Source organism: Bidens hawaiensis, unplaced genomic scaffold, assembly GCF_021521415.1.
Source record: "Bidens hawaiensis isolate Kalapana, Puna unplaced genomic scaffold, B.hawaiensis_p1.1 tig00017459_1, whole genome shotgun sequence".
Classification (NCBI taxonomy): domain Eukaryota; kingdom Viridiplantae; phylum Streptophyta; class Magnoliopsida; order Asterales; family Asteraceae; genus Bidens; species Bidens hawaiensis.
The window spans coordinates 4,684-76,772 of record NW_027492641.1 but is presented as its reverse complement, the minus strand read 5'-3'; the positions used below and the strand labels follow the sequence as shown (position 1 = coordinate 76,772).

At 39.2% G+C, this 72,089-nt stretch overlaps 1 protein-coding gene and 1 pseudogene across 1 annotated transcript; one reads left to right on the top strand and one right to left on the bottom strand.

Annotated features, from left to right (window-relative positions):
* Positions 1 to 34,002: 34,002 nt before the first annotated feature.
* Positions 34,003 to 34,909, bottom strand: LOC143553959 (15-cis-phytoene desaturase, chloroplastic/chromoplastic-like; annotated as a pseudogene).
* A 21,210-nt stretch (positions 34,910 to 56,119) lies between these two features.
* LOC143553957 (protein FAR1-RELATED SEQUENCE 5-like) lies at positions 56,120 to 57,885 on the top strand. The gene is made up of 5 exons (XM_077043840.1): positions 56,120 to 56,682; positions 56,762 to 57,017; positions 57,197 to 57,413; positions 57,575 to 57,759; positions 57,865 to 57,885. Exons 1-5 carry the CDS (start codon positions 56,120 to 56,122, stop codon positions 57,883 to 57,885), a joined length of 1,242 nt encoding a protein of 413 aa, XP_076899955.1.
* Positions 57,886 to 72,089: the final 14,204 nt, after the last annotated feature.

Below are 72,089 nucleotides of genomic sequence, written 5' to 3'. Positions count from 1 at the left end.
TTTTCTATATACCATATCATTTAACAAAATATATTGGGATACCTTGAGTTTGAAGGACTTGGGATTCTCTGTGGCTGGAATTTCTCCAGTCTGAATGTAGTTCTTGATTGGATGGATCCATGATCCTTTATTGTTTAAGGATAAAGGATCCCAGAGTACGACTTCTTTATCATTTGTTATCTCTCTCACTTCCTGTTCTTCTACTGCTGGCGAGAGAATGTGGATTATTGGGATTTTCAAATCCTCAGGAATCTTCAGAGATGAGGCTAAGTTTGCTAAGGCATCTGCCCCAACTTTTTCTTCCCTTGGTACCTGTGTTATACTAAATATTTCAAAGGATTTTGACAATTCCTTCACAATATCTAAATATTTCATTAGTTTTTCACCTTTAACAGCATACGAGCCATTAAAGTGGTTAGTTATTAATAAAGAATCTACATAAACTTGAAGATACCTGATCCTCATGCTTTTGGCTAATTGCAAACCTGCGATTAAAGCCTCGTATTCTGCTTCATTGTTTGTTGTCTGGAACTCACAAGCTATGGATTGGGGTAATATGTCCCCCTGTGGCGATTTCAGTAGGATCCCTAATCCTGTTCCCCTTACGTTGGATGCTCCATATGTGAAGAGGATCCAAGGATCCTTGGCTTCTTCTAGTTGTTGGACTTCTAAATCAGCCTCCTTTTGCATGTCACTGCTGAAATCAGCCACAAAGTCTGCTAGTGCCTGCGATTTGATAGCTGTTCTAGGCTCATACTGAATGTCATATGCACTCAGCTTCACATCCCACTTGGCCAACCTTCATAATATACCGGGTGTTGTTCACCTTCATGATCCTTGACGAGGACGGCACTTATTATTTTACCTGAAACTGCTAGATACAGATATAAGGATTCTCCATCCACAGGCTTCATTAGAGCTGGAGCTGAGGATAAGTGATCCTTCAAGGCTTTAAGCGCAGCCTCATGCTTTTCTGTCCATTCAAACTTCTTATTCTTTCTAATAATGTCATAGAAGTCTTTGCATTTCTCGGAGGATCTTGAGATGGATCTATTGAGAGCGGCTATTCTTCTCGTGAGCCTTTGGACATCCTTGGCATTTGCAGGCGACTTTAGGTTGATGATGGCTTCAATATGCTCAGGGCTTGCTTCAATTCCTCTTTTAGTCACAATATATCCCAGAAACTTTCCATCCTTAACACCAAAGTGGCATTTTGACGGATTCAATTTCATATTGTACTGGTCAAGGATATTGAAAGCTTCTTCGAGATCCCTGAGGTGATCCTCGGCCTTCTTTGATTTCACCACCATGTCATCTATATAGACTTCCATGGTTTTGCCTAACTGATCCTTGAACATCATGTTCACCAGTCTTTGATATGTTGCCCCTGCATTTCTTAGTCCAAATGGTATAGCAGTATAACAATATATGCCGGTTGGAGTCATGAATGCTGTATCTTCTTGATCAGATGGTTCCATCTAAATTTGTTGGAATCCAGAGGAAGCATCTATAAAGGTAAGCATTTCATGTCCAGCCGTTGCATCCACCATGGAATCTATATGTGGTAATGGGAAAGGATCTTTGGGGCATGCCTTGTTTAAATCGGTAAAATCGACACACACCCTCCACTTTCCATTCTTTTTTGAAACAACGACCACATTAGCTAGCCATCGAGGATATTGAACCTCTCTGATCATACCGGCCTTAAGAAGTTTTTCAACTTCTTCTTGTATGATCTTGTTCCTCTTAGGAGCGAACTTCCTTCGCTTCTGATGGACGGGTTTTATAGATAAATCAAGGCCGAGTTTATGAGTGATTACCTCTTTTGAAATACCTGTCATATCCGAGTGCTTGAAAGCAAAAGTGGATCTTCTTCGCGATAAGAAGGATACTATATCCTCCTCGATCTTACTGGGGATATTGGATCCTAGGAACACCTTTATTTCTGAATCTTCGGGGTCCAATGATACTTCTTTAAGGTCTTTCTCCCGAGCCTCCAGCACGTTTCTAGGATGTTGCTGTAATTGCTATGCTATGGTTGGCTTGGCTTTTGGCTTCATTGACGATGAATAGTAGTTTTTGGCCTCCGCTTGATCACATACTATCTTCACGACTCCCCAAGGGGTTGGTAGCTTGATACATTGGTGATATGTTGAGGCTACTGCTTTCATTCCATGGAGCCAGGGCCTACCTAAAATAACATTGCTACAGAAGAGGTTATCTATAACACAAAATTTTTTATATGAATTTAACCCTTCGATACAGATTGGCAAGTTGATGTCCCCAATGTCTTTTTAGTTTCGCCACTGAAGCCGACCAGCACCGACGTTCTAGGAACGATTTCGGAATCCGGGATGTTCATCTTCTTCAGGACATCATGTTGGATAATGTTGACCGAGCTGCCACCGTCCACTAGGATTCTGCGCACATAATGGTTACAGATAAATAAAGTAATAATCAAACCGTCTTGATGAGGATCCTGGATGTTCAGCTTGTCTTCTTCGTCGAAGAAGATTCTTTTGTCTGTTGTTAATGTTGTTGACACTATCGGATGATCCCCGTTATCCATCTTGATCTCCTTGGCAAGTCTTTTTGCTGCGGAGAAAGAAGTTCCACATATGCCTGATCCTCTAGAGATGAAACTGACTGCTTGCGTATCCAGCTTGTCCTGCTGAAGATCCTGGATCTTTGATTTGAAAAATATTCTTTGATCAGTCATTCGAGTAGTGGGGATGAGCGGTCTTCTTTCATCATCCAACTCGAGCTTCTCTACGGAATTCTCTTTGATGGTACACGAATCTTTAAATAGATCATAATCTCTGGACACGAAGTTGATCACATGAGCATCTGGTGGCGGTGGTGTCGCTTTCTGTGGAAGATCTTCAGGATCCTGGATCTTAGATTTCTTTCTTCCCAAGAGTTCTTTAAAGTGACCTTTGCTCAGAAGGTACCCAATTTCTTTCCTTAAGGCGATGCACTCTTCTGTTGCGTGGCCAAAATCTTCATGGAAAGCGCACCACTTAGACTTGTCCTTGAAGCCGACAACCTTTTCATTTTTTCTGGGCCACCTTGCTTTTTCTCCCAAATCCTTCATGGCACAAATCAAGCCATGAGTGTCTACAGAGAAACAATAGTTGGAGATGCAAGGATAGTCTTTGTTGCCTTCTCCTTCTTCAACTGCCCGTACGTTCTGATTGTTGAACTTGGCATACGGCTTCGCATTGTTGTTCCTGTTCCAGGATCCTTTATTCTTCTCAGGAGTTTCTTGTTTCATCTATCCACCGAGACGATACTGGATCTTTTTATCTTCTTCTAAGCGGATGTATCTCAATGCTCTGCTTCTGACTTCATCTAATGTCCTGCATGGAGTCATCACTAAATCATCATAAAAAGGGGAGCTCTTTTGAATTCCCATCTTGAATGCTTCAACAGCAGTAGTCATATCAAGGTTTGGGATTTCTAGATCTTCCTTTCCGAACCTCGTAATGAAATCCCTAAGGGATTCATCACTGGTTTGGATAACACGATACAAATCACTGGTCAACCTCTCAAATTTCCGACTACAGGATAATTGAGTGTTAAACAAATTAACTAAATGAGAGAAAGATGTAACTGAGAAAGGGGGAAGACTTAGCAGCCATTTTAGTGCAGCTCCCGTTAATGTGGCTCCAAATCCTTTACAAAGGCAAGCCCCCTTTGAGTTTCTCAGATACAGGATTAATTTCCATTCTATCCCGATATTGAGCAACATGTTCCTCAGGATCTGTGCTCCCATCATACGTCTTCATGTTGGGAGTTTGAAACCGCTTCGGGATTTCAGCATCACATATGGGCGGAGCGAATCTGGATAATTTGTGACTTCCCTCTGGTATTTTAGGGATTGGACGTATCACTCCCACACTGGATATCATATCCTTTAACTTCTGTAATTCTCTGGCCATGGCCTGGTTGATACCTGAATCTTGCATGGGAACATGGTTAGTATCTAAAGATATAGGATCGTACCAGTTACCTCTCTTCTGGGTGGAGTTTGGTATTCCAAACGAGTATTTAGGATAAGAGGAGTCAGCAATCGGAGTAGGTCCTCTAGAAGCTATGGTCTGCATGGGGATTATATCTTCTTCATGGACTTCGGAGGATCGTTGATGTTGGACGCCTGAGAATCCTTGATTCTGAAATAAGGATCCTTGCTGAGGATATGTTCCAGTAGATCCCGGCGGAAAGAAGGTTGACTCTTGTCGATAATATGAGGATCCTTGGCTTTGCTGACCCATGGATCCTTGATGGAAGTTAGATGACATTGGCTGATCTAACGAGAACCCTTGATCTTGCTGACTCACGGGCCTCCGTTGATGAGTAGATGATCCTGGCTGAAAGAGTGAGGATCCTTGAGCCTGGCGACCCATGAACCCTTATTGAAGGATAGAGGATCCTGGCTGAAACATTGAGGATCCTTGAGCCTGTTGACCCATGGACCCTGGTTGGAGGATGGATGATCCTTGCGAGAACTGTGCCATGGATTCTGGACTGCTGAAATCCAACATCCTGGGCATCAAGGGGGTGAGATCCTCTGCTGGCCTCTTGTTCTTCTTGAGATCCTCTATCTCACGTAGGATCTTCTGATTAGTCTTGTTCTGCTGCTCCATGTATGCTTTAACCTGCGAAAACATAGATGAAACATCACTGTTAGTACAAACCACCGGGGCAGCAGCGTCAGTTTTCGAGCTCTGGAAGACTGGTAGTTGCGTCTTGCTTCCAGCAGCAGCAACCCTTGGTGCTCCCGTGATTGGCGGAGGCAGCGGTGGCAAAGTCCTTGATGAGAGAGGGACCGTAGACGGCATGGTTGATGAAGCAGAGGATGATTGAGAGGCCATTGATGGTGATATGGGTATGAAAAAGTTGAGAATGATAATAATAATAATATGGATTATAGCACCAATTGCCCCATGGTGGGCGCCAAATTGTTTTGGACAAAAATCTGTCAAGGATCACGTATCCAAATCTGTTAAGTGAGGTAAGGTGCTAACTCGGTAAAAGCGAGTGTATGATTGTAATATAGGTGGACACAATGATTTGGTCATGAGGGAAAAAGCCCTTAATCACGATAGTCTTACTTCGGTCAAAACTTATCTAGGCAATCGTTGGTAAAATAATTCCGGTCAAGGATTAACAAGATAATCTTTGGTCGGATTACTTTAGTCAATGATCAACAAGGTAACCTTTGGTCGGTGAGTATATGATTACCGTGGTCTCCGGCACAAAAAACCCCCGGACGGTGAAAACTATCACCGTCGTGTTTATTGATTAACAAAAAAGGTATTACAAGTGTTTGAGGAGATTATGATCGAGATTACAATAAAAGCTAGTGAATAGAGAGAGTGTTCAGTTCTGCTCTAGTGTGTGTGTAGATACATGTGTGTTTCTAGCTCGATCATATCTCGTATATATAAGATAATAACAATAACAATATTCCCTATCTATTCGGAAGTCTTCCACTTAGCCGCTCCACGACCTTTGACCACGTGCCAATAGCCACCCAGTAGCGATATAAGCGGGAGAACTAGTCTTATAGCCGTTATTGATATTAACGCGTTCATCTTCACATTAGTTCATCCATAATCAGCTACATTGAAGTAGGATCCTGGATCCATGCTCCAGCTAAAGGTTGTCTTGTGAGGATAATTGATGCAAGTTCGTCTTACAGTTGATATACATGTCTAACACATCACCATACTAAAGGCAATCATTAGTAAACAAACAATACCAAGAATCGTCGATCTTTTATATCCTGATGTATATTTCAAGGATAAACTATCCATAAGACAGTCAAGGATAAAGGATCCTCAGTATAAAAATCGTGGCCTAACAACTATCAATGGCCTCTCAATCAACCTCCGCTTCATCAACTATGCTGGCTACGGTTCCTCTCTCATCAAGGACTTTTCCACCGATGCCTCCGCCAATTACGGGAGCACAATGACCTACTGCTGCTGGAAGCAAGACGCAACTACCAGTCTTCTAGAGCTCGAAAACCACTGCTGCTACTTCGGTGGTTAACTCTAACAATGATGTTTCTGCTATGTTTTCACAGGTTAAGGCATACATGGAGCAGCAGAACAAGACTAATAAGAAGATCCTTCGTGAGATAGAAGATCTCAAGAAGAACAAGAGGTCACTCGAGGATCAGACTCCTTTGGTACCTAGGATGCTGGATTTCACCCCTCCAGGATCCTTGGCTCAACTTTCTCAAGGATCATCTATCCTTAAACAAGTGTCTATGGGTCAGCATGCTCCAGGATCCTCGATTTTCCAGCAAGGATCTTCTATCCTTCAACAGGGATCCATGGGTCAGCAAACTCAAGGATCCTCGTTCCTTCAACCAGGATCCTCTGGGATGTATCACCAAGGATCCTTCAACTCCCAACTTCAAGGATCCTTCTTCCAGAATCAAAGATCCTCAGAGGTTCATGAAGGAGACATAATCCCCATGCAAACCATTGCCTCTGGTGGACCAGCTACCATGGCAGATGCTTCTTACCTTGGCTACACTCCTGGGATGCCAACGTTCAATCAACCGAAAGGTAACATGTATAATCATATATTCTTAGACACTAACCTGGGCTCTATGCAGGATACAGGTATCAACCAGGCTATGGCTAAGGAACTTCAGAAGCTTAAGGATATGATATCCAGCGTGCCAGGAGTGGTCTGTCCGATCCCTGAAATACCAGAATGAAGCCACAAGTTGTCCAGATTTGCTCCAGCTATTTGTGATGCTGAAGTCCCAAAACGATTTCAGACCCCCAACATGAAGGTGTATGATGGGACAACTGATCCCGAAGAGCATGTGGCTCAATATAGGGAGAGAATGGAAATCAATCCAATTCCCGAAAAACTCAAGGAAGCTTGTCTATGCAAGGGTTTCGGATCCACACTGACAAGATCTACATTAAAATGGCTACTAAGTCTTCCTCCCATTTCCGTTAACTCTTTTTCACATTTAGTTAACTTGTTCAACAGCCAATTTTCTTGTAGTAGGAAATTTGAGAAGTATTCAAGATGGGACTTCAAAGGGGCTCCCCATTTTATGACGATCTTGTGATGACCCCATGCAAGAATTTAGATGAAGTCAGAAACAGGGCACTCAGTTTTATAAGGCTAGAGGATGACAAGAAGATCCAGGAACGGTTAGGAGCTCCAACAAAACAAGAGCCATCTAACCAGAAACAAGGATCCTCATACAAGAACAACGACTCAAAGCCGTACTCAAAATTCAACAATCAAAATGTCCGGGCAGTTGAAGAAGGAGAAGATGATGAGGACTACCTAAGTATTTCCGAGTATTGCTTCTCTGTTGACACTCATGGTTTGATTTGTGCCATGAAGGATCTTGGAGAGAAAGCAAGGTGGCCTCGAAAAAAATGAGAAAACAACATCCTTCAAAGACAAGTCCAAGTGGTGTGCATTCCATGAAGACTTTGGCCATCAGACAGAAGGTTGTATTGGTTTAAGGAGGGAAATTGGATACCTCCTGAGCAAGGGTCATTTCAAAGAACTCTTTGGAAGAAAAAAGTCTAGGATCTAGGATCCTGAAGATGTACCACAGAAAGCAACTCCGCCCCCACCAAAAGCACAAGTAATCAACTTCATCTCCGGTGGCTCAGATATATGCGGTACTTCTTTCTCCTCAGCAAAAAGACACGCCAAAGAAACAAAGTTGGAGAACGGAGAACGACCAGTCATATCCACTACTTTGACGACTGATAAAAGAATCTTCTTTGATGAAGAAAATAAGACAAGCATCCAGGATCCTCACCACGACGGTTTGATTGTAACATTATTTATTGCTAACCATTATGTGCGCAGGATCCTAGTCGATGGTGGAAGCTTGGTCAACATCATCCAACATGACGTACTACAGAAAATGAACATCCCGGACTCAGAAATCATCCCGAGAACCTCGGTGCTAGTGGGTTTCAGTGGTGAAACTAAGAAAACATTGGGGGACATCAAACTCCCAATATACATCGAAGGGTTAAACTCTTACCAAAAGTTTTGTGTTATTGACAATCTTTCTTGTTGCAACGTTATTCTTGGCATCCCTTGGATACATGGAATGAAGGCTGTAGCCTCTACTTACCATAAGTGCATCAAAGTACCAACTCCTTGGGGAGTAGTAAGGATAGATGGTGACCAAGTGGAAGCCAAGAATTATTATTCTTCATCAATGAAGTCGACAGCTAAACAAACGATAGCATAGCAATTACAGCAACATCCTAGGGACGTGCTGGAAGCTCGGGAGCGAGACGTAAAAGAAGTATCTTTAGATTCTGAAGATCCAGATGCGAAGGTGTTCCTAGGATCCTGTATCCCTGACGAGATCGAGGAGGATATGATATCCTTCCTAAAGCGACGAAAATCCACATTTGCCTTCAGACATTCAGACATGACAGGTATTTCTAAGGAGGTAATTACTCATAAGTTGGGCCTTGATTATTCTATTAAACCCGTCCATCAGAAGCGAAGGAAATTCGCTCCTGAGAGGAACGCGATCATACAAGAAGAAGTTTAAAAACTTCTTAAGGCTGGTATGATCAGAGAGGTTAAGTATCCTCGATGGTTAGCTAATGTGGTTGTTGTTTCTAAAAAGAATGGAAAGTGGAGGGTGTGTGTCGATTTTACTGATTTAAACAAGGCATTGCCCTAAGGATCCTTTCCGTTACCACATATAGATTCCATGGTGGATGCAACGTGTTGGTACATGTTTGTCAGTAGTTCATAGTCTTGTAATTGTAATCGAGTCTGTATTGTAATTGTGTATTTGATTATGTTTTTGTTTGTGTAACTAGCGAAGTTGTCAACAAGTTCGCTCAGGCGAACTTGTTGAATATGCGAAGTTACAGACAACTTCGCCTGTGGCGAAGTTGTCGTGTATATATTCACTGTTTCAGCCGAAACGTAAAAAGGTTGTTCGTTTAGGGTTTCAGTCAAGTGTTCGAGTTTAAGCAGACGTGTTTGCTAGTTCCAGTGTCTGTAATAGTGACTACGAGTCACGTGTTCGGTTAATAATATTACGTGTTTGATTCATTGCTTGTGTTATTCTTTATCTACACTCGTAATCTACCTACGCAGGGATTCCGCACCTGCGTTGTTAGAGAACATCCCGTGTACGATCCGTCCAGGAACCATCAATTGGTATCAGAGCCAATCGGCTCGATTGTGAGGTTCGGGATTTCACGCGGGTGTAGTTTCGTCTCGTTTGACCTATTCGCGAGACGTATTTTTGTTGGGATTGTGTTCTACTAGTGCTTGACAGTCATTTTCAAGCCTTAGCATTGATCGGGAGCTTCTGGTTTGAAGAAAACAGATCTGGAAAAACTTCCAGGTTCATCGGGCGAACTTGTTGAATTCAGGCGAAGTTGCCGTCACTGGAATTAGGGTTTTTGGCGAAGATATAAGGTTTGGCGAAGTTAACCACAACTTCGCTCAACTCATAAGTTCGCCTTAGCGAAGTTATCCGCAACTTCGCTTCACACTTAAGTTCGCAGATTTCATAAGTTCGCCTTAGCGAAGTTATCCACAACTTCGCTTACTACCCAAGTTCGCTCAACTCATAAGTTCGCCAGAGCTAAGCGAAGTTAACTTTAACTTCGCCAATTCAAGCGAATTAAAGACCTCAGCGAAGTTCTCTGTTCAGCGAAGTTGACCTTCAAGCGAAGTTATCCTTAACTTCGCTTACTGAGCTGTTTTAATATTTTCTTGTTTTTTTTTTCAGGTTTTTCAGGTTTTACAAGGATGTCGTCTATCAACATCTCCGATTTGGTCAAGATGGAAGTTGAGGCAGGGTCAGCCACTAAGGCCCCGAGGTTGATGAAGGGAACAGACTTCGTGGCATGGAAGGATAGATTCATCCAGTACATTAAATATCAGGATGCCAAAATGTGGGTGTGCATTCAAGATGGATACGTTCCTCCAACCATGCAATACGAAGGACGTGACGTGGTGAAGAAGTACAGTAAAATGGAGGACGAAGAAAAGAAAATGTATGAGGCCGAGAGCAAGGCCCATGCAGCGATAACAATGGCACTTCCTCAAGAAGTTCTCCATACGTTTCGAAAGTACACTTCTGCAAGAGAGCTTTGGGATGCTCTGGAAAACAGATTCGAGGGGAACGTAGGTATCCGTGCCTCAAAGATTAAACTCTTGAAGACCCAGTTCTCCGTCTTCAAATATTTGAAGAATGAATCTTTGGATGATATTATCACCAGATACTATCATCTAATGACAGAGCTTAGCAATTATTCGATTGCCTACCGAGAAGAAGAGATCGTCGAAAAGCTTCTCGATGCTCTCCCACCGAAGTGGGAAATGTACACCGTCCTTATGAGGGAAGACAGAGACTTTCCTAACTGTGATTTGGAAACTGCAGTAAACAAGCTCAGAACTTATGAGCTCAATATGGTTCGAAAAGAAACACCAACAGACCAGATACAAGACCCTGGTATGTATGGTGCAAAGATTAACTCAGGCTCAAGCTCGAGACCTGAATCTGCAGCTTTTTACTCAAAAGGGGAGTCAGGTCCCGACTCTCCTCATGATGGAAACGTTTCTGTAAACACGAATGGTGATGTATGTTTCGTTGCTGGAGGATCTAGTACTTCAAAGCCTCAAGCATCCACAAGTAGTTTTTCTGTAAATGCATCAAGCAATAATTATACCAAGATGCCTATGAGTGTAAAATCTGCTGAAGAGCAGTTTGCAGTCTATGCTTCATTTATTGCTTCCTACGAAAACTACATCCAGGGGAAGATTGTGGACCCTGCTGTTCTGGATGAGGATTATGACCAAATCGATGCTGATGATCTGGAGGAGATGGACTTGCAATGGCAAATGGCCATGATAGTGAGGCGAGTCAAGCGTTTCATGAATAAAACGGGGAGAAAGTTCGTTGGTGGTCGGCCCGGGTTCGACAAGTCCAAGGTAAGGTGCTACAATTGTCAACAGTACGGGCACTTTGCCAAGGAATGCAGAAATGAGAGGGTTGAACGTGGACAAGGTCGACCTACACAACACTCAGGAGTTAACAGAGAGATAAATGCCATGTTGACCAGAGAGGCAGGAGAGTACAACTGGAATCAACGCCCAAGTGGTTCTGGTGAACAGGCTAACATGGCTGAGACTGAAGCTGAAGAATGTGAGAAGGTTGAAGAAACAGAGAAAGCGAATGAAGAAGAAACCGCTTTCATGGCAAATGACAAGGATAATCGCTCCGAGGTAAGTCTTAAAACTATTTGTACTAGTTGTGAGAATTTGTCTGAGCAACTCACAACGATAACTGATCAGTATGTCAAATTGGATGCTGAATTTAAAACGATTAAAGAAGATCACCATTTTACTAAAGCCAGAGAAAACAGTTACAAAATTAAAATTAAGGCTTGTGAAAAAGACATTCAAAGTTTAAAAACCAAACTTGCTGAGAAAGTAGAAATTATTGATCTTAGTTATGAAGTTTTGGAAGAAAAAACTAAAGTGATTGCTGATCGGGATAAACAGATTGCTGACCACCAGGTAAAGGTGGTGGAACTAAACCGCAAACTTGAGCAGTTCAGGAATTCCTCGGCCATCCTTGATCACCTCGTGAGTGATCCAGGTACCTCTGCAAAGAGGGGAGGAATCGGATATCACGAAGTTCCACCACCCTTTAACCACAATTATACTTATAATCCAAGTGTTCAGAAATCTGTCGATTTCGAAGTTCCTCAGACAACTCCAATCAAGATTACAAAACCAAGTGTTAGCTGTGGAGAAACAAGCTCGAATGTTTCTAGTGTGAATATTTCTGTATCAAGTCCAGTCTCATCAGATTCGGATATGTTGTCCGAATCTGGTCAGACAAAAGAGAAGGTAGGTTTATCCACCGATGGAGATAAAAATGAAGTAGCTAAAAAGAATACTCCACTCAATCCGTACGTCCCACCTTATGTGAGACAAACGGATAGTAAAACTGCCTCTACATCCAAATCAACATTTGACAAGAAAGTGGAGAGACGATGTTGCTTTAGATGTAACAAATTAGGGCATTTAGTTGCAGACTGCCCTCTGAAGCCGAGATTCAGAGGTGTGAGGCCTAACAAAACTGAGAATAAGCGTAATTTTGTAAATGCTAAAATTGGAAACTTTTCAAATGTCAAAAATGTACCTAATTCAAGTTTTCATAAATACAAACCTCAGTTCTTCAACCAAACCACAAGATATAACTCTTTCAATTCTCATAGGTTTGGAAGGCATTACACTCAATCTGCAGGGAGATTCCCTAACAGGACGTACAGAAATTATCCTGATGCTAACTTGAGAAAGCCAGGATACGGGATGTATCGATCCAAGACCAATTGGTCTTGGGTCCCAAGATTCTAACTCTTTGTTTTATGGTGCAGGAACAGTTGAACAGGGCTGCAAACAATCTTTGAATTGTAGATAGCGGCTGTTCCAGGCACATGACAGGCAACAAACACTTGTTGCAAGACTTAAAACCTGTTCAGGGAGCTAGAGTTAGTTTTGCTGGTGAAAGCGGTGGAAGGATTACCGGAAGAGGAACTGTGTCGAATGGGAGAATGACACTTGAAAATGTAAACTTTGTGGAGGAATTAAAGCACAATCTGCTGAGTGTGTCGCAGATCTGTGATAAAGAATACACTGTCCTTTTCACTAAGAATGAAGCGATTGTATTGAAGCCTGGTTTTCATATACCAGAAGAATGGATAGTAATGAAAGCTCCACGTGAAACGAATACATACGTGATGGATATGAGGTCTACTGAAATGGCCACCAGAGAATCCTGTTTAATGACAAAGGCAAGCGAATCAGAATCAGAATTATGGCACAGGAGAATGGGACATATTCATCTTCGTAAGATGAACTTCATTGTCAAAAATGGGCTTGTGATGGGAGTTCCCTTAAAGAGTTTTAACTTTGAAGATAAATGCATAGCGTGCAAGAAGGGAAAACAACACAAGAAAAGCCATCTCACCAAGACGATCAACTCAATTGCTGGTACTCTAGAACTACTTCATATGGATCTCTTCGGTCCGGTGAATGTACAAAGTCTAGGCGGTACTTCTTACTGCTTGGTGATAACTGATGATTACTCGCGATACTCGTGGGTATATTTTCTGAAAACGAAAGACGAGACGACTCAGATGGTAAAGAATCTCATTACAAAAGTCGAGAATGTCATGAGTAAATCAGTTAAATTCATCAGAAGCGACAATGGGACAGAGTTCAAGAACTTTGAGATGGAAATCTTTTGTCTACAGAAGGGTATTGAGCATCAATACAGCGCTCCGTATACGCCACAACAGAACGGAGTAGCTGAAAGGAAGAACCGAACGTTGATTGAAGGAGCCAGAACTATGCTGGCAGACTCAAAGCTTCCTGTGATGTTCTGGGCTGAAGCAGTGGCTACAGCCTGCTATGTTCTGAATCGGGTGTTAACAGTTAAGAGACTTGGAAAAACTTGTTACGAGCTTATGCACGGTAGGAAGCCCAACTTGTGCGGTCTTGAACCATTTGGTTCTCCTTGTTCGATTTTGAAGACTAACTCGAAATTTGGTGAAGTAGCCGATGAGGGAATCCTAGTCGGTTATGTTGTTGGGACTCCCAACAGACGGGTCTTCAATACGACAACTTGCAAGGTGGAGGTGGTTTGTAACACCGACATTACTAGTTATCAACCGCCAAAACCAAGCAATGGACCTGCTGAGCTTTTTGACTATGTTAAACTGTTTAAGTCGTTTAACGTACCTAATTTGGAAATTGCTGAAGAAGACGAAAGAGTTGTGACGAAGATGATATTTGATGAGGAAGAGGAGCTAGTGCAACATCAGATGACAGAAAAATCTCAGCCTTCCACATCAAACTCTATTGATACCCCTGCGGCCTCAACTGAAGATGAGTTTATTAATCCTTTTCACTCTCAGCCTGAAACTACCATAGATGAGATCTCTTCAAACTTGGAAGAAAATTTACATGTCGGTGCTGTTCCGACCACGAGAATTCACAAAGATCACCCTTTGGAGAATGTTATAGGTGACGTGTCCTCGGGTGTACAAACCAGAAGTAGCCTGAATGAGCACACCTGTGTTTATTCAAGCATTAAAGATACAGGTATTATGAATGAATGTTTGTACTCTTGCTTCATAAGCCAAATTGAACCGAAGAATTATCAAATGGCTTTGAAGGACAGCTCGTGGGTCGAAGCTATGCAAGAAGAGTTGGCTCAGTTCGAGAAAATGGAAGTTTGGTCTTTGGTTGAAAAACCAAAGAATGTGCATGCTATAGGCACGAAATGGGTGTTCAAGTGCAAGAGAGATGATAAGGGAATTATTGTGAGAAATAAGGCGAGGCTGGTTGTTAAAGGTTTTAATCAGCAAGAGGGTATTGACTACAATGAGGTTTTCGCTCCTGTTGCCCGGTTAGAAGCGATTCGATTGTTTTTGGCGTTTGCTGCTTTCAAAAAGATGAAGGTGTTTCAGTTGGATGTAAAGAGTGCGTTTCTTAACGGGAAAGTTGACGAGGTTGTGTATGTTGAGCAACCACCGGGTTTTCCTGACCCAGACTTTCCTGATCATGTATACAGGTTGAGCAAGGCGTTATATGGTTTACATCAGGCACCTCGTGCCTGGTATTCAACGTTATCGGACTACTTGCTGGAAAATGGTTTTGAAAGGGGTTTGATCGACAGTACGCTATTTGTGAAGAGAGAAGGATGTGACTTCTTACTGGTTCAAGTCTACGTGGATGACATCATTTTTGCTGCATCAAGAGTATCCATGTGTCAAGATTTTGAGGCTGTCATGAAGAAACGATTCGAGATGAGTGCTATGGGTGAACTAACTTTCTTTCTAGGATTGCAGGTTGATCAGAAGAAAGATGGGATGTTCATTCATCAAACAAAGTATGTTCATGATGTGCTGAAAAGATTCAAGATGGAGGACAGTTCTCCATATGACACTCCAATCTGCGTCAATCACAAATTGGGAGCTGAATCAGATGGTGACGCAGATGTGGACCCTACTCTGTATCGGGCGATAATAGGTTCTTTAATGTATTTAACTGCTTCTAGGCCTGATATAATGTTTTCTGTTTGTCTTTGTGCTCGCTTTCAGGCAAACCCAAAGGAATCTCACATGAAAGGTGTGAAGAGGATTTTGCGGTATCTCAAGGGCAAGCCGAAACTAGGATTGTGGTACCCAAAGGGAGGAGACGTTGAACTGGTGGCATATACAGATTCTGATTATGGAGGTTGTAATCAGAGTCGGAAGTCAACAACAGGAGGCTGTCAGTTTCTTGGAGGAAGATTAGTTTCCTGGCAGTGCAAGAAACAGACATCAGTTGCAATTTCAACTTGCGAAGCTGAATACATGGCAGCATCCAACTGCTGCTCTCAGGTTTTATGGATTCAGCAACAATTGCGCGACTATGGTCTGAATTTCTTACTCACTCCTATTTTAATTGATAACACTGCCGCCATCTCAGTAATTAACAATCCCGTGAAGCACAGTAAAACTAAGCATATTGACATTCGTCATCACTTCATACGGGATTGTGCTGAGAAGAAACTGATCAAGATCGAAAAAGTTGATACACTTGAAAATTTTGCTGACCTGTTTACAAAAGCGTTTGATAAATCCAGATTTCAAAACCTAATTGAGCTAAATGGGATGATCAATCCCGAGTAACCATGTCTTTGTTTTTGATTCAAAAAAAAAAAAAAAAAAAAAAAAAAAAAAAAAAAAAAAGGTGTCTTTCTTGCTTAAAATTAGTCGGTTACCTCAGTTTGATGGACATCTCCTCGGATATGTTTTGGTCCTTGTTTTCGACTTAGGAAATGAGGATAGCCATTAACTGGAAGACTGAAAGTAACTGGGGCAGTGTTGACATGTTTTTCTTTCAGTTGCTGAAAATTAGTCGGTCATTCTTAGTAAGAAGGACACATACTTGTATGTGGTCGGTCCAGCTGATCCAATGGATCTTCAGGATAGCCGTTTACCTGATGACTTTGACATGATTGGGGTGATTGAATTCAAAATTTTTTTTAGGGAAATGAAATTACTTTTCAAGTCTATTACTTCGTAAGAAGTTCTTTGCTGTGTTTAAAAGAAAATTGATCCAACCTTGGAAAATGATATATATACTGACTATGTGTGCCTAACTAGTGAAGTTATTAAGCTTAAAAGGCTTTAGAACAGTCATTGTATGTCATGGTAATTTTAATGGTGCGTAAAAGTAGTTGTGATACTAACTTAAATTTACTCGAATTTACGTGGAAACTCCTTAAGAGTTTTGTATGTCTTCATACATATCTTTTCGAAGGATAGGCAGAAAAGCGACTACCCAGTCATACACGAGCCCGTGAGTGTTCTGATTCCCGTGAAGAAAGCATTTCAAGATACTGCAGTGATCCAGATTCGGGACTTGCAGTGATTTAGTACTCCGATGAAAATTCTTATGTTTGATTAAAAAAAAAAAAAAAAAAAAAAAAAAAAAAAAAAAAAAATACATGTATAATTTTTGTACTTATGAGAAATAGTGACAATAAACACGAGAACCGAAACGTCTCAAGATTTCTCAAGTTTGGAGTAAGAAGAAAACGGGAAGCAGACAACGAGTATCTACAAGTTAATCAGACACTATGGGTCGAAGTCAATTCGGGGTGACTTGGGTATAGCCAAATACGCTTTGAGAATAGATAGAAGGCATCATTACCTCTGAGTTGTTGCCAACTTAAATTTTTGAGCTTAACTGAACCTTAATCCGTATCACAGAAACAATGAAAACCATTTAAGTTATTACATGCTTACAACCTGTTTCTCTATACAGCCAAACACGGATCCAAGTGACAGTCACATAGTTAGTATGATTCCTATTCGGATCTTTTCTAAAACGTAGTGGTCCCTGACTAGACTGAAATTTGATCCCTTATTTCGTTAAAATTATATAAGTATTTTCTGTTTTTGTAGTTATATTTTTATTGTTGGTTACTGGGTCTTGATCATTTTTGTTTAACTCTTTTTGGTAACTTATAAGGATATATTCAAGATTTTTCAAACTGAAAGGGCTGTTTTTGTAAATAACGGGCGAAGTTGTTGAATCGGCGAAGTTGTACTTAACTTCGCTTAGGCGAAGTTAAGAATAACTTCGCCTGAACCAACTCAGCCCTATAAAAGGGGTTTTCAACAGTAAAATTTTTTTTATTATTAACTTTTTCCGGCGAACTTAACCATAATTCCGGTTAACCTTTCTTATATACACTTTCGATTTCGATCTTTTGTTCCTTGTTTCTACTATACTGAGTGGTATGTGTTGTCGATTTCATCCTTTCATTCTCGTTATAATTTTAACCGGTTCGAGACCTCGGGTCGTCGAACACTCGAAGAACCCGCGAAACCAAGGTTTTCGACCTCACGTTACGTGTTCATGGACGACCTTTTCGTCCATACACCATTGAGATATGTTGTTCTTCATGTTTATATCGTCAAATCGGTCCGAAAACATCGGATTTCGACCTCTGAATCCGAACAGTCGCCGATTCTGTTTCAGGCGAAGTTATGGTTTTGGCGAAGTTAATCTCAACTTCGCCAGACGCTTAAGTTCGCCTAGGGCGAAGTTATCCACAACTTCGCCTGGGCGAAGTTAACCACAACTTCGCCGTGGCGAAGTTATCATCAACTTCGCCGTGGCGAAGTTATCATCAACTTCGCCCTGGCGAACTTAACTGTAACTTCGCCGTGGCGAAGTTATCCTTATCTTCGCCTATATCCTTTTCTTTTAACTGTTTTTTAGACGAATTTACTGATGATGCGAAGTTGTCCCCAACTTCGCCTCAACTTTAATTTCGCCTGTGTATCTTACATCACAACTTCGCACTTGCTACACTGCGAACTTGTGAGTTACGTAAAACGTCTCTAACTTGATTTGTTTTGTGCAGATATGGCTGCAGTTGGAGGAACTGGTGGTGATGATGGTGATGAGCAACGACAATTCTTTCCAGCTCATAACCAATACATTACTTTGGATCCAGACGCACGAGGCGTTGAAGACTATAGGGAGATTATCACATTTCTCCAACGATCACGAGTTTTTCACGCGATCACTAATACACTACCCATATCTCTGCCCAACATTCAAGACTTCTGGCAGACGGTGTATTATGATTGCAGACCTGAGCCTCCAGTGATGCGAGCAACCGTCAATGGTCAAAACATACAGTTTTCTTCGGAAGACATTCGGTTGGCTCTGCAGTTCGGCAATGAGACACGAGACGACCCAACGGAGTTCGTAGCTCCTTTCCGTGACGGAGCATACTTGAGAATGGGTTATTCGGGTCCGCTGGGGGACTCGCAGAGGAGGAAAGGCTTTCTGCTGGACCAATGGCGTTTTCTGATGCACGTGTTAATTGTGTGCATGTCCGGCAGGAAAGCAGGAACAGACGGGATGGGTGCGACGATGCAATCTGCCATGACGGCCCTGACTTACAATCGTCGTTACTCTTTTAGTCAGATGATTTTCTATGAGATTGATCGTCAGAGACGGGCGACGGCGCGAGAACGATTTATCATGTATCCGCGATTTCTTCAAATGATTATTAATCATGTCGCTCCGTCTCTACCGCAACGGCGCCCTATTCGATATGTTGAGTGTGTAACAAAGCGTATTTTTGCTCAATGTAGGACGTCGAGCACTCGTAGCAACCCTGAACGCCGTCCAAGGCATACTCCACTTTTCGGGTATCTCATCAACCCGGAGTATGTTCCTGCAGGAGGGGACGAGTTCAGGGATCCGCAACCACATCAGGCGGCAGCACCTCATGCTGTATCAGCTGCGCCTGTTGTATCTTCTGCTGCTGTGCCAGCTACTATTGCACAGACTATGTCCACGGCTGAAAACGTTGATCTGGATGCTGCTTTCAGTGGACACGGTTTGTTTGATATGGATATCTCGGGTCCTCAAGTTATGGATGCTTCTACAGCAGCTACTTCGGTAGCTGAATCCGAGTTAGATGAAACGTTTGCTGAGGCCAGACGGCTAATGGTGACTCGTGAAAGGATTTCGGGTAAGAGGCCGAGAGTTGAGGACGAGGAGGGAGATGAGGAAGAAGCGGTACAACTTGTGATGAGACGTTCGCGACGAGAACGACTAGGTATGGCTACTGGAGCGGGGGAGACTTCAAGGCATGTACGTTTTGCTCCGCCTGTCTTGTCAGGTATGTCACTTCTTCCTACTACTGCACAGGTTACGACTGTCGAAGCGTCAGCTCCAGCAGTGGTGTCTCTACCACCACAACCGTTTGATCCACCGGTGGTAGTCGCACGCTTCGTTGATTCGACTATCACAACAACTGCAGGGTTACCAAGTGTACCACCTGCGGTCACTTCTGCTACTGATGTTCCGCCAACTCCACTGCCTACTTCAGATGCTGAACGGATTACATCACTAGAGCGTATTGTTGCCGAACAGTCTAAGACTATTGAACGCCTAGTGGAATCCAATCAAATACAAGCTGCCCTCCTGGTAGAACATGGACGAATAATAGATGCCTTCAAGGATTACTTGGCATCTCAGGGGGAGAAGACGTGTAGGGGCGATGAGTTGAGAACGAAAAGACGAGAAGATCATGACGATGATCCCAATGCACCTTCGGGTGCAGGTGGTGAGCTGCCAAGAACCTCTCAGGCTCTTGGGGCTTCCACAACTGAGGGGGAGTCTACAGATGTAGCTGGTGATGTTGTTGTTGGTATGGGTGATGATGCTGATGTTGAGGACGTTATCGATGCTTTAAAGGAGTTGGATGATGAGGAAGACGATGAGTTTATGGATGATGACGACGTGTTGCCCGTGGATGAGATTGAGAGGATTGGGGAAAAGATTAATGTGGAAAATGTGTTAGAAGAAGGTGAGATAATGGATGATGATGTTGAGCATGACATTCCCGAAGTGGAAAAGTCGGGTGTTGGTGATGAAACGGTGTTGGATGAGACGATGTGGGAAGAGCAGCCTAGATGGAAGGAAGAATATGCTCATTGGTTTGTCAAGACCAAGAAGCCTGCTGTTCCAACCATGTTCAGAAAGAGCTACAACATTAAAGGGTATGCAGAGGCGAAAAAGGGGATTATTTGTTGGATCTATGATGAACAGCTCAAGTTGTTTGTGGTGAAGCGTTATGATGGTGTTCAGTATTTCAAGAGAATGTTGAGATCGTTCAACACATTGCCTGAATGCGAAGTAAAAGATTTGGCCAGGTTGGGCCTGATAAACCGAAACAACGACAATATGGCTAGAATGATTGAGAAGATAATGTGGAAAGAAGGAGTAAAAGAAAAGAAGTTTGAGTTGCTAAAGCCACAAAAGGGAAAATTAGTGAAGGATACAGAGAGAGGTATGAGAGCAGATGGTAAACCGTGGATGGTGATGAAGTACAAACCAGTCCGATGTATCAAGGAGGTACCCATGAAAGCTATGCCTCGAGATGTGCTGAAAGATTTGAAATGGTGGTTTGTGGACTGTGAGACTGCAGAGGCAGTAATGGAGGACGAGGATGAACAAGAACTGCTTCGGGTTTACGACCCGATGCATCTTGTTAACCTGTCGCAAGCTGATCTGGAAGTACTCAACAACAAGAAGATCTTCTACATTCCTGCTTGGAAGGATCAAGCTAGGAGATATCAAAGTGTAGTGTCAGTATGTGTGAAAGAAGGGGCGCACGCTTAGAGATGCAGATTACAAGACTCGAGTTTTGAAGAATCAAGATATGAAGCTACTGCCAAGGGGGAGTCTGTTGGTACATGTTTGTCAGTAGTTCATAGTCTTGTAATTGTAATCGAGTCTGTATTGTAATTGTGTATTTGATTATGTTTTTGTTTGTGTAACTAGCGAAGTTGTCAACAAGTTCGCTCAGGCGAACTTGTTGAATATGCGAAGTTACAGACAACTTCGCCTGTGGCGAAGTTGTCGTGTATATATTCACTGTTTCAGCCGAAACGTAAAAAGGTTGTTCGTTTAGGGTTTCAGTCAAGTGTTCGAGTTTAAGCAGACGTGTTTGCTAGTTCCAGTGTCTGTAATAGTGACTACGAGTCACGTGTTCGGTTAATAATATTACGTGTTTGATTCATTGCTTGTGTTATTCTTTATCTACACTCGTAATCTACCTACGCAGGGATTCCGCACCTGCGTTGTTAGAGAACATCCCGTGTACGATCCGTCCAGGAACCATCACAACGGCAGGACATGAAATGCTTACCTTTATGGATGATTCCTCTGGATTTCAACAAATTCAGATGGAACCATCTGATCAAGAGGATACAACATTCATGACTCATACCGGCATATATTGTTATATTGTTATGCCATTCGGACTAAGAAATGCAGGGGCAACATATCAAATATTGGTCAATATGATGTTCAAGGATCAGTTAGGCAAAACCATGGAAGTCTACATAGATGACATGGTAGTGAAGTCGAAGAGGGCTGAGGATCACCTAAGAGATCTTGAAGAAGAATTCAATATCCTTGACCAATATAACATGAAACTGAACCTGTTAAAATGCCATTTCGGTGTTAAGGCTGGAAAGTTTCTAGGATACATGGTGACCAAAAAGGGAATAGAAGCGAGCCCTGAGCAGATAGAAGCCATCATTAATTTAAAGTCTCCTAGGAATGCTAAAGATGTCCAAAGACTGACGGGAAGAATAGCTGCCCTCAACAGATTCATTTCCAGATCCTCGGAGAAGTGTAAAGACTTCTATGATATCTTGAGGAAAAATACAAAGTTTGAATGGACTCAAAGGCATGAAGATGCACTAAAGGCTCTTAAGGATTATCTATCCTCAGCGCCTGCTTTGATGAAGCTAATAGATGGTGAGTCGCTGTCCTTATACTTAGCCGTGTCAGGAAATGCAATCAGTGCTGTTCTAGCCAAGGATCATGAAGGACAACAGCACCCGGTATATTACATAAGTAAAAGCCTTTTAAATGCAGAGGTCAGGTATTCTCACCTTGAAAAATTAATTCTTGCTTTGATTATGGCCTCAACCAAGTTGAGACACTATTTTGAAACACATGCTATTATTTTAAGAACTAATTATCCTGTTAAGAATGTGCTTAGAAAACCAGAATTGTCAGAAAGGATGGCCAAATGGGCTGTGAAATTGAGTGCATATGATATTCAGTATGAGCCCAGAACAGCCATTAAGTCCAAGCACTTGCAGACTTTGTGGCTGATTTCAGTAGTGACATGCAAGAGGAAGCTGATTTGGAGGTTCAGCAACTGGAAGAAACCAAGGATCCTTGGATCCTCTTTACTAATAGAGCATCCAACGTAAGAGGAACAGGATTGGGTATCCTACTGAAATCGCCACATGGGGACATAATATCCCAGTCCATTGCATGTGAATTCCAAGCCACCAATAATGAAGCGGAATACGAAGCTCTGATCGCAGGCTTGCAATTAGCTAAACATATGAGGATCAGGTATCTTCAAGTATATGTAGATTCGTTATTGATGACTAACCAGTTTAATGGCTCATATCCTGTTAAAGGTGAAAAACTAATCAAGTATCTAGATGTTGTGAAGAAACTATCAAAGTTCTTCGATTCTTTTAGTATTACACAGGTATCAAGAGAAGAGAATGCTGGGGCAGATGCCTTAGCAAATTTAGCTTCATCATTGAAGATTCCAGAAGATACAAAGATCCCAATCATCCACATACTCTTACCAGCAATAGGAAAACAAGAAGTTTGGGAGATAACAACTGACAAAGAGATAGTGCCTTGGGATCCATTACCATCAAGTAATAAAGGATCTTGGATCCTCCCGATCACGAAGTTCCTTCAAAATGGAGGTATCACAATACATTATATTAAATAATATTCTGTATAGAAAATCTCTTGCAGGTCCATACTTGAGATGTATCGAAGATCCTGAAATTCAAGAGGTGCTCAAAGACTTTCACGAAGGAGATTGTGGTAATCACACCGGAGGTAGAGCCCTATTCTCTAGAATTCTGAGAACAGGATACTACTGGCCAACTATGAAGAGAGATGCTATGGAGTATTCAAAGAAGTGTGACTCATGTCAAAGACACGGCAACATTCTACATCAGCCAGCAGAGCCTATGTATCCTATATCCTCATCATGGCCTTTCAAGAAGTGGGGCATGGATATCGTGGGTAAGCTACCTAAAGCGCCAGGAAGAAAAGCATTCATGCTTGCAATGACTGATTTTTTCAAAGTGGATAGAAGCAGAAGCATTTGTTCAAGTCTGCGAAAAAGAGGTGATATCCTTCGTTAAAAGAAATATTATTTCTAGATTTGGTATCCCTTCAGAAATTATTTGTGACAATGGTTCCCAGTTTATCGGGAAAAGAACCACTAACTTTTGTGACAGTTGGGGCATCAAGATGATTACTTCTCCACCAATTCATCCCCAAGCTAATGGTCAAGCAGAATCAAGTAACAAGATTATCATCAACAACTTGAAGAAGAAACTAGGATCCAAGAAAGGCAAGTGGGCCGAAGAGCTACCATATGTTCTTTGGGCTGATAGGACAACACCAAAGAATGCAACAGGTCAAACACCTTTCTCATTGGTGTTTGGCTTAGAAGCTATAATCCCTACGGAGATGGTGGTTCCTACTGCCAGAATAAGCATCCGTGATCCTCAAGCCAACAATGAAATCCTTTTCCAAGATCTAGACACTGTTGATGAGCTCAAAGACCTATCTAAGATCAGAATGGCATCATATCAGCAAAGGGTAGCTGGGGCATACAACAAGAATATCAGGATTCGAAGATTTCAAGAAGGAGATCTAGTTTCGAGGAAAGCCTTCCAAAACACAACTAATCTAGCGGATGGAAGCTAGCACCTAGGTGGGAAGGCCCCTACTAGATCGAATCAGAAGAAGGAAAGGGAGCATATAATCTACTTACTATGGAGGGTGACCGACTACCAAGAGCATGGAATTCTATCCATCTCAAGAAGTACTTTTTCTAGTCAGGATGAAGTATCCTTAAAGATTCAAGCATCCTTAAAGGGTCAAGGAGCTTAAAATGGGTAATATCTATCCAAGCACTTATTCATTTCAGATTCTTATTAGTTTAAGGATAATATATTTTTAATGTTTGTCTTTTTCCAAGTTTTAAATAACAATGCAGATTTCAATAAGAGGTTCAATGTCTAAGAGGTTGGCCACCTCTCCCTCACACTTAAGGTACTTTACTATTTCTCTTGGCCTAGTCCACGATTAAGGTATGACCCCCGATGGTCAAATATTCCAAGGTTTAAAGGTTTTCACCTTTCTTACGAATTAGAGTTTATACACTCTCGCCTGTAGCGCACGCTATCCAACGTATAGTCCGGGGCAGCGGGACCAGTACACGCTTAGTGGCTGACAATTTCGTTGTCTTCGGCTATATGGAGGATACTACGATTTATGGTAGACGTACCATACCACCGGTTTATAACATTTTCATGTTATCTCACGTTTGGGCTAAATCCCGGTTTGGGCGAGTCCCCAGTTGACATCCGTATCTTTGGGCCTGTCCCCAGTTTGGGCTTGTCCCAAGTTACACGGGCTTGTCCCCAGTTTAACACCAGTTACACGGGCTTGTCCCCAGTTACACGGGCTCATCCCCAGTTGCACGGGCTTGTCCCCAGTTACACGGGCTTGTCCCCAGTTTGTTGGGTTTAATCCCAGTTAATATCATATGTTATTTGCATCAGGTATCCTAAATTCAATTACGAGGATCATAAAAGGATCAATACTTATGGGAGAAGGATATACAGCCGGAAGGGAAGTTCCCAAGGAAACTCCATTATGCCCAGCTTGTCAAATCTCATTTCTTTTACAGGAAGTTTGATTTCAAAGGCAAAATGACAGCTGTGATCTTATCACCACCGCCATTTTGGGGACAATTGTTAGGGCACGGAAATTTGACACTGTGGATATGTTATCCTGGCATATAATATGGATCAATTATCCTTAGAATATGTTGCAGATCCTGTCAGGATCAATGATCCTCAGTACTTATTATTTATTAACGATTTTCCTTTGTTATCTTGATATTTTTGGCAGGAATAACAGCTAGTTACCAAGTCCAACCTATAATCTCGCAATCAAGTCAACAAACCGCGTGGATAATTAAGGAAACAATTACAATGAAGGAATGGCTTGATTAGTGGCTAAAAAATAGGAGTTTACTTATTTGTATCTCATGTATATATAGAGGCTATGATCAGCTACGAAGAACACACAATCCACTGCGAATACAACAGCAATACACACACACACACTTAGAAATCATTGTAATACTGATCATAATCTCCACCGTTGTAACCTGATTTTTTGATTAATAAAGTGGTGATAGACGATTTGTCATCACCCGGGTTTTTGTGTCGGCGATCCGACCAAGATCAAGGGCTTTTCCTCGTAACAAATCCTTGTGTTCATCATTATTTCGCTTACATATTCATTTTTATCATCCTAGCACTAATCCTCACATAACAGATTTGGATACATTATCCTTGAGTGATTTTTGTCCAAAACAGGTATAACGGCTATAGGACGTGGTCTACCTAATATTTCGCTACAAGGCACCTTCAGCACGTGGTAAAATCTGTAACACGTTTAGTGGGGATAATGGCGGATTTATAGGACTTCTTGTTGACTCACAAATAATTGCGTACTGAGGATATGTTATTCTTGAAGACATGTCTGGATCAATTATCCTTCCAAAGAGTTCCAGAGCTGTGTTAGGATCATGGATCCTCGGTATTTGGTGTTGTTAACGGTTGTTTCTTATATGAAAGATGATATTTATCAAGTGCAACGGCTCCTAGACTTAGTCTTCCACTTATTTCGCTACTAGACTTCTATGGCACGTGGTCAAAGTGATGGGAGTGGCTAGTGGAGGAGTTGCGGAATTTTAGGAGTTATTGTTATGTGTAATTTCCTTTATAAACATCGAGATATGATCGATTAGATATATCACTTGTATTCACACACTCTTAGAGCAGAACTCACTATTCTCTCTATACACGTTAGCTACTACTGTAACATCGATCTAATCTCCACAACCATTGTAACCCTTTTTTGATATTAATAAACCGGTGATCGACGAGTTGTCATCACACGGGGTTTTTTTTCTTTTGATCTAAACAAGGTCAAAAGGTTTTTCCTCGCAACAAATCTCATTGTTCATTCCATTTTCGTTCTTATAAGTTATAATTGTTATTATTAGCATAACACTATTCCTCACATTTACGTATTTGGATATATTATCCTTAGCTGGTTTTTATCCAAAACAACCTGCTAACACAACAAGCAATCATAATTCCATTTGTTTTCTTTATTTACACACTTGCCGAAACATCAAATCATCAATTATAGATTTGTAGAGTGGGTCTCATCTCCGACATTAACCTAATTTGGATCTATTGAATTACCAAAACCTAGCCCACAATTGCAAATGTAAATGGAGTTTTTTAATTTTTTCTATGGTTACAATTAATTAGTTTTTATTCATTTTAATTTTATAATTGAAAATGGTTAAGGATGAGAAATATGGATCCATGGGTCGTTAGAGAGACTTGATAATATATGAAAAAAAAACTGATTTGAACATGACTCTTTCTTATCTTTCTCTCCCTTTACTTTCATTTCTTTCCTTAAGTGATACCCGGGAACACGGTATAAACATGTTTACTTAAATTTAAACATGACAACTTCATTAAAGGAGTAAAGAAATTTTAACCCAAAACACACCGTTGATTATTTTTAGAGGTTCCAGTCGAAATCCTAATATTGATTTCTTTTATTTTTGTAACTTATCAAAAAATAGAAAACACAAAGAAAAGAATCTTACACTGCCTCACTTCCATGAGTGAGCTCACTAGTGACTACTCACGGAATCTCACTAGAGGACGGTTTGGTGCTTGCATGTCCAGCCTACGTGGCTCGCTTATACCTGACGGTCCCAATGTAAGAAATAACTCATTAAGGATGTTTAAAATTCCAACTGGAATAAAAGGTTATAATTATAATATAACTTTAGTAAGAGGAGAAACTGTTGCTGCTAATAAGATTTGAGATCATAATCAAGAGAAAAAAGAAGCCAGACAGTAAATAGGAAGAACTAATCATCTCCATGAATGTTCCAGCAGATTTCTTGACCAAAGTAGCACGCTTAGTTGTAATCCCATCATCTTAAGATCCCGGGGAAAAGGCATCACAAAGTTATTAGCAAAAACACATCTCTAAAACCCGACCCAGATGAGTAAAAAGTAGTCTTGGTTCAAGCTCAACGAATTAATCACACTCACCTTCTAGCCATTTACTTTCCTAAAATCATACCCTTTTCACACGTAATTGTGATTCCAAATACGTCAAAAATTGTAAACAAACGCCCATGTTCATTTATAAATATTGATTAATTAATACACCAATGTGTATATGATATTGGAAATTTATTTTAAGATGAATGGATATTTATTTATTATTTTAGTGAAATTATTAATAAAACTCTTAATATGGTGAATTAAAAATAAACTCTTGAGTAGAGTTTTATTTATGTCACTTAATGTGTTTTATTAGAGTTTATGTCTCAAATTAAGTGAGACTTTTCACTCATCCATGTATCTTGTATAAGTTTTCCTAAAGTGAATGAGAGAAGACTTGGAACAAAAAATGATGATCATCAAGAAGAAGGCTTTGTATAATTCTTTTCAAGAAATATTAGAGATGAAAAACTCTCTAAACTTCATCTTTATATTATCAAGTTCAAGCACACTAAAGTATCCAATGTAGCCTCGGGCACGAAGCCTTCCCTGGCAGTACATACTGCTTCGGCTGTTGTACCCTGAGAAACAGACGTGTTGTCTAAGTAAAGGCGCGGAATCTGTTTTAAGGGAAGCGTGTTAAACACGTGCCTCAGTCTCAACCGTCAACATTTTGTTTGTTTTTTTTGTTGTAGTCAAGGTGCTTAGTCGAAGACCAAATGTGATGAAGACACAAGACAAGGATACTACATGAAGACCTGTCAAACTACCCGTTAAAGACTTTGGATCATATCAATTTTGAATAAAAATTTTTGTATTTGTTTAGTTTTGTAAACGGTATCGTACTATAATGTTAGGGCATGGAAATTTGACACTGTGGATACTTTATCCTGACATATGTTCTAGGATCGGTTATCCTTAGACAGATCCTGTCAGGATCAAGGATCCTCAGTAATTGGTATTATTAACAATTGTTTCTTGTGTGTAGGTTGTTATTTAATAAGTACAACAGCTCCAAGACTTATTCTACCGGATATCTCGCTATTGGACTTGTCAAACACGTGGTCAAAGTCGTGGATGAAGATAGTGGGAAGATGGCAGATTTATAGGACTTCTTGTTGAGGCACAAATAGCTGAGTACTGAGGATATGTTATCCTTGAAGACGTGTCTGGATCAATTATCCTTCTGAAGAGTTCCAGATCTATATATAACGGCTCCAAGGACCAAGTCTGCCTAAACTTTCGCTACAAGACTCCATTATGCACGTGGTCAAAGATATGGAGTGGTTAGTGGAGGAGTTGCGGATTTTTAGGACTTATTTGTTAGTTATTATTTCTTTTCTTTATATACTGAGATTATGATTGATTAGGAGATTCATTCATCACTGTATACACACACACACACTTAGAGCAGAACCGAACACTCTCTATACACATTAGCAATTCTTGTAACATCGATCTAATCTCCACAACCATTGTAACCCTTTTTTGATATTAATAAAGTGGTGATCGACGAGTTGTCATCACCCGGGGTTTTTTTCTTTTGATCTGAACAAGATCAAAGGGTTTTTCCTCGCAACAAATCACGGTGTTCATATCATTTTCGTTCATATAATCGTTGTTATCGTTTTATCACTAAACCTCACATAACAGATTTGGATACATTATCCTTAGCAGATTTTTGTCCAAAACAATTTGGCGCCCACCGTGGGGCAATTGGTGCTATAATCCGTATTATTCCGATCATTTTCAACCATTTCATACCCATATCACTATCAATGGCCTCTCAATCAACCCCTACTTCATCAACTATGCCATCTTCGGTTTCTCTCTCATCAAGAACTTTGCCGCCGATGACTCCGCCAATCACGGGAGCACCAAGGGCTGCTGCTGCTGGAAGCAAGACGCAATTACCAGTCTTCCAGAGCTCGAAAACTGCTGCTGCGCTGATGGTTAATACTAACAATGATGTTTCATCTGTGTTTTCGCAGGTTAAAGCATACATGGATCAACAGAACAAGACTAACCAGAGGATCCTTTGTGAGATAGAAGATCTCAGGAAGACTAAGAGGCCAACGGAGGATCACACCCCCTGATACCCAGGGTGCTGGATTTCACCAGTCCAGGATGGCTCAGTTCACACAAGGATCCTCGTTGTTCCAGCTAGGATCATCTATCCTTCAACAGGGGTCCATGGGTCAACAGACTCAAGGATCCTCGTTGTTCCAGCCAGGATCATCTATCCTTCAAGATGGGTCCATGGGTCAACAGACTCAAGGATCTTCGTTGTTCCAGCCAGGATCATCTATCCTTCAACAGGGATCCATGGGTCAACAGACTCAAGGATTCTCGTTGGTTCAGCCAGGATCATCTATCCTTCGCAGGCACTAGCAGACTTTGTGGCTGATTTCAGCAGTGACATGTAAAAGGAAGCTGATGTAGAGGTGCAACAACTAGAAGAAACCAAGGATCCTTGGATCCTCTTCACAGATGGAGCATCCAACATAAGAGGAATGGGATTGGGCATACTACTGAAATAGCCACAGGGGGACATAATACCCCAGTCCATTGCATGTGCATTCTAAGCCACCAACAATGAGGCAGAATACGAAGCACTTATCACAGGTTTGCTTTTAGCCAAACAAATGAGGATCAGGTATCTTCAAGTTTATATGGATTCTTTACTTATAACTAACCACTTTAACGGGTCTTATACCGTAAAAGGTGAAAATATGATCAAATATTTAGAAATTGTGAAGGAATTAGCAAAATCCTTCGAATTGTTTAGGTACCAAGGGAAGAAAATGTTGGGGCAGATGCCTTAGCAAATTTAGCCTCATCCTTGAAAATTCCAGAAGATACGAAGATCCCAATCATCCATATACTCTCGCCAGCAATAGGAGAACAGGAAGTTGGGGAGATAACAACTGACAAACAGATCATGCTTTGGGATCCATTATCCTCAACTAGCCAAGGATCCTGGATCCTCCAAATTAAGAAGTACATTCAAACAGGAGAAATCCCAGCTACGAAGAATCCCAAATCCTTCAAACTCAAGGTATCACAATATATTTTGTTAGATGATATGCTATACAGAAAATCTCTCGCAGGTCCATACTTGAGATGCATCGAGGTTCCTGAAATCCAAGAGGTGCTCAAAGACTTTCACGAAGGTGATTATGGTAATCACACTAGAGGTAGAGCTTTGTTTTCTAGGATTCTGAGAACAGGATATTTCTGGCCAACAATGAAGAGAGATGCCATGGGATATTCAAAGAAGTGTGATGCTTGTCAAAGGCATGCAAACATCCTTCATCAACCGGCAGAACCTATGTATCCTATAGCCTCATCATGGTCTTTCATAAAGTGGGGCATGGATATCGTGGGTAAACTGCCTAAGGCACCAGGAGGAAAAGTATTCATGCTTGCAATGACTGATTACTTTTCAAAGTGGATAGAGGCAGAAGCTTTTGTTCAGGTTCACGAAAAAGAGGTGATATCTTTCATTAAAAGAAACATTATTACTAGATTTGGTATCCCTTCAGAAATTATTTGTGATAATGGTTCCCAGTTTATCGGGAAAAGAACCACTAACTTTTGTGATAGCTGGGGCATCAAGATGATTACCTCTGCTCCAGTGCATCCTCAAGCTAATGGCCAAGCAGAGTCAAGCAACTAGATCATCATCAACAACTAGAAAAAGAAGCTAGGATCCAGAAAAGGAAAGTAGGCTGAAGAGCTACCTTATGTTCTTTGGGCTGACATGACAACACCCAAGAATGCAACGGCCCAAACACCCTTCTCATTAGTGTTTGGGTCAGAAGCAGTTATCCCTACAGAAATGGTGGTACCAACAGCCAGAACAAGCATTCGTGATCCAGAGGCCAATGAAGAAATCTTCTTGAAGACTTGGATACTATTGAAGAACTCAGAGACCTAGCCAAGATCAGAATGGCAACATATCAACAAAGGGTAGCTGGTGCCTACAACAAAAATATAAGGATCAGAAGATTTCAAGAAGGGGATCTAGTTTTGAGGAAAGCCTTCCGAAACACAACCAATCCGGCAGATAGAAAGCTAGCACCCAAGTGGGAAGGTCCTTATCTGATCGAGTCGGAAGCAGGAAAAGGGGCATATCATTTTCTCACAATGGAAGACAACAGGTTACCAAGAGCATGGAATGCTATCCACCTCAAGAAATACTTTTTCTGATCAGGATCAAGTATGCTCTAAGGATCAAGTATCCTTAAAGGATCAAGGATCCACAAAATTGGTAATATCTATCTGATAACTTATCCTTTTAAATTTCTTATTACTTATTTAAGGATAACATATTCTTAACATTTTGTATCTTCCAAGTTTTAAGTAACAATGCAGGATGTTAGTAAGATGTTCAAATGTCTAAAGAGGTTGGCCACCTCTCCTTCATCTTTAAGGTACTAAACTATTTCTCTTGGCCTAGCCCACGTCTGGGTATGACCCCTGATGGTCATATCCTCTAAGGTTTAAAGGTTTTCACCTTTCTTATAAATAGAGTTTCTACACTCTCGCTTGGAGCGCACGTTATCCAACGTATAGTCCGGGGCTGCGGGACCAGTACACGCTTAGTGGCTGACAATTTCGTTGTCTTCGGCTATATGGAGGTTCCTACGATTTATGGTAGACGTACCATACCACTGGTTTATAACGTTTTCACGTTATCTCAAGACAAAGGTTTCTAACATTTTCATGTTAGCCAAGGTTTATAACGTTTTCATGTTATCTCATGTTTGGGCTAAATCCCGGTTTGGGCGAGTCCCTATGTGACATCCGTATCTTTGGGCCAGTCCCCAGTTTGGGCTTGTCCCCAGTATTTGGGCTTGTCCCCAGATTAACACCAGTATTTGGGCTTGTCCCCAGTATTTGGGCTTGTCCCAATATTTGCGCTTGTCCCCAGATTAACACCAGTTTTGGGCTTGTCCCCAGATTAACACCAGTTTTGGGCTTGTCCCCAGTTTAACACCAGTTTGGGCTTGTCCCCAGTTCACGGGCTTGTCCCTAGTTACACGGGCTTGTCCCCAGTTGCACGGGCTTGTCCCCAGTTTATTATTTGGGCTTGTCCCCAGCTTAATGGGTTTAATCCCAGATAACATTACGAGTTATTTGCAACAGATTTTCTAAGTTCATCACGAAGACAAAGTCTTATGGATTCAAAATCAATAACTTATTTCTACAAGGATCATTACTTATGGTAACCTAGGTCTAATTAGACCATATGGTATGATTTCTACTTGTCAATTTACATTTATTTGGCTAAGATCTTTGTAGACCCTTTTACTTAAGGATTTAAGATTTTTAAATCATTTTTGCAAGGATATTCTATCCTAAAACTTTTTACTCAAGATTATTTCTTAAAACATTCAATAAAACTAAAGCTCTATCAAACAAACTTTCAAAATAACAAGTAACAAGCAAATAGTCAAAAGATGTCGTTTATTAAACTTACTTACAGTTTTAACCCGGACTTCACCATTCAAAATATGGACTATATATCCTGGTTAAACATGTGTTACTAGCTGTTCATGATGTGCAGGGAGAATAAGATGAGTTGGATATATAGCCAGAAGGGAAGTTCCCAAAGAAACTCTATAGATATTTGATAATTATATCTAGCTTGTCAAATCTCATATGTTTTTGCAGGAAGTCTGAATTCAAAGGCAAAATGACAGTTATGATCTTATCACAACCGCCATTTTGGGGGAAATTGTTAGGGCACGGAAATTTGACACTGTGGAGATGTTATCCTGACATATGTTCTAGGATCGGTTATCCTTAGACAGATCCTGTCAGGATCAAGGATCCTCAGTAATTGGTATTATTAACAATTGTTTCTTGTGTGTAGGTTGTTATTTAATAAGTACAACAGCTCCAAGACTTATTCTACCGGATATCTCGCTATTGGATTTGTCAAACACGTGGTCAAAGATGTGGATGAAGATAGTGGGAAGATGGCGGATTTATAGGACTTCTTTTTGAGGCACAAATAGCTGAGTACTGAGGATATGTTATCCTTGAAGACGTGTCTGGATCAATTATCCTTCTAAAGAGTTCCAGAGCTATATATAACGGCTCCAAGGACCAAGTATGCCTAAACTTTCGCTACAAGACTCCTTTATGCACGTGGTCAAAGATATGGAGTGGTTAGTGGAGGAGTTGCGGATTTTTAGGACCTATTTGTTAGTTAGTTATTATTTCTTTTCTTTATATACTGAGATTATGATTGATTAGGAGATTCATTCATCACTGTATACACACACACACTCAGAGCAGAACCGAACACTCTCTGTACACATTAGCAATTCTTGTAACATCGATCTAATCTCCACAACCATTGTAACCCTTTTTTGATATTAATAAAGTGGTGATCGACGAGTTGTCATCACCCGGGGTTTTTTTCTTTTGATCTGAACAAGATCAAAGGATTTTTCCTCGCAACAAATCACGGTGTTCATATCATTTTCGTTCATATAATCGTTGTTATCGTTTTAGCACTAAACCTCACATAACAGATTTGGATACATTATCCTTAGCAGATTTTTGTCCAAAACATAGAATATTTCCCATTACTAACGAGAGTATCGTTAGAGTTTATTTTCATTTAATTCTTTAAATAAAATGTGACCCATGTCCTACATATGAAGTAACAGGTACAAGATAAGTTTCACTTAAATTCCTATGGGTGCGTATTTTATCAATTTTCAGCTTACCACGTCTTCATCTTTTGGACAATTAGACCAGACTTGCTTCAACAGTCACCACTTCCCCTCTTGCAGCAAGCAACTCGTAGTCCTGTGTAACAAGATGCATCATAACACACAAAATCAAGGCTTCTTTGTGTTTTATTAATAACCACTGAAGAAGATTTATTACCTGTACAATAGCTTGGGCACAAAACTTTCCTGACAAAACCGCACCCTCCATTGAAGCCAAATACTTTTGTTTTGTGTAATCACCAGCTAAATAAAATCTTTCTATTGGAGATCTTGTAACGGACAACAAGGTTCACAGTCTGGTACTGTTTTATAAACCGACCTGAAACACAAGTATTAATACAAATTGTTCATTTATGGTTAATGCTAACTCCTTGTTAGATAGACATACCAACTAACCTTGGTGTTTTTATTACATGATATAACAATATTTTTGCTTTTCTCCCATCTGCTGCAATTTCACCAGGAAAAAGCTTTGAAGTTCATTCATTGTGGCATCAATAATGTCAGTCACTGCGTGAAATCCATTCTTCTGCAGGTGCAAAGACCAATTCTAGCATTGACCGATCCGGATCATAATATTCCTTCATAATACAAGCAATGTGTTTAACAAGTATCTTTATCTTTCATCTAGTTAAAATATGTAATGTAATGGATGTTTATCATGCAGTATGTTTCCCTTGTTTTTTTTTCATTCCATCCCATTTTCACCCTACTCATCTCCACCGCCCTCCCACTATTACCACCGATCACCACCCACCACCGCCTCCCACCACCACCCCACCGTCGCCTCCACTGACCACCACCACCACATTCACCGCCACCCACCATCACCGCAACCTACCCACCACCTCCCGCTACCACCACCTCTCACGCCATTACTGCCGGCCATCGCCTCCGCCACACCACCTACACCACCTGCCACCGTTAACTAACGTCACTAACCACCACTAATGTCACACCCTGACCAAAGGCGGCGGAACATGTCGGGGTGCGACCGATTTCCCAAATACACAATACACTATTTAAAGTGACAATATTTAATCAACTCATTTTATTTCATAAATCAATAAACAAACACATCTCGTTCATATAAAAAAATTGGAACAAGTAGTAATCATATTGTTCGTTTTTTTTACTAATACCCTAATAGTCTTGATAACGTTTTTCATCAAGTCCTCGTGTCAACAAAAGTCAAACCTGTAACATTTCATAAAATAAAGTTTGTCAACACAAAAGTTGGTGAGCAATTCATAAGTTTGAGCATATAGGTATATAATAATAAAAAACCACAAAACTTGTATACAAAACAATAAATAATAGCAACAATTTAGATATGCAAAAGATAAATAGTTCGCACCCTTTCTAAATGGTAACAACCAAGTATACTCAGATCATAGTGTCCATGAGGCTACCCGCCTCATGCTAAATAGTTATCGTTAATAAGAATACATTAACGACACCCTCCATATGAGAATACTACATGGATTCGGGATTTCGATTCGGATCGCGATACCGTCTATAAGGGGATACCAAATAGATCAGATTTTGTGAGGCCAACCTGCCTTAGCATTCAAAGTTTAGCATTCAAGTGTGGCTACCCGCCAAAGCAATAAACATTTAAGCATGTAAGCATAGAACACCAAATCGAGGAATTATATAAGTAAAGTATACAATCACGTTTGTGGGTTTAAAGATTCAAGTAAATAAAGCATTTAGTTTGATAAGTATGAAATGTCACCCCAAAACGAAAGATGAAAAACGGGGTATGAAAGTACTCACCTCGATTGATGAACCGAGAAATAAAGAGATAGATAAATGAAGCTCGAACGGTAAACGAACAGATCCGACTTGAAAGTTAATTGAAAACGAATAGATAAAATATATTAATGAACTCGAACTTTAGTTGAAATTACATTGAAACATTGAATGAGACGGTTCGGTTGTTAATCGGGTTACCGGTTAGTTTGTTAACGATTAGGGACTCGTACTTAATTGATAATTAAAATAAAAATAATATTATTTTATTGGGGCTTTTAAATAACTAAACCAATATTAAATAGAAACAAGACGGGTTTTAAATCAAGAGTTCGGTTTTTATAAATGAATTGATAATAAAGTTTATAATAATATTATTAATGATAAATGATAGTAATGATAATAAAAATTCTAAAAGATAGGTTATGTATATATATGTATATAGATATAAGATAAAGATGATAATAATAATAATAACAATAATTATTAATAATAATACTAATATAGTATAATACTAATAATAATAGTTAAAGAATAAAGATCTTAGTATTAATTAAAATGTTGTTGATAAAAATGATAATACTAGTAAATAATATTGATAGTAATAATGATATCATACTCGATGTGGGTTCGATTTCTAAACGAGTTAACAAAGTAAATATAATAATATTATTGCTAATAATAAATGAGAAAAATATAATTTTAATAAATAATAATAATAATATGATCTTTAATAATAATATAACAACTTTAATATTTATAATAATGATAATAACATTAATAATAATAATAATAATACTAATAATAGTAATAGTAATAATAATAATAATAAAAATAAAAATCTAGATAATAAACATAATGTTAATAAAAATGGTAATACTAACTTGAATAACTTGTTAACAAAAACAAATCAAAGTTAGTCACAGAGGGAAATCGAACCCGTGACCTCAAGTTCAATAACTAACGTGCGAACAAATCGAACCAAGATAGTGATTTGTTAATTAACTCATAACTAAACTCACAATTGTTAATCTTTACCTATTAACCATTCATGGGGTCGTCGGAGATGAAGAAACGGCGGGTCACCGAAGCCCATTCCGGCCGCTGGAGGCGCGCCAGAAAACGCATAAGAGAGAGAGAGACGGGGAGAGAGATAGAGAGAGACGGGAGAGATAGAGAGTTAGAGACGGAGAGAGAGATAGAGGGATAGAGAGAGAGAAACGGCGAGAGAGAGAGAGAGACGGCGGCCACGGTTTTCCGGTCCAATGGGGAATTTGGCCGGAAAAACGAGCGGGGGGGGGGGGGGAAGAGGGTGCTGCCGGAGGTGAAGGAGCTCGCCGGAAAACGAGGGAGCGTAGAGGGTGGGGGTTTTGTGGACCGAGAGAGGGAAAAATGGTGTGGTGGTGTCGGAGAACAAGGGAGGGATGTGGCCGGAATAGCCGTCGCCGATCGTCGCCGGATGTGTGGTCGCCGGAAAACGGCTGGGAGAAGGGGTGACGGCTGGGAATGTTAATATGTTAGGGTTAGCTATTTTTCTTTTTATATGTAAAATACATATTTACATAAATGGCCCTCCATGTTTGATATTTAGTTATAATTAAATTAAATCTTGTGTAGCCTTAAGGAAAACACATTTTAGTCCCTAATAGTTTATTTAACCAAACTTATAACTAAAATTAACGGTATTTTGAAGAACCTCACACACGCTAGAGTTATAATATCAAAGACTTGATAAATTGCCGGTTCGGGTTTACAAACTTAACCACCATTACGAAGTATAATTTATTAAAATGAAACGCAAAAGGAATCGACATGTTAAAAAATGATTACCAAATGAATATAAAACGAGACCCAAAATTGACGAATGTCACAACTAACCACCATCACCGATCGCCTCCCACTCTCGCCACTACCACCACCCATCATTGCTCACCACAACTACCACTGCCGCCACCACCACCACCCATTACATCTACCACCGCTTATAGCCAACTTTATTTTATTCCATTTTTTTTCATTTCTAACAACATTAATTAATTATTCATTCCATTCCTAGTTTTCTGCATGGTAACCAAACAAAACAATAAAATGGTAATGATCAATTCCATTCCTTTGTCCATTTAATTCTCTCGTCCATTCCATTACCCCATATTAAAGATCTTAGCTCACATGTGGAACCCGATTGGTATTTTGTTAAAACCCGATAAAAAACCCGGAACCCTATGAGTATCCCCGATACTCGATGGGTAATTACCCAATAAATATCCGAAGAGTTTGGGACGGGTCTCTATAATAGGGTATGGGTCTGGGAATACCTAGGCCCGTCCCAGACCCGAATCATTGCCATCTATAATTTGAGAACTCATTGTGTTGTAAGAATATTAAAAGGGGAAATTCCCAAAATAGTCCATACAAACTTATCTCCAACATGACATTGGTAATCGTGACGTGAGATTTGTTAATCACTCACAGTGTGACACGTGTAAAGGTACATGAAAGTTACTCCCAAATATGTCTGCACCGATAGTTTTCTGGCAAAAATCTTTTTATGAAAAACCATGGTTTTCGAATTAAAGTTATCGGCCCCATGAGTTTTCAAAAGCTATCGATTTCCGTGTTTTTTTGAAACCATCGCCTCCGACGCATTTCAGGTGATTTCATCTTTTTTTTTTGCATAAAAAGAAGACTTGTCAGAAAAGATGGATTTTGTTATAAATTATTTAAATTCGATGATTTTTAGATGAAAGTTGTTAGGGCCTGAATTATATGCTGAGGATCCATTATCCTTAACTATCTTGTGGATAGATTATCTTTAAAATATGTATTAGGTTATGAAGGATCAATGATCCTCGGTATTATTTGTTTACTAATGATTGCATTTTTAATGGTGATGTGTTAGCCAGGTATAACAATTTTATGATCAAGTCTACCGTATATCTCACTATAAGGCATCTTAGCACATGATCAAGACTGAGGAATAAGCTAGTAGAAGAAGTGGCGGATTTATAGGACTTCTTGTTGAGTCATCAATAACTGAGTACTAAGGATAGGATATGTTATTCTTGAAAACGTGCTTGGATCAATTATCCTTCTGAAGAATTCTCTAACTGAGTCTGGATCTAAGATTCTTAGTCAACATTGCTATTAACGGATAATTTTTGCATGAAGACTGATTATAATAGCTGCAACGGATCCTAGACCTAGTCTACCATTTATTTCGCTATGGAACTTCAATAAACACGTGGTCAAACAGCACGATGGAAGAAATTGGAAGACTAGCGAGTTTTTAGGACCTAGTGGTTAGTTAGTTATTTTTTGTTTTCTTTATAAACATTGAGTTGTGATCAACCCTAGGACACATACGGTTCACTAGCTTTACTACTACAGATTCTAGCTCGCAAATTCTTTGTAATCTCACACACACTTAGCTCGATTGTAATCGTAGATCAACAACTCCACCCATTGTAACCATTTTTTGATATTAATAAGCCGGTGATCGACGAGTTGTCATCACCCGGGGTTTTTTCTTTTGATCTGAACAAGATCAAAGGGTTTTTCCTCGCAAAAAATCATTGTGTTCATCTTAATTTCGTTCATATATTCATCCTTATCAATTTAGCACTATACCTCACTTTACGGATTTGGTTACATTATCCTTAGTAGATTTCTATCCAAAACAAAAGTTATCTTTTTTTTTTGCATAAAAAATATAGTTGTCTTTAAAACTTTTTTGAAAATCATATCTACCACCCACCGCCACCATTAACCACCACCACCAACCGCCCACCACCATCACCACCACCGCCCACCACCACCACCCACCGCCATCATCAACCACCATCATCCACCACCACCATTAACCACCACCACCATCCACCCACCGCCGTCCACCACCATTCACCACCACCGCCATCCACCACCACCACCATTCACCACCACCTCCCACCGTCATCATCAACCACCACCACCCACCGCCATCATCCACCACCCATCACATTCTTAACACTTGCCATATTTTTAAAACTTTTATGAAAATCATCTTTGGAGATTAAATTCATTGGGAAATTAGCTTTTTTTTTTTACTTTTTTGATAATCATCTAAAGAGACTAAATTTATTGTAAAAGTATCGTTTTTTTTGTAACTTTTTTGAAATTTCTCATAGGAGACGAAATTCACCTGAAATGCGTCGGAGGAGATGAATTTCAAAAAAATGCGAATTTCGTCTTTTTTGAAAACTCACAGGGTCGATAACTTTAATTCGAAAACTATGGTTTTTCAGAAAAAGATTTTGGCCAGAAAACTATCGGTGAAGACAGATTTGGGAGTAACTTTCATGTACCTTTACACGTGTCACACTGTGAGTGGTTAACAAATCTCACGTCACGATTACCAATGTCACGTTGGAGATAAATTTGTATGGACTATTTTGGGAATCTCTCTCTTTAAATGAACTATTTTGAAAATCTCTCTATTCAAATTGACTATTTTGAGAATTTCCTCATATTAAAAACTCATGTACAGCCACACATTTAATTAATGTGTTGTTATTTTGTGGATTAAATTAAATTTTAATAAAAAAATTAAACGTGAAGAGAGAAAAAAACAATTTTAAATGGTAGAGAGGGTATTTTGGTAAAGTTAAAACTTCACCACCTTTTTATATATTAAAAAAAATTCAATCTTAATCATTATTATTACAAAAACTTTATTTTCATCTTAATTGTATTAAAATATTAAATTTAGTATTATTTTAAATGATATAAATAAACATATTTTCTTTTATAAAATATAAAATAAAACCCATTTTGTATTAAACATTATTATAATAATAACAATTTTTTATATAAAATACATTCATTTTTGCTCTGCGTGTTGGGAAGAAGGATAATGAATGGCGTTAACGTGATCGGAGACATGTAAAACCGATTATGTCTTCTCAAGAGAACTTATTAGCTCAGTCTAAACTTGACTTGCAGGTCAAAGTCAACAAAAGCAGCTTCGAACCATTAATATTGAATTAGCATATTCGGGTTATGTTATATTTCTAATGGGCCAATAGGTAAAACAAATTTAAAATAAGTTGTGAAGAAACTAGACGGAACTCGTCCCATGTAAACGAATCAAATGTTCAGTGAACCGTTTGGAATCGAACATGAACACATTTTTTTGGTTCATTTAATTAAATGAATGAACATGAACTCAGCTCGTTTGCACCTCTAGATGTAGCTACTGTTTTAGCGAATGTGTTAATGTGAATTTATGCATATCTACAAGAAAGGGTTTTTTATTTGTTTATTTTTACATAGACTGCTCCCAATGTATTACAAATTATATATATATATATATATATATATATATAATAAAGAGAAAAGATGGAATACGAAAATCCTTATCGTACAAAACTGTACGCGACAACAGCAAGCGTCGATCTACACTTATGATTCAGTTGAAAGCGGTTGAGGAGATCCCGTGTTTTTTTAAGCGTTCAGGGTACGATTGTCTTTTTGATTCCTCATTTAAAATTGGTAATTCGCGTATAAACGGTTACAATCCTGATATTTAGCTTAATCAAAATCAATTTCTTATTTTACAAAATAATTTTTTTACCAAAAACTATCAATTGAGTTCACGAATCAGTTTTTTCAAGCTATTTTGTGATATTAGAGTTTTGAATGGAAGACGATCGCGAATGTAAGTTTTTGTTATTTTTGAATTAAGTCACTGTAGATAATTAATTAGTCTAGTTTGATTTTATGATGTTTCATAATATGAACGTATAATGAGCGTGTTACTATAACTGATTATAAGCTGATTATAACGTTTAATAATATGAGCGTCTTATGTGCGTAATAGTAATTATGTATGTTAGTTCTCATGAGATTCACGTGATAACTGATTAGTCTAGTTTGTGAGTGTTTTACGAGCGTTTTCATATTAGGACTGCCTCTGTGTTTTGATGTTTCATAATACGAACGTATCATGAGCGTGTTACTATATTTGATTAACGTTTTATATTTTGAGTGTATTATGAGCGTGTTACTATTAGGATTGTTAAATTGGATTGATTATAATTTTGAGCGTGTGTTGAGCGTCTATGGATTATAATTTTGATTTTTTGATGTTTTGTGTAGATGAATCAAGTGTTTTGGTTGAAGGTGAAGGGGTTAATATCATTCCTGAAGTTGCTTCTTCTTACAGACCTGTTAAAGGAATGATGTTTTCATCAATTGATCAAGCATTTGATTTTTATTGTGAATATGCTAAAAAAACTGGATTTGGGGCTCGTAAAGGTGGATGTTGGTACATGTGTCAGTAGTTCATAGTCTAGCATTTGTAATCGAGTCTGTAATGTAATTATGTTTTGATTATGATTATTTATGTAAAACGCGAAGTTGTCAACAAGTTCGCTATGGCGAACTTGTTGAATCAGCGAAGTTATTGACAACTTCGCCTGTGGCGAAGTTGTCGTGTTTATATACTGTTCAGCGAACAGTTTACGTTGTTGGTCATTTTAGGGTTTGTTTCAGTTGTTCAGTGAACGTGTTCGTGTCACAGTCTGTAACTGTGACCTCGGGTCACGTGTTTGTTATCAATATAACGTGGTTGGTTTATTGCTTTCGTGTTCGATCTCTACATACTCTACGAAGAGAAGATCATGACGATGATCCCAATGCACCAGAAGGTGCAGGTGGTGAGCTGCCAAGAACCTCTCAGGCTCTTGGGGCTTCCACAACTGAGGGGGAGTCTACAAATGCAGCTGGTGACGATGTTGTAGCAGTTGATGATGATGATGATGTTGAAGACGTGATAGATGCATTGAAAGAGTTGGATGAGGAGGATGATGAATTTATGATGGAAGATGATGTGCTGCCAGTGGATGAGATTGAGAGGATTGGATAACAGATTACGGTTGAAAACGTATTAGAAGAAAGTGAGATTGTTGATAACTCCGTGGAACACGAGATTCCGGAGGTTGAGAGACCAGAGATGGGTGATGAGAATGTAGAGGAAGATGCTGAGTGGGAGGAACAACCGAAGTGGAAGGAGGGTTGTGCCCACTGGTTTGTTAAGACGAAGAAGCCGGCGGTCCCTAAGATGTTCAGAAAAAGTTACAATATTAAGGGATACGCGGAAGCCAAGAAAGGTATTATCTGCTGGTTATACGACGAGCAGCTGCGGCTCTTTGTGATCAAGAGGTACGATGGCATTCAGTACTTCCAGAGAAAGTTGAGATCTCTAAACACACTGCCAGAATGTGAAGTAAAAGATTTAGCCAGATTGGGATTGATAAACAGAAGCGAAGACAACATGGCTAGAATCATTGCGAAGATTGTGTGGAAAGAGTGCGTTAAAGAGAAAAAGTTTGAGCTACTGAAACCACAAAAGGGAAAACTTGTCGAAGACAAGGATAGAGGTCTGAGAGTTGATGGAAAACCTTGGATGGTCATGAAATACAAACCGATCCGGTGCCTTAAAGAAGTACCGATGAAGTTCATGCCCAAGGACGTGCTCAAAGATCTAAAATGGTGGTACGTGGATTGTGAGACAGCTGAGGCGGTAATGGAAGATGAGGATGAACAAGAAGTACTTCGGGTTTACGACCCGATGCATCTTGTTAATCTATCGAAGGCTGATCTGAAGGCGCTCAACGAGAAAAAGATCTTCTACATTCCTGCTTGGAAGGATCAAGCTAGGAAATATCAACGGGTGGTGTCGGTATGTGTTAGAGAAGGGGCGCATGCTTAGAGATGCAAGATTACAAGACTCAAGAGTTGAAGATCAAGATATGAAGCTACTGCCAAGGGGGAGTCTGTTGGTACATGTGTCAGTAGTTCATAGTCTAGCATTTGTAATCGAGTCTGTAATGTAATTATGTTTTGATTATGATTATTTATGTAAAACGCAAAGTTGTCAACAAGTTCGCTATGGCGAACTTGTTGAATCAGCGAAGTTATTGACAACTTCGCCTGTGGCGAAGTTGTCGTGTTTATATACTGTTCAGCGAACAGTTTACGTTGTTGGTCATTTTAGGGTTTGTTTCAGTTGTTCAGTGAACGTGTTCGTGTCACAGTCTGTAACTGTGACCTCGGGTCACGTGTTTGTTATCAATATAACGTGGTTGGTTTATTGCTTTCGTGTTCGATCTCTACATACTCTACACTCGTATCTACCCACGCAGGGATTCCGCACCTGCGTTGTTAGCGACGTCCCGTGTACGATCCGTCCAGGAGCTTACAATTGGTATCAGAGCCATCGGCTCGATTGTGAGGTTCGGGATTTCACGCGGGTGTAGAAACGTCTCGTTTGACCTTTTCGCGGGACGTGTTTATGTTGGGATTGTGTTTTGCTCGTGCTTGACAGTCATTTTCAAGCCATTGCATTGATCGGAAACTGCTGGATTGACGAAATCAGATCTGAACAGTTTCCTTGTTCATCGGGCGAAGTTATCGTTCTTCGGGCGAAGTTACCATTCTTCAGGCGAAGTTACCGTCACTGGAATTAGGGTTTTCGGCGAAGATATAAGGATTAGCGAAGTTAACCACAACTTCGCTTACCTCATAAGTTCGCCTCAGCGAAGTTATCCGCAACTTCGCTTCCCACCCAAGTTCGCTTAACTCCTAAGTTCGCTCATTCTAAGCGAAGTTATTTTTAACTTCGCCAGTTCAAGCGAATTTAAGGCCCAGCGAAGTTCTCTTTTCAGCGAAGTTAACTTTCAAGCGAAGTTATTCTTAACTTCGCCTACTGAGCTGTTTTAATATTTTATTATTATTTTCAGGTTTTTCAGGTTTTCGCAAGGATGTCGTCGATTAACATCTTCGATTTGGTCAAGATGGAAGTAGAAGCGGGGTCTGCCACTAAGGCCCCGAGGCTGATGAAAGGAACTGACTTCGTGGCATGGAAGGACAGATTCATCCAATACATCAAATACCAGGATGCCAAAATGTGGGTGTGCATCCAGGATGGATATATCCCTCCAACTATGCAATACGAAGGACGTGATGTGGTTAAGAAGTATAGCAAAATGGAGGACGAAGAAAAGAAAATGTATGAGGCTGAGAGTAAGGCCCATGCAGCTATAACAATGGCACTTCCTCAAGAGGTTCTCCATACGTTCCGAAAGTACACTTCTGCGAGAGAGCTTTGGGATGCTCTTGAAAATAGATTCGAGGGGAATGTGGGTATCCGTGCGTCAAAGATCAAACTCTTAAAGACCCAGTTCTCCGTCTTCAAATTTTTGAAGAACGAATCACTGGATGATATTATCACCAGATACTATCATCTAATGACAGAGCTTAGCAATTATTCGATTGCTTACCGAGAAGAAGAGATCGTTGAAAAACTTCTCGATGCTCTCCCACCGAAGTGGGAAATGTACACCGTTCTTATGAGGGAAGACAGAGACTTTCCTAATTATGATCTTGAAACGGCAGTGAACAAGCTCAGAACTTATGAGCTTAATATGGTTCGAAAAGAAACACCTACAGATCAGATACAAGACCCTGGTATGTATGGTGCAAAGGTTAACTCAGGCTCAAGTTCGAGGCCTGAATCTGCTGCTTATTACTCTAAAGGGGAGTCAGGTTCTGACTCGTCTCATGAAGGAAACGTCTCTGTAAACTCGAATGGTGATGTATGTTTCGTTGCTGGAGGATCAAGTACTTCAAAGCCTCAAGCATCCTCAAGTGGTTTTTCTGCAAATGCATCAAGCAATAATTATACCAAGATGCCTATGAGTGTAAAATCTGCTGAAGAGCAGTTTGCAGTCTATGCTTCATTTATTGCTTCCTACGAAAACTACATCCAGGGGAAGATTGTGGACCCTGCTGTACTAGATGAGGATTACGACCAGATCGATGCTGATGATCTGGAGGAGATGGACTTGCAATGGCAAATGGCAATGATTGTGAGGCGTGTGAAACGGTTTATGAACAAAACTGGGAGAAAGTTTGTTGGTGGTCGGCCTGGGTTCGACAAATCCAAGGTAAGGTGCTATAATTGTCAACAGTACGGGCACTTTGCCAAGGAATGCAGAAATGAGAGGGTTGAACGAGGACAAGGTCGGCCTACACAACACTCTGGAGTTAACAGAGAGATTAACGCCATGTTGACCAGAGAAGCAGGTGAGTACAACTGGAACTCGCATTCAAGTGGTTCTGGTGAGCAAGCGAACATGGCTGAGACTGAAGTTAAAGAATGTGAGAAGGTTGATGGAACTGAGAAAGCTACTGAAGAAGAAACAGCTTTCATGGCAAATGACAAGGACACTCGCTCCGAGGTAAGTAATAAGAATATTTGTACTAATTGTGAAAATTTGTCTGAGCAACTAACAACTATGACTGATCAGTACGTCCGTTTAGATGCTGACTTTAAAACTATTAAAGAAGATCACCATTTTACAAAAACAAGAGAAACAAGTTATAAAATTAAAATAAAAGCATGTGAAAAAGACATTCAAAGCTTAAAGCTTAAACTTGCTGAGAAAATTGAAATAATTGATCTTAGTTATGAAGTTTTGGAGGAAAAAACTAAAGTGATTGCTGATCGGGATAAACAGATTGCTGACCACCAGGTAAAGGTGGTGGAACTGAACCGCAAACTTGAGCAGTTCAGGAATTCCTCGGCAATCCTTGATCACCTCGTGAGTGATCAAGGTACCTCTGCAAAGAGGGGAGGAATCGGTTATCACGAAGTTCCACCACCCTTTAACCACAACTATACTTATAATCCAAGTGTTCAAAAATCTGTTGATTTCGAGGTTCCTCAGACAACTCCTATCAAGATTACAAGTGTAGAACCAAGTGTTAGCTGTGGCGAAACGAGTTCGCCTGTTTCTAGTGTGAATATTTCTGTTTCAAGTCCTGTCTCATCGGATTCGGATAAGTTGTCCGAATCTGGTCAGACAAAAGAGAAGGTAGGCTTACCCACCGATGGAGATAAAAATAAAGTTTCTAAAAAGAGTTCTCCACTCAATCCGTACGTCCCACCTTATGTGAGACGAACGGCTGGTAACACTGCCTCTACATCCAAACCAACATTTGACAAGAAAATGGAGAGTCGATGTTGCTTTAGATGTAACAAGTTAGGACATCTAGTTGCAGATTGCCCTTTGAAACCGAGATTTAGAGATGTGAAGCAAAATAAAACTGAGTATAAGCGTCATTTTGCTACTGCTAAAAATGAAAACTTTAAAAAATGCCAAAATGTATCGAATTCAAGTTTTCATAAAAACAAACCTCAGTTTTACAACCAAACCACAAGATATAACACTTTCAATTCTCAAAGGTTTGGAAGGCATTACACTCAATCTGCAGGGAGATTCCCTAACAGGACTTACAGAAATTATCCTGATGCTAACTTGAGAAAGCCAGGGTACGGGACGTATCGATCCAAGACCAATTGGTCTTGGGTCCCAAGATTCCAACTCTTTGTTTTATTGTGCAGGAACAGTTGAACAGGGCTGCCAACAATCTTTGGATTGTAGATAGCGGCTGTTCCAGGCACATGACGGGCAACAAACACTTGTTGCAAGATTTAAAACCTGTTCAGGGAGCAAGAGTTAGTTTTGCTGGTGAAAGCGGTGGAAGGATTACCGGTAGAGGAACTGTGTCGAATGGGAGAATGACACTTGAGAATGTAAACTTTGTGGAGGAGTTAAAGCATAATCTGCTGAGTGTGTCGCAGATTTGTGATAAAGATTACACTGTCCATTTCACGAAAAATGAAGCGATCGTATTGAAGCCTAGTTTTCAAATACCAGAAGAATGGATAGTAATGAAAGCTCCACGTGAAACGAATACATACGTGATGGATATGAGGTCTACTGAAATGGCCACCAGAGAATCTTGTTTAATGACAAAAGCAAGCGAATCAGAATCAGAATTGTGGCACAGGAGAATGGGACATATTCATCTTCGCAAGATGAACTTCATTGTCAAGAATGGGCTTGTGATGGGCGTTCCCTTAAAAAGTTTTAACTTTGAAGACAAATGCATAGCCTGCAAGAAGGGAAAGCAACACAAGAAATCCCATCTCACCAAGAAAATTAATTCAATTGCCGGTACTCTAGAACTACTTCATATGGATCTCTTCGGTCCCGTGAATGTACAAAGTCTAGGCGGTACCTCTTACTGCTTGGTGATAACTGATGACTACTCGCGATACTCGTGGGTGTATTTTCTGAAAACGAAAGACGAGACGACTCAGATGGTGAAGAATCTCATTACAAAAGTTGAGAACGTCATGAGTAAATCAGTTAAATTCATCAGAAGCGACAATGGGACAGAGTTCAAGAACTTTGAAATGGAAATCTTCTGTCTTCAGAAAGGAATTGAGCATCAATACAGCGCTCCATATACTCCACAACAGAATGGAGTGGCTGAAAGGAAGAACCGAACGTTAATTGAAGGAGCCAGAACTATGCTGGCAGACTCGAAGCTTCCTGTGATGTTTTGGGCTGAAGCAGTTGCTACAGCCTGCTATGTTCTGAATAGGGTGCTAACCGTTAAGAGACTTGGAAAAACTTGTTACGAGCTTATGCACGGAAGGAAGCCCAACTTGTGCGGTCTTGAACCATTTGGGTCTCCTTGTTCGATTTTGAAGACTAATTCGAAATTTGGTGAAGTAGCCGATGAGGGAATCCTAGTCGGTTATGTTGTTGGGACTCCCAACAGACGGGTCTTCAATACGTCGACTTGCAAGGTGGAGGTGGTTTGTAACACCGACATTACTAGTTACCAACCGCCAAAACCAAGCAATGGACCTGCTGAGCTTTTCGACTATGTTAAACTTTTTAAGTCGTTTAACGTACCTGATTTGGAAATTTCTGAAGAAGACGAAAGAGCTGTGACGAAGATGATACTTGATGAGGAAGAGAATCTATTGCAACATCAGATGTTTGAGAAATCTCAACCTTCCACATCAAACCCTATCGATACCCCTGCAGCCTCAACTGAAGATGAATTTATTAATCCTTTTCACTCTCAGCCAGAAACAACCATTGATGAGATCTCTTCAAATTTGGAAGATAATTTGCATGTCGGTGCTGTTCCGACCACGAGAATTCACAAAGATCACCCATTGGAGAATATTATAGGTGATGTGTCCTCCGGTGTACAAACCAGAAGTAGCTTGAATGAGCACACCTGTGTTTATACAAGCATAAAAGAAACGGGTATAATGAATGAATGTTTGTACTCCTGCTTTATAAGCCAAATTGAACCAAAGAATTATCAAATGGCTTTAAAGGACAGCTCGTGGGTCGAAGCCATGCAAGAAGAGTTGGCTCAGTTCGAAAAAAATGGAAGTTTGGACTTTGGTTGAAAAACCAAGGAATGTGCACGCTATAGGCACAAAATGGGTGTTCAAGTGTAAGAGAGATGATAAGGGAATTATCGTAAGAAATAAGGCGAGGCTGGTTGTTAATGGTTTTAATCAGCAAGAGGGTATTGATTACATCGAGGTGTTTGCTCCTGTCACCCGGTTAGAAGCGATTCGATTGTTTTTGGCGTTTGCTGCATTTAAAAAGATGAAGGTATTTCAGTTGGATGTGAAGAGCGCGTTTCTAAACGGGAAAGTTGATGAGGTTGTGTATGTTGAGCAACCTCCGGGTTTTCCTGACCCAGACTTTCCTGATCATGTATACAGGTTGAGCAAGGCGTTATATGGGTTACATCAGGCACCTCGTGCCTGGTATTCAACGTTATCGGACTACTTGCTGGAAAATGGTTTTGAAAGGGGATTGATTGATAGTACGTTGTTTGTGAAGAGAGAAGGATGTGACTTCCTACTGGTTCAAGTCTACGTGGATGATATCATTTTTGCTGCATCAAGAGTATCCATGTGTCAGGATTTTGAAGCTGTCATGAAGAAACGATTCGAGATGAGTGCTATGGGTGAACTAACTTTCTTTCTAGGATTGCAGGTTGATCAGAAGAAGGATGGGATGTTCATTCATCAAACGAAGTACGTTCATGATGTGCTGAAAAGATTCAAGATGGAGGACAGTTCTCCATATGATACTCCAATCTGCGTCAATCACAAATTGGGTGCTGAATCAGATGGTGACGCAGATGTGGACCCAACTCAGTATCGGGCGATAATAGGTTCATTAATGTATTTAACTGCTTCTAGGCCTGATATAATGTTTGCTGTTTGTCTTTGTGCACGTTTTCAGGCAAATCCGAAAGAATCTCATTTGAAAGGTGCAAAGAGGATACTACGGTATCTCAAGGGCAAGCCGAAGCTAGGGTTGTGGTACCCAAAGGGAGGAGACGTTGAACTGGTGGCTTATACAGATTCTGATTATGGGGGTTGCAATCAGAGTCGGAAGTCAACAACAGGAGGCTGTCAGTTTCTTGGAGGAAGATTAGTTTCCTGGCAGTGCAAGAAACAGACATCAGTTGCAATTTCAACATGCGAAGCTGAATACATGGCAGCATCCAACTGCTGCTCTCAGGTTTTGTGGATTCAGCAACAATTGCGCGACTATGGTCTGAATTTCTTACTCACTCCTATTTTAATTGATAACACTGCCGCCATCTCAGTAATTAACAATCCCGTGAAGCACAGTAAAACTAAGCATATTGACATCCGTCATCATTTCATACGGGATTGTGCTGAGAAGAAACTGATCAAGATCGAAAAAGTTGATACACTTGAAAATTTTGCTGATCTGTTTACAAAAGCGTTTGATAAATCCAGATTTCAAAACCTAATTGAGCTGAACGGGATGATCAATCCCGAGTAACCATGTCTTTGTATTTATTTAAAAAAAAAAAAAAAAAAAAAAAAAAAAAAGGTGTGTCATTATTGCTTAAAATTAGTCGGTTACCTCAGTTTGATGGACATATCCTAGGATATGTTTTGGTCCTCGTTTCAACTTAGAGAATGAGGATAGCCATTAACCGGAAGACTGAAAGTGACCGGGGCAGTTATGACGTGTGTTCTTTCAGTTGCTGAAAATTAGTCGGTCATTCTTAGTAAGAAGGACACATACTTGTATGTGGTCGGTCCAGTTGATCCATTGGATCTTCAGGATAGCCGTTTACCTGACTACTTTGACGTGATCGGGGCGATTGAAATCAAAATTTTTTAGGGAAATGAAATTACTTTTCAAGTCTAATACTTCGTAAGAAGTTCTGTGCTGTGTTTAACAGAAAATTGATCCAACCTTGGAAAATGATATATATACTGATTGTGTGTGCTTAACTAGTGAAGTTATTAGGCTTAAAAGGCTTTAGAACAGTCATTGTATGTCATGGTAATTTTTATGGTGCGTAAAAGTGTATGTGATACTAACTTAAACTACTCGAATTTACGTGGAAACTTCTTAAGAGTTTTGAATGTCTTCACACATATCTTTCCGAATGATAGGCAGAAAAGCAACTACCCAGTCATACACGAGCCCGTGAGTGATCTGATTCCCGTGAAGAAAGCATTTCAAGACACTGCAGTGATCCAGATTCGGGACTTGCAGTAGTTTAATACTCCGAAGTCAATAAGAATGTTTGGTTAAAAAAAAAAAAAAAAAAATGTGTATATCTTTAGTACTTATGAGACATAGTAACAATCAAGACTTCTCATGTCTGGAGTAAGAAGAGAACGGGAAGCAGTCAACGAGTATATACAAGTTAATCAGACACTATGGGTCGAAGTCAATTCGGGGTGAGTTGGGTATAGCCAAATACGCTTTGAGAATAGATAGAAGACATCATTATCTCTGACTTGTTGCCAACTTAAATTTTTAAGCTTAACTGAACCTTAATCCGTATCACAGAAACGATGAAAACCATTTAAGTTATTTACATGCTTGCAACCTGTTTCTCTATGTCATAATACAGCTAAACACGGATCCGAGTGACAGTCACATAGTTAGTATGATTCCTGTTGGGATCTTTTCTAAAACATAGTGATCCCTGACTAGACTGAAATTTGATCCCTTAATTCGTTAAAATTTTTATAAGTTTTTCTATTTTTGTAGTTGTGTTATTGTAAAACTGGTTACTTGGACATGATCTTTTTTTTTTGTTTAACTCTTTTTGGAAACTTCAAATGTTAAGTGCAAGATTTTTCAAACTTAAAGGGCTGATTTTGAAATTACGGGCGAAGTTGTTGAATTAGGCGAAGTTGTTCTTAACTTCGCCTAGGCGAAGTTAAACGTAACTTCGCCTGAACCAAGTCAGCCCTATATAAGGACTTTGAAACAGTAACAGTAACATATATTTCTTATTTCCGGCGAACATATAATCTATACCAGATTATCGGCGATCTTGTTTTACCATTCGTTTTCGATCTTGTGTTTCTAGCTTCTACTATACTCGTGGTATGTGTTGTCAATATCATCCAAACATACTCGTTCGTTATAGTTTTACCCGGTTCGAGACCTCGGGTCGTCGAACCTTCAAAACCATGATTTTCACCTTTGTGTTACGTGTTCATGGACGTCCTTTACGTCTCAATATCATTAATCCATGCTGTTATTCACTGATGGATCGTCAAATCGGTCCGAAAACATCGGATCTAACCCTTTGAATCTGAACAGTCGCCGTTTCAGATTCAGGCGAAGTTAAGGTTTAGGCGAAGTTATCCACAACTTCGCCAAGAGATTAATTTCGCCTGTGGCGAAGTTATCCGTAACTTCGCCTTGAAGCTTAAGTTCGCCAGTGGCGAAGTTATCCGTAACTTCGCCTTGAACTCAAGTTCGCCTGTGGCGATGTTGTGATTCGGCGAAGTTATCATCAACTTCGCCTATGCCATTTTACTTAACAGTTTTTAGACGAAATTATAGTTGAAGCGAAGTTGTTCCCAACTTCGCCTCACCTATAAGTTCGCCTGTACAGGTTTAATCACAACTTCGCTCGTGGTACTTAGCGAACTTGTGAGCTGCTTACACACTGTCTAACTTGTTTTGTTTGGTGCAGATATGGCTGCTATTGGTGGTGCTGGTGGTGATGATGGTGATGAGCAACGACAATTCTTTCCAGCCCATAACCAGTACATCACGTTAGATCCAGACGCACGAGGCGTCGAAGACTACAGGGAGATTATCACGTTTCTCCTGCGATCAAGAGTCTTTCACGCGCTGACAAATACACTGCCTATTTCTCTGCCTAACATTGAAGACTTTTGGCAGACAGTGTACTACGATTGCAGGCCTGAGCCTCCGGTGATGCGAGCAACCGTAAATGGTCACAACATACAGTTTTCCTCGGAAGACATACGGTTGGCTCTGCAGTTCGGTGAAGAAACTAGAGATGACCCAACGGAGTTCGTAGCTCCTTTCCGGGATGGAGCTTATTTGAGGATGGGTTATTCGGGTCCGCTGGGGGACTCGCAGAGGAGGAAAGGGTTTCTGCTAGATCAGTGGCGCTTCCTGATGCATGTTTTAATAGTATGCATGTCCGGCAGGAAGGCAGGAACAGACGGGATGGGCGCGACGATGCAGTCGGCCATGATAGCGCTGACTTACAACCGCAGATATTCATTCAGTCAGCTTATATTTTACGAGATTGATCGTCAACGAAGGGCTGTGGCGCGCGAGCGATTCACTATGTATCCTCGTTTCTTACAGATGATTTTAAATCATGTCGCTCCGTCGCTACCACAGAGACGCCCAATAAGATACGTCGAATGCGTGACGAAACGTATCTTTGCTCAGTGCCGCACCTCGAGCACTCGAAGCAAGCCTGAGCTGCGTCCCAGGCATACTCCCTTATTCGGATATCTCATCAATCCGGAGTATGTTCCTGCAGGAGGGGACGAGTTCAGAGACCCCCAACCACATCAGGCGGCAGCACCTCATGCTGTATCAGCTGCGCCTGTGGTTTCTACTGTTGCCTCTGCTGCTGTGCCAGCTACTGTATCTCATGCTGTGTCTACTGCTGAAGACGTTGATCTTAATGCTGCCTTTGGCGTACATGGTGTGTTTGATATGGATGTCTCGGGTCCTCAGTTTATGGATGTTACTAGAGCAGCTACTTCGGTAGCTGACTCTGATCTAGACGAGACGTTTGCTGAGGCAAGAAGACTTATGGTGTCTCGGGAACGGACTACGGGAAAGAGACCGAGAACGGAAAACGAGGATGAGGAAGAAGTTGATGAAGAGGAGGCAGTGCAGATTGTGCTCAGACGTTCAAGAAGAGAACAGAGAGGTATGGGTTCGGGAGCTGGAGAATCTTCAAGGCTGGTACGTTTTGCTCCACCTGCCTTATCTGGTATGTCTCTTATTCCTACTACAACACAGGTTACAGCGGTCGAGACGTCGGCCCCAACAGTTGTGTCTCTACCACCACAACCGCTTAATCCACCGGTGGTAGTTGCACGGTTTGTGGAGTCGACCATCACTTCTACTGCAGGGTTACCAAGTGTACCACCTGCGGTCACTTCTGCTGCTGATGTCCCGCCAACTCCAACGCCTACTTCAGATTCCGAGAGGATTACGTCACTAGAACAGATTGTTGCTGATCAGACAAAGACTATTCAGAGCCTAGTGGAATCCAATCGACTACAAGCAGCCCTCCTGGTTGAACACGGAAAAGTGATAGATGCCTTCAAGGCATTCTTGGCATCTCAGGGGGAGAAGACGTGTAGGGGTGATGAGTTGAGGACGAAACGAAGAGAAGATCATGACGATGATCCCAATGCACCAGAAGGTGCAGGTGGTGAGCTGCCAAGAACCTCTCAGGCTCTTGGGGCTTCCACAACTGAGGGGGAGTCTACAAATGCAGCTGGTGACGATGTTGTAGCAGTTGATGATGATGATGATGTTGAAGACGAGATAGATGCATTGAAAGAGTTGGATGAGGAGGATGATGAGTTTATGATGGAAGATGATGTGCTGCCAGTGGATGAGATTGAGAGGATTGGATAACAGATTACGGTTGAAAACGTATTAGAAGAAAGTGAGATTGTTGATAACTCCGTGGAACACGAGATTCCGGAGGTTGAGAGACCAGAGATGGGTGATGAGAATGTAGAGGAAGATGCTGAGTGGGAGGAACAACCGAAGTGGAAGGAGGGTTGTGCCCACTGGTTTGTTAAGACGAAGAAGCCGGCGGTCCCTAAGATGTTCAGAAAAAGTTACAATATTAAGGGATACGCAGAAGCCAAGAAAGGTATTATCTGCTGGTTATACGACGAGCAGCTGCGGCTCTTTGTGATCAAGAGGTACGATGGCATTCAGTACTTCCAGAGAAAGTTGAGATCTCTAAACACACTACCAGAATGTGAAGTAAAAGATTTAGCCAGATTGGGATTGATAAACAGAAGCGAAGACAACATGGCTAGAATCATTGCGAAGATTGTGTGGAAAGAGTGCGTTAAAGAGAAAAAGTTTGAGCTACTGAAACCACAAAAGGGAAAACTTGTCGAAGACAAGGATAGAGGTCTGAGAGTTGATGGAAAACCTTGGATGGTCATGAAATACAAACCGATCCGGTGCCTTAAAGAAGTACCGATGAAGTTCATGCCCAAGGACGTGCTCAAAGATCTAAAATGGTGGTACGTGGATTGTGAGACAGCTGAGGCGGTAATGGAAGATGAGGATGAACAAGAAGTACTTCGGGTTTACGACCCGATGCATCTTGTTAATCTATCGAAGGCTGATCTGAAAGTGCTCAACGAGAAGAAGATCTTCTACATTCCTGCTTGGAATGATCAAGCTAGGAAATATCAACGGGTGGTGTCGGTATGTGTTAGAGAAGGGGCGCATGCTTAGAGATGCAAGATTACAAGACTCAAGAGTTGAAGATCAAGATATGAAGCTACTGCCAAGGGGGAGTCTGTTGGTACATGTGTTAGTAGTTCATAGTCTAGCATTTGTAATCGAGTCTGTAATGTAATTATGTTTTGATTATGATTATTTATGTAAAACGCGAAGTTGTCAACAAGTTCGCTATGGCGAACTTGTTGAATCAGCGAAGTTATTGACAACTTCGCCTGTGGCGAAGTTGTCGTGTTTATATACTGTTCAGCGAACAGTTTACGTTGTTGGTCATTTTAGGGTTTGTTTCAGTTGTTCAGTGAACGTGTTCGTGTCACAGTCTGTAACTGTGACCTCGGGTCACGTGTTTGTTATCAATATAACGTGGTTGGTTTATTGCTTTCGTGTTCGATCTCTACATACTCTACACTCGTATCTACCCACGCAGGGATTCCGCACCTGCGTTGTTAGCGACGTCCCGTGTACGATCCGTCCAGGAGCCTACAGTGGATCTTATGTGTATGGTGGTGTACTGAAGACCAAGTACTTTACATGTTGTAAAGAAGGTTACAAGCCAGCTAAAATGTGTGATTCAAAAGGTGATTGTAATGAATCAAGCAAGACATATTACAAAAGGAGGAAGAGGCTGACAATTAGATGTGGTTGTAGAGCACATATACAGTTGAAATCTGTTGATGGTGGTTTTTTTGAGGTAGATTATTTTGTTGAAGGACATAATCATAGAATGGTTGTAGATTCTGATATGCAGTTTGTTCATTCTGCGAGGAAGTTAACACATGTCCAAGAGGAAGCTATTTATGAGCTTTCTAATATGAACTTGGGACCTGTTAAAGCGTTTAACCTTATGAGAACACAGTACGATGGGTTTGAAAAGGTAGGTGCAACTAAAGATGATTGTAAGAATTTTAGACAAGGTTTGAACTGTTATATTGGAGAGTATGATGCTGAGATGATTGTTCAGAGATTGTGTGCGAAGAAAACATTTTCATCCGATTATTCTTTTGAATATGATGTCAATGATAATCGTGAGTTAATTCGTATGTTTTGGGCTGATGAGACTTCAAAGAGTAATTATCTTGCATTTGGGGATATTATATCTTTTGATGCTACATTTAAGACTAACAAGTAAGTTTGTGTGTATGTATAGGATTGTGTGTATGTATATGTTTTTTGTGTGTATTTTTATATGATTTTCTATGTATAGATACAAGATGGTTTTTGTCCCGTTCACGGCAATTGATAACCATTGTCATAGTGTTACTGTCTGTGCTGGTTTACTAGCTTCTGAAACTATTGAATCATACACATGGTTATTGCAAATGTTACTAAAGTCGTTTGGTCAAGCACCGAAGGTTGTTACTGATCAAGACCCTGCTATGAAGCAAGCTATTGCAGCTATGTTTCCAAATACAAGGCATAGGTTATGTATGTGGCATATCATGAAGAAAGTTGCTGACAAGGTAACTTTCTTAATCGTGTTTTAGGCTGGTTGAATAATGGGCATTTGACAAGCATTTAATGGCAGTTGTCTTTTTGTTTTTGATGTTTTAATATGTGAGCGTTTTATGAGCGTGACATGATTATATATTGTATCAACGAGTGTCTACACAAGCGTTTTAATATGTTTTTTTTGTATCAGGTGGGGGCTGATTTATGTAACAACGAAGATTTTAAGAGTAGGCTATGTAACATTGTGTGGACCGATTCAATTAGTCCTTTAGAATTTGAGAAAAAATGGCAGGCTATAATGGTTGAGTTTGAGCTTGACAAGAATAAATGGCTTACTGATATGTATGAAATCAGATTTGACTGGATACCTGCTTTTTATAGAGATGAACTTTTGTCTGGATTGATACGTACAACATCATGATCAGAGAGCGAAAACCATTTTTTTGGAAAAGCTACAAATTCTCAATTAACATTGGTTGAGTTTTTCAACCATTTTGATTTTTGTATGGAGATACAGAGATACAATGGCAGACAGTGTGATCATGATAGTAGATACACGTATCCGCAGTTAGAAACCAGAAGTTATCTCAAAAAGAAGCGGTTAGAATATATACAAGAGCTATATCTAATGATCTTCAAGATGAAATGAATGAAATTGTTGGTAGTGTTTCACAATTCAGTTCATGTGAAGAAGGAGGGTTTTTGAGGTGTAAAATAATGGATTTTAATGCGTATGTTCCAGGTTTTTTGGAGGTAATTATGAGCATTTATTAAGCGTTTTAGTTTAAAGTTGTTTAAGATTAAGTTAAATAACAAGCGTTTAATAAGCGTTTTATTTTTTTATGTTGTGTTTAAAAGGACGGTGAGTTTGGTGAATAGTCTATTGCAACATGCTCCTGCAAAAGATTCGAACAATATGGTTTGTTGTGTCGTCATATTTTCTACGTCATGAATATGTATCAAGTCAAGAAATTTCCTAAAAGATATATAAATGATCAATGGAGGAAAGAGGTTGCAGTGAATATCAGAACAGTTCCAATGTTAGAGTTTGGGAATGATAAAGAAATTTCAAGAGAAATAAAGTATGCCAGTGAATACCATATCAATAGTTATGTTGCAGATATTGATGAATTGATTAAAGTTAGAGATGAGATGAATTTGATGATTGAAAAAGCAGACTTAACTCGGTATGAAAGGGTACGTCCATCTAAAAGAGATAGATTTGCTGTTGTTTTAGGTTTTAAACAGCCATCAGAAGTTACTGTTCGTGTACCTACTGGAATAAGAAACAAGGGTCGTGGATCGCACAAAAGAATTAAATCGAAGAAAGAGATAGCCATTAGTCGCTCTGGGAAGGGATATAGGGAGTGTCAAATTTGTCACAAAACTGGCCACAACAGCCGAACTTGTAAAGCAATGCAGCAGCAACCGTAACAATGAATTCGTAGGAAGTTTTAGTTTTTTTTGTGTTTTTAGATTGTGTGTTTTGTAGGTACCTTTTTTACACAAGCGTATGACAAAGAGTATGACAAATGTGATTGATTGTTTTAGATAGAAAGAGTTAGTTTTTTTGTGTTTTATGATGCGTGTTTCACAAACGTATAACAAGCGTATGACAAGCGTATAACAAGAGTATGACAAACGTTTAACAAAGATAAAAATTTTATTTATTTATTTATTTATTTTAATGGTTACCCCCCATCAGACCCCATCAGACCCATCAAACCCCATCATCAGACCCCATCAACCCAAACCCCATCAACCCCCACCGCTCCCTGTTTCTTGATCTTCTCACGCCCATCTTCCTTGAACTCCATGTTGACTAACAAATTTGAAACCGTGTCAACCAAAGTATCATACACGGAGTTGTAGCATGTAGTCTGCTGCTTGAGGAACTCAGTAGTCTGTGCCTTGAACTCATTGTCTGGTAGCTGCATGAGTTCATTGTATGCATCAAGAGTTTTTGATTTCTCTTGAAGCACGTAGGCTTGTGAGTGTTGAAGGGCGTTGAGAAACTTCTCATCTTTTTGTTTCTCAAGATCAAGTTTTGCATTCACCATGTTTTTAACGGCTTTATCACTTGAAAACATTTTTTTGTGTGATATGATTAATAACAATGGATGTGAAATATATAGACATAATTTGGATGTCTATTGATTGTGGGTAGTTGAGATGGAGTTTATTTTGTTCAGTGTCATTTAATTTGATGTAGGCTATGATTATCACAAAAACTGCATTTATTATTTGTTAAGAGTGATACAAGCGTCATATATATATTTTTTAATCTATGTTTTGGTTGTTGACATAGTGTAATTTTAATTAGAGTGATTTGATGTAGGCTATCATTACAAAAATATTTTTTTATTTTGGACATAAATTTTGGCAGATGAGTTTGTAATAAATGTAATTTTAAGTTTTTGACAAAACTTCATTAGAAACTAGTTTCTTTTTTACGAGATTCAATGGTTTTGCGTATAATGAGCGTCTTATTACATCCTTCATTCCATGTTTTAGCGTCTGAAAAGCGTATACTGAACTTACACTGTTGGTATGTTGCGTCCGTGAGCATGCACTTATGAGCGTTGTTCAAGCGTTTTGTCTTTTTATTATTATTTTTTTTCACTATTTTTGGTCCGTGACCCTGCATTCGTTTGTTTTGTCCTTTTTTTGTACTATTTGGTCCGTGATATTTTTCCTGTATATATGTTATATTTTGTCACAGTTATATCCACCCATCTCAAAATCAGTTATAATGTATGCCTCATCATCTTCATCATCTTTCAAGGAAGCGTTGAAGATGAAAATTGTTGAGCAGGTAGCCGCCGACAAAGCTTGCCGTGACAAGCTAACACATGAGTTTATGATGCTTAATAATAACATGATTAAAGGGATGTTATTACGAACGTTCTTGTCAAAATGTCTGCCAGTGTTATCCGGGATCTTGCGGTTTTGTTTATGGTTGACATAGGGAAGAATGAGTTAGAACAGTTCAAAGATTTATCAAAGGAAATTCTCGAGCTAAACTGTTCAATTAAATTGAAGTTGGATGTTCTCAAGTCACTATTAGAGTAGGAGACAAGTGGGTGATGTCTGAGAGTTTCATGAGCGTTTTGTAATGTTTTTTTTAATCATGTACTCCGTAGTATTTTTGTCTGGTAATAATAAAATTCCAATGTTTGTTGTTAGTTGTTTCTTTATAACATAAGGCCATTGACTAAAATAGACAACAAATTTAAATTAGTGTTTGCCTTCTTTTGAGTTCTTCAACCATCTCCTATGCGGACATTTCTTTGTCGTTATTTTCCATAAATTCTTGCGCCTTCTCGATTAGTTGATCTCTATTCTTGTTTATATCCGACAGAAGGATTTTTGCCAAATACTTTGTCCTCAACTTTCTTAGATGATTCACTTGTCTAGGACATTCCTTGTAAAATCCGCACGTCCATGGTTTCTTCCCATCTTACTTCTCCATGTGTCTCATAGCAAAAATCCCACAATCTACCCCGTTTTCGGTTGTTCTCCATGACATCCTTAATCTTGTGATTGGAGCCTTACTGATTTGTTCAGCAATGGGGTGATTGATTTTCTTAAGATACATGTAGAAGACGGTTCTCTAAAAATACATTAAACGCAGTTAAGTAATTCACAAATATTATAATAGATTTTTTGCTGAGAGTTTGTTGAGCGTTTACCAGGATTTGGGGATGCTTTTTATATCTTTCTACAAAAAGTCTTTTGATTTCTTTTTTTTTTTGTCTTCTGGCTTTTTAAACTTTTTATTAGCCGGTACTTCTTGATGTCCACTGTTGTCAAACAACTCTATCACTCCGGTTTGAAGGTTGAAAACAACCACATAGAAGTGATCTCTATCTAGTATTAGCACGAAGAAAATAGCAACTGTCTTCATTGTTTTGACATCAGACCTCATCAGCTCTTTCTCAATGTTGTCCGTAAACACATCGAGTCTTTGTTCGTTTGTGTGACCAAATTCCTCATTATAATGGTCACTTGTCTGCATAAGAATTCAAATAAGCGTTTGATAAGCGTAGATACATAATACATGTTAATGAGTTTAACAAGCGTTTTTAAGATAACATGTATAGTTAAAGCATACCAGCAGTGTGCTTGTACCAAAGAACCTGAATGGTGATTCTGCAGATTTTTTCTTTTCTTCAAAGTTCATGAGTTCACAGAATGCATCCATTGCGTTTGTTCTTATATATAAACCAGGACAAAAACTCCCAAAAATCACCTTAAATGAATCGGTGTAATTACTCTTGAAAACCTCTTCCCATATGTCTTTAAGGCAAAAAAATATATACCCTGCAATTGTTTTCTCATCATCTGTGACTATTGTGTTTAGTTCAACCTCTCTTAAAACATATGGTGATCTCAATACAGGAGGTAACTTTCTCTTTCTTTCTTCTCTCACCAACTCCTTGTCTTTATTTTCTTGTATTAATGATACAGGAGATGTAATTTTGGGTATCATTTTTGAAGTTGATGTCGGTGTTATGAAATTTTCACTTGGTGACATCTCAGCTTCAGCTTTTGAAATTTTCACTTGGTTTTTCTCTTCAATTCTAGTAACTGAAAAACAACAAGTTAAAGTCACTGAAGCAGGTTACTAATTTTTTTTTATAAAGCAAATGCATTTTTTTATGTCTTACCTATGATATCTTCGAGAGTTGCATCAGTGTTTATGGGATCAACACCATCTTTGTTTTCTCCTCCTTGTATCATCTCTAATGCAAGGGAACTAGACTCTTGAGCATTTGTATGAACATGCACCATATGAGCTTCAAGCGAGATAACTGTGAAGCAATAAGTGTGAGCGTGTAAAAAGCGTTTATGTATGAAAATGGTAAAAATATATATATATATATATATATATATATATATATATATATATATATATAAGCGTTTAAGAAGCGTTTAAGAATTGTTTAATACCTTCAGCTTCTTTTGGAATTTCTGCTTCCTTTGGATGCACTATATGAGCTTCAAGTGAGATAAGTGTTTAAGAAGCGTTTAAGAAAAAAATATAGATAAGCTTTTAAGAAGCTTTTAATACCTTCAGCTTCTTTTGCAACAGTGTGTTCCATCTTATCGTCTTTCGATCCAACTTGTGAATCTTAAGATAGCGTTTAAGTTTAAACATACTAACAGAGTGTTTGACAAGCGTTTAAGTTTATTATTTAAGAATAAAAATACCTTCTTTTGCTCATGCAAGTACTGTAGAGACAACTGAATCAAGTTTATTATTCCCTTCTAGCTCTGTTACATTAATTTCTTCATCTTTATTTAGTTGAGATTCATTACCAATGACAGCTGTTATTTAATATTTTATAAATAATATTTCTTTTAAGTTGTATAAAAATAGTTTTTAATTTATTACCTTTTTCGTGCTCCTCAACCTCTATATTTACCACTGCATCACCAGCGCCTGCACCACTAACTCCTGCATCATCAACAGTTTCCCCAGATTTTTTCTTTTCTTCTGATAGATTATAAACTTCAGGAATCGTACCACTTCCTTTTTCACCAAGCACAGTATCTGAACCAACTACTGCATCTAAATGAACTGTCTCAATTGCTGCAGCTGTATAAGAAGTGGGAACTTTCAAAGACATATATATATTTTTTGATAAAGAGTTAGATTGCTTTTCTTACCTAAATTAAGTAGTGTGTTGTTTTTCATGGTTTCACTTTCTTGTGTTTTGGTAACCAAATTAGGATTGAAAATGTCTTCCCAATCACAACACCTAGCAAAGATATGTGGATTTGATAGATGTTTTTCCTTCCCTTCACGGACCAATTTATTGATTTCTTTGCAAAGTATTTCAAATTTCTTCATCTTCTTATCCATTTTCTTATTCCAAGACTGTACAATGAAAATATAGTTTTTAATTAAATTAAGATATTCTGATTTTATGTATGTCTCACCTTTTCTTCCTTTGTTTCTTTTGGTGGTAGGTAAGCAGATATTCCAGACAGCTGAAGTGGGGTTATATAAAAGTCAAACAGCTCTTGTGTGTGTGTTCCCAATGGCATTTGCAAACTCAAATGTGAATACGTATCATCATCATCAAATTCGCCTTCGGCATTGTGATCGGCATTATCTGATTCTGTTTCACTCCCCTCATCTGCCCCTGACATATGTTAATGTATCATTAAAAGAAATACAAATCCCATAAGTGTTTTATGTATGAAACTGGTAAAAAAAATAAAACCAAGCGTTTAAGAAGCGTTTAATACCTTCAGCTTCTTTTGGATGCACCACGTCTAGATGATCTTCAAGTGAGACAACTGTGAAGCAATAAGTGTGAGAGTGTGGAAAGCGTTTATGCATGAAATTGGTAAAAAAAAAATATAGCTAAGCGTCTTGAGAAGCGTTTAATACCTTCAGATTCTTTTGCAACTGTTTCTGCATGTTTATCAGCAGAAGGAATATCAACTGTATTATCAGCAGCAGCTTCAGGAATTATCTTGTCACCGGTGGCTGCAATCTTACCAGCAGCTGCATTTTCACCAGCAGCTGCAACATCATCTTTACCAGCATCAGCGGTATCAGTTGCAGTTTCAACATTAGCTTCAACATCATTCTCATATGCAGGAGCGTATTCCTCGTTTTCAGAAGCATTATCTAAAGGAGGTCCAGTATTATACAAGTATTTCTCCATCTTTGCAAGAGTTGTTGTTGTTATGTAGTTGACTGCATGTGTTGTGACCGGAGAGCCAAATGGACCATATTTCTTCTGGTACTCATGCGTGTAAAGCATCGTAAGGAAGGTGATGGGACCGTTGTATTGTGCATTGACATATTTCCATTCTTTCTTTGTCATATTTAGGTTTTCACTTGCATAGCTGCACCAGTCCATATCTAGAATATCTGAGATTTTATCGATTGCGGTGATGAATTGTTGGTTGACTGTTGTTGATTTTGTTATAAATCTTATACATGTGTTGAACAACACAAGAAAATTAATTTTAAACATGTCACCAACTACTTGATCATCCATCAATTTCTGTCTCACATGCTTTATACTTATTCTTGGTGTCGGGAATTGGTTCTTGAACAGATCTGTAGTTATATCATCCCCCAACCTTGGTCTACTCCTGTCTAAAATGGGTATCTTACCAATTGGTATACCCAACACCTCATGGACTTTTGCTGTTGTTACCTTAATAACACAACTGCCGGTGTTCACATTATTAAACCGGTGATCATAGTTCATCAGCAACCAATGCCCTAAGATTGATGGAGTTTGATTAATTTGCAGGTTTAATATTGAACCAAATCCCATTTCTTTCAAACAATCTTTCTTTTTAGAGCTCATTTCAGCCACTGCTTCGACAATGTTAAATGGTGCACATCTGAGTCGCAACTTTCTGTCTATAAATTCAACAAAAGGATTCCTTTGTACCCTCTCAGCTGGCTTCTTTTCTTTAACAACCTTCCTTTTTTAACAACCTTCTTTTCTTTAACAACTTTATTCGCTGGTTTTTGGAAGTCTGAATCCGAACTACTCTCTTCCACCTCTTTCCTTTTATTTGATAAAAATGTGTTAATTGGAACTTCAAAGTCCGAATCAGAGTTTGTTTCAACATGTTTTTTCTTAAGTTTTTTACTCCGGCATCAACTTGTTTTGTTTCATCATTTCGTTTAACTGATCACACATAAAACGCTCATCAGACGCCTAACACTATATGCAGAACCAGGTATCATTCAGTTATAAAAAAGAAGCTTACCAAATGCTCATCAGACGCACAAGGCAGTTAAGTACATGTTACTCAGTTATCTACAACGCTCATCAGACGCACAAGGCAGTTATAAAAAAGAAGCTTACCAAACGCTCATCAGACGCACAAGGCAGTTATTTAACACTTGGTATAAAAATATGGTGAAATTATCCCAAACGCTTTTCATGCGCTTACGAACAGATGTTAATTAACAAGGTAATAACCAATAATTAAAAACAAATAATACAATTTTTCATGAGCGTTTGACAACATCCACTGATTGTTGTCAAACGCTCATGAAAACAACAATTAAAATGCTCTCTAAAACCTAAATCGACTACAGAAATAATAAACAAACACCTGATTTATTAATAATCTGAGTTTTATCTTGTTTATGCTTTGATCTTTGTTCTTTCATTGAAGCAGATGAGTTAGGGTTCTTTGTTTTATCCATCTTCGTTAAGATTGAATGTAGTGTGCTTCACTTGCTTTATCGCCGGAACAGTTGATACTTTTAGTTGATTGAATTAGTACGCTTTCGTCGCCGAGATTAATTTATGGTAACCGCTCGCTTAATTGAGAGAGATTTTAGGGATAATTATTTGACGATGTTACCCTTTTTGAAGAAAGAGGCGTGTGTTTTAAAAAATTGATCAGACGCTTGATTGTGTCTCGTACTGTTTGTACGATAAGGGATTAACGTACGTTAACCGCCCTCGTATTATAAATTAGAAGGTCGGTGCCCTCTCTCAAATTTACTGTTCCAGTCTTCAATGCTTAAGAACATGTACCTTATGTTGTTATATTAGTTTATTCATGTAATACACGTGTGTGTCTGATTCATGACAGCTGGCACAACACATGTTCTCTCCTAGCTTCTTTTTGCTTTGATATGTTTTTCTGTTCTCTCTCATCAGACAAATCTCCAGTCAATCCCTCCACCTCCATTGTTGCCACGACGCCATTTCCACCCCTTCACCCACAATACCTACAACCCTTCTCTCTACCTCCGAATCAAACCCTAATTTATGGAATCGTTGCAAGTCTCGACTGTCAGATCCCCTTTTTGAATAACTAATTTGTAGTGACAGAAAGGAGGTGCTGTTGCCGGTGGCTTTCCGGTTGTCTTTGGCGGCAGTGGCGGCGACGGATTTTCTCACTCAATAATGATGAGAATTGGAGGCTCATATCTCATTTTTTTTTAACGTTTAGATAATTCTAAACATTTTTGGGTAATAAAGGATCAAGCCTCTTTGTGATTTTAATAATCTTTAATTATTTGAAATATGCAGGTGATTCTCTTGAACTTCAACACTCTGCACAGATGAATTAAGGTATGCCATGTGTTTACTGAATGCCAATTTGAATCTAAGGAGTGTGAAACGATGCAAGTAGTTTGTGGAATGGAAAAACCATGGAATATAATTGGATTTACAACTTAAAAATGTAAGTTTCATATTATGATTATTTGCATCTGTTTAGTAACTATATTCGTTACTTAATATTAACACACATTTTAAAATTTCTAAAGGTAGTCGGTGGCATGAGAGGAATGCCACGGCTGTTGTGGGAAACATCCTCAGCCTGACGGTGAGCCGTTTGGAGAGGATCTTCTTTGGCTTCTTTTGACCGGAAAGGTAAAATGATTTTGTTTACTTAAATGGTGCCATAGTAGTGTGTTGGTGGTGGTGGATGCTTGGAATTCATTAGCCCAGTTGTAAGAGGAAGAAAGTTTTGATGCCATTACAATATGGTTCCAATGATGCCTTTATACACAAGCTTAGAACAAAGGGTTACAATTTGGGGATTTGAAGTCAAATAGGTAGACGTTAACCAAATAGGTAGACGTTAACCGACCTGACTAAAGGAATGTCTGGTGGTCGTTAAGAAAGCGATCTAGAAAACTTAACCCCCGACTAAAGGAATGTATGAACCTGTTTGGGCCCGGTTTAAATATACAAACAGGTTGGTTTGCGTTCACTTCTATTCCTGACTTAACAGTACATGTATGAACCCGAAGGATTACAAAGCAGCTCAAAAGCTTTGCACTAATGTTAATATTAATGTCTAATGACAAGTGACGGAAATGGTTGGTTTGGATTGTCGGTTGTTTTACTCTTTGAACTCACTTTGTTTTTCATGTATTACTACTTCAAAAAAACCATCATCAGCCAAATTGTTGTATATCTCAAAAGTCTCACTTTATTGCTTTACTTGTGGTAGATATGGTCAACTTGCTAACTATCTTCCTGTTTGCAAAATGAATGCCTTTTCAACTAATGGTGTAAATTGGGTGTTTTGTTTCTTGACATGCTAATGCTGCGAATATAAAATGTCACGGTTGAATATCCTACAACCATGACGATTTGATGGTTCATTAGAAATACATATATTGTTTCACTGAATACATATCATCAATATTTTTTGAGACTTTCTTGACACATATCTAAAACATTCGCGCGCGAGAAGACGCTTCCAACGCATGTGTGTTTATTATTTTCATGTCTGTTTTTTATATGGGTTCACAACCCCCCGCAACGCGGGGGTTCTAAATTCTAGTTTACAATAAAAAGAAACTTATGTAAATGCTATCTACTATAAAGTTACTTCTGTTTTCTGCAAATTAGGTGATGTTTTGTTAATTTGATTTTGATGATATCTTTGATGATATCTTAGTTAATTGCAAAGCATTACTTTTCAATCTTTTATGATGATTTGAAATTTTGAAACTGTGGAGGAATATTGATGTTTAATGTCATTGTCTTGGAAGTGGACCGGTTTTAGTAAGTTAACTCGGCCGACTGAATTATGATTCGTGAAAGTTACATTTTAGACAACAAACTAAAATCCATTTAAATTGTTAAACTGATAAATGATGAATATATTGTGATTGAATTATTATTTATAATAGTTATAAATAATATATTTTATTTACTAATTAAATAAAGTGGTTTAGGCTTTAATGATAGTTAAAATGGACTGGGCTTTGGACGTGATTATACCCTAACAAGATAATATAAATAATCTTATAATAACAATAATATGGGCACCTACGTAATTGCTTGGATTAGTCTCCAAGAAAAGTGGTGTAAGCCACCGCCAAACAACTTCAACCTATTCCTGTCGTTTACGGCCGATAATAAATTAGAAACCACCGCCACCACTGGCCACCATCGTACGACGCCGCGCAACACGCGTAGTCCTCCGCTGCTGCCCGCTTACAGCCGACGCTGTTGCCTCTCGCGCCACCGTCACACTCCGTTTGTTCGGTTCGTCAACTAGCAACGTTCGTTGAACCTTGGTGTCTCAACCGGTTATTCATTAACCGAGGTATGTATTTATCTCATCGGTAGTTATTAACGTATTGCATATTTTTATTGTGCTCGTATGGTTTTGTAACCGGATCATGTCGGGTTTGTTAAAGTGTTGATTATTCGTTTTTATTCCGCTACGCACATATTAATTAATTTGATTAATTATTATCTGAAATATTTTGTTGAACCGGATTTTAATAAAATAATTTTTTTATTGACCGATCACCACTGAAAAAAAAAACACATTGTCCCTATGTTGGTATGGTTTCTGGATATGGTTGTTTACGTTTATAACATTTTAATGGTTTTATGAAAGATTTGGATGGATTTGCAACATATGTGTGCTTATATTAATTAGCTTTACAATTATCATCTTATATTTTTGACAACTTTATATACCATTATGAGGCATTATACAGAAACTTCCTTGAGTGCGTGAGTGTGCATAGTTTATTGCACATTGTAGTTTTGTTTCTACTAGTTTCTGCTTTATTTCCAAAGTGTTAATTTGGTTGGTTATGGAAAGGATTGATGTGTACCTGGTGGGAGGGTACTAGAGTAGTGTGAAGCAAATATTTAGTGTGTGTATGTGGCATATGATGGTTGTTATCAATGTAGTAAGGGCCATGATCTTAGTAGAAAAGGCCATATTTCCTCCTTTTCAAATGGCCAAACATGCATTTGTCTTTAGAGGCTTGCCTCTATAAAAAAAACCCTTTGGTTTGCACTGACAAATTAATACAGAAGTTGATCATATCAGTGTAAGCAAATTTGATGAAGAAAATTATTATTATATACAACTTATTCATAGGGTTTCAAACCTTGTATCATTAATGTTGCCAATGATGATGCAACCTGATTAAACACTAATCGTCAATTAATAACAAAAGCTTGATCCGACATATAGGTGTGTGGGTAGGTTTTGAAGATCATTCAAACGTTTCATAAGCACTTAGAAGATAAAATCAGTTTTGTAGACCACCATTAAGATAAGCGAATCCGCAGGTTTCCCGATGGACATAAAAGAAGTTTGAACGAAAAGTCATTCACCCCGTTGAGCATCTCTATCGGTCCCATTCATAAGGAGAACTTCCAAATTGATGGAATTTCGTAATTATAAAAAAGAAATTGTGACTACACCGATCCGTGATTATATTTCATTAGATAATTGTTATTTGGAGGCTACACAATCTATTGCAAATATCAAGAAGTTCTATCTTTACTATATTGATACAAAAATAGTGGCCATGGTGGTTAATGATGTCCTCATTATAATTGCATTTTGTAAACTTCTGCTGCAATCACCATATGTAAAATACAAGTATCTCAATCTGTGCATTGCTAGGAACTTGGTATTAATAGAAAATCAAGTCCCGATCTTTGTTGTTGAAAAACTTTTTCATTGCATTATAAAGGATCCAAGTGCCACTTTACCGAGATACCTCTCGCCACTAATATCACAGAGCTCATTGTTTGCATATGAAAAAAGGTAAAATTTGTGTGGACGTTGATAAAACTTTTTCACGCATAAAACATATTCACATTTTAGAGTTTTTGTGGAGCCTGTACATTCCTTCATAAACACTTTTCAAGGGCATCCAGCAACTCAAAGGTGCATTATGTCATAAGGCTCTACTTTAGACCGATCAAGTTTGAACCACACACGAACCCACAATGGGCAATGTGAGTCCTTGTGAAAATACGTACGGGCCGGCGTGTGACCCTTAAGATGTCAATACTAAATGTGGATTGTAACATAGAATATGTGTTAAACAGCCTTATTGCATACAAACAGTCTCATAATCATGCTTTTGTAACATCATATGTACATTTAATGTGCGCATTGGTGCGACGACTGAGAATGTGGAAAGGCTAGGAATGGCAGGAGTTCTAGTTAATATTCTTAAATCAGGCCAAGAAAACATATAATATATTTAAGCAGCATTGGCAGACTTCTCCCAAGTGTCAACGTTTTATGGAAAGCAAATGCATGAATTAGAGCAGTACTTCAAGACATCATGGATATCGTGGTCTGTTTGAAAACATATAATGGATTATTTTGACAGTTTTGCTTAATGTTTTAGTGTGTAATTAAGAAAATTTGTAACTAATTACACATTGTAGCTAATTTCACACTAAAACATTAAGCAAACCTGCCAAAATAATCTAGAAATAATGTTAACCAAAATTGTCGAAATAATCAAAGAAAGAATGTTAAGAAAAACTGTCAAAATAATCCAGAAATAACGTTAAGCAAAATTGAAATTTGGTGTGAATCATTTACTTAAAGTCAGCTTTCACTGCATAAGCCCACTGTCTAGCACCCAAAAGACCCGAGACAACTGCTAGAATAAACAATACAATTGAACTGAAATAACGCTTCAAACAGACCACGCTATCCATGATGTCTTGAACTACTGCTCTAATTCGTGTGTTTGCTTTTCATAAAACGTTGGCACTTGGGAGAAATCTGGCAATGTTGCTTAATATATATATGCTTCCTTGGCTTGATTTAAGAATATTAACTAGAACTCCTTCCATTCCTAGCCTTTCCACATCCTCAGTAGTCGCCACCAATGCGCACATTAAATGTACATATATGATATTACAAAATCATGATTATGAGATTGTTCGTATGCAATAAGGTTGTTTAACACATATTTTGTGTTACAATCCACATTTAGTATTGGCATCTTAAGGGTCACACGCCGACCCGTACGTGTTTTCACAAGAACTCTCATTGCCTATTGTGGGTTCGTGTGCGGTTCAAACTTGATCAATCTAAAGTAGAGCCTTATGACATAATGCACCTTTGAGTTGGTGGAGGCCCTTGAAAAGTTTTTGTGAAGGAATGTAGAGGCTCCACAAAAACTCTAAAATAAAATATGTTTTACGTGTGAAAAAGTTTTATCAACGTCAAAACAAATTTCACCTTTTGCATCTGCAAACATATAGCTCTGTGATATTAGTTGCAAGAGGTATCTCGGTAAAGTGGCAATTTGATTCTTTAAAATGCAATGAAAAAGTTTTTCAATAACAAAGATCGAGACTTGGTTTTCTATTAATAACAAGACTCTAACAATGCACTGATTGAGATATTAATCTTTCACATGCGTTGATTGCAGCAGAGTTTAAAAATGCAATTATAAAGAGGGCATCATCAACCACCATGGCCACTATTTTTGTATCAGTATAGTCTCGAGGCCAAAGATAGAAATTCTTTATATCTTCAATAGATTTTGTAGCCTCCAAATAACATTTATGTAATGAACTATCATCACGGACTAGAGTAGCCACCATTTTTTTTTATAATTATGAAATTTTATCAGTTTTGAATTGTTCCTATGAATGGGACCAATAGAGATGGTCGACATGTGAAAGACTTTTCATTCAAACTTCTAAGTCTATCTGGTTACTTGTGAATTCGCTTATCTAAATGGTGGTCTACAAAGCTGATTTTATCTTCAAAGGGCTGGGATCAATTCTCCACAAAAGATAAATTATATTTTAACAACTTCAATGGTGGTTCAGGGTCACAATTAGAGTTTAAAAAGCCTTATATATGTTTATAGTGGTTTGCGCAGTACGGTTTGGGTCGGTATTGGGTTAAAACCAAACCATAAATCGAAACTTTGGATTTTTAAACCGTTTGGGTTCGGCTTTTTAGATTTTGCTATTTGATCTTGAATATTTGGGCTTGAAAAAAAAGTGTGCCCAAAATAAAGAATATTTGTCTAAATCATTTCGTTAAGTAACAACCTATTGATTATTGTACATGTATGTGCGACAAATATTTATGTTGAGTGTCAAAATATTTAAGTTACGCATTTATACAATTATTACGTAACAAAAACATTGAAATTCTTTGGTTTTATCACATGTAAAACTGAACCGAACCGTAAGTTAGGTTTTTAAAAAAACATAAAACCTTTTGTTTTAGTTCGGTTGTTACGGTTTGGTTTTTTCGGTTTTTGGGCTTTGTATCAGTTTTTTCTTTGATTTCATGTACACCCTTAAGTAACAATT

Coding starts and splice junctions, on each gene's coding strand:
- LOC143553957 (XM_077043840.1), top strand. CDS start 56,120: ATGTGTGATTCAAAAGGTGATTGTAATGAATCAAGCAAGACATATTAC. Junction 56,683..56,761: donor GCTACATTTAAGACTAACAA/GTAAGTTTGTGT, acceptor TTCTATGTATAG/ATACAAGATGGTTTTTGTCC. Junction 57,414..57,574: donor ACTTTTGTCTGGATTGATAC/GTACAACATCAT, acceptor ACGTATCCGCAG/TTAGAAACCAGAAGTTATCT.